The sequence below is a fragment of the Myotis yumanensis genome, unplaced genomic scaffold (genome assembly GCF_028538775.1).
Source record: "Myotis yumanensis isolate MYYU_CA2020_CCGP unplaced genomic scaffold, mMyoYum1.0.hap1 SCAF_3, whole genome shotgun sequence".
Lineage (NCBI taxonomy): Eukaryota > Metazoa > Chordata > Mammalia > Chiroptera > Vespertilionidae > Myotis > Myotis yumanensis.
In genome coordinates this window covers 127,749,409-127,821,497 of record NW_027223754.1, presented here as the reverse complement: position 1 = coordinate 127,821,497, position 72,089 = coordinate 127,749,409, and the positions used below count along the sequence as shown (strand labels likewise).

General features: G+C 38.3%; 1 protein-coding gene across 2 annotated transcripts; it reads right to left on the bottom strand.

The window, feature by feature from the left end:
- Positions 1-13,585: 13,585 nt before the first annotated feature.
- DCN (decorin) lies at positions 13,586-54,902 on the bottom strand. 2 transcript variants are annotated; one of them, XM_070409591.1, is made up of 8 exons: positions 54,720-54,902; positions 50,533-50,788; positions 36,128-36,240; positions 27,927-28,140; positions 26,812-26,925; positions 21,667-21,760; positions 18,462-18,600; positions 13,586-13,991 (listed from the first exon to the last, which is right to left on the bottom strand). In XM_070409591.1, the coding sequence occupies exons 2-8, from the start codon at positions 50,753-50,755 to the stop codon at positions 13,797-13,799; spliced, it is 1,092 nt and encodes a 363-aa protein (XP_070265692.1). In that variant the 5' UTR covers positions 50,756-50,788; positions 54,720-54,902; the 3' UTR covers positions 13,586-13,796. The 2 variants fall into 2 exon arrangements, with proteins under 2 accessions (XP_070265692.1, XP_070265693.1); XM_070409592.1 differs by lacking the exon at positions 54,720-54,902 and adding an exon at positions 51,596-51,727.
- Between the last annotated feature and the right edge of the window lie 17,187 nt (positions 54,903-72,089).

Genomic DNA, 72,089 nt, shown 5'->3' with positions numbered 1-72,089 from the left:
GGGAGTAAAAAAGAAAAGATAGTAGTCACAGCTCAGTATACTGACTGAACCAGAAGGAAAGTGGAGGCCCACATTATGCTGGATTTATGTGATAAGTATGACAGCAAGTTTCATTGCTGAATCAAGATCATTGAAGAAGAATGCATCAAAAGAACATAAATACCATGCTCTGGAAAATTTGGATTTGGTAAAATGATTGCCCTTAAGACAGAAATGATTACAGCCTAAGCTGACACGAATGTATGAAGGAGGCTTACCCAACCGCAAAGGGTCAGAAGTAAATCACATTTTCTAACCTCTTCTGCAAACTACACAGGATCAAACAAAAGCATTAGTAAAAATAAGAACAAAAATAAATAACCATTTTTATAAAGATAAAAAGTGTTAATAATTGAATTGTGACCCTCTAAAAGATATGTTGCAGATGACACCCATAGTACCTGTGAATGTGACTTTATTTGAAAACTGGAGGCCTGGTGCACAAAAATTTGTGCACTCGGGGAGGTCCCTCAGCCCAGCCTGTGCCCTCTCGCAGTCTGGGATCCCTCGGGAGATGACCACCTGCAGGCTTAGGCCCCCTCCCTGGGGGATTGGGCCTAAGCTGGCAGTCAGACATCCCTCTAGCAGCCCAGGAGCCCTCAGGGGATGTCCACTGGCAAGTGGAGCAGGCCTAAGCTGTAGTCAGACATCCTTAGTGCTGCTGAGGAGGTGGGAGAGGCTCCCACCAGCACCGCTGTACTGGCAGCCATCAGCAGGGCTTGTGGCTGAGCAGTGCTCCTTCTGTGGGAGCACACTGACCACCAGGGGGCAGCTCCTGCATTGAGCGTCTGCCCGTTGGTGGTCAGTGTGTGTCATAGTGACCAGTCATTCCCAGTTGTTCTGCTGTTAGGGTCAATTTGCATATTACCCTTTTATTATATAGGAAGGATAGAGGTCTGGTGCATGAGTTGGGGCCGGCTGGTTTGCCCTGAAGAGTGCCCCGGATCAGGGTGGGGGTCCCACTGGGGTGCCTGGTCAGCCTGGGTGAGGGGCTGATGGCAGTTTTCAGACTGGCCACACCCCCTTCAGGGAGGGGGGGGTCCTTGCTGGGGTGCCTGGCCAGCCTGGGTGAGGGGCTGATGGCTGTTTGCAGACTGACCAAGCCCCCCAGCAGGGACCCTCACCCCATGAGGGTGTAGCCAGCCTGGGTGAGGTGCTGATGGCTGTTTGCAGGCTGGCTACGGTCCCCAGGCACCCAAGCTCCCAGTGGAGTCTGGCTGGAAATAGGTATCTGGGATTTATTTATCTTCTATAATTGAAACGTTGTTGCCTTGAGCAGAGCCCACAGCCGGCCAAGGCAGGCGGGAAGCTTGGCTTCCTCCATCGCCTGGGCAACCAAGCCTCCTGCTTGCTCCAGCTCTGTGGCTGCCAGCTGCCATCTTGGTTGGGTTAATTTGCATATAGTTGCTGTAATTGGCTGGTTGGCGTGGATTGGGGCATAGCGGAGGTACAGTCAATTTGCATGTTCCTCTTTTTTTAAATTAGGTAGATCAAATTAAGATGATCTATTTAAGATGATGATCAAGTTAAGATGCAGTCTTACTGAAAAGAGGAGAGACTAATCCAAAAATAAGTATGGTCCTTAAAAGAAGAGGAGAATAGACACAAACACACAAGACAAGAAAAGAGAAGGCCATGTGGAGATGGAGGCAGAGATTAGAGTGACATTGTCACAAGCCTGGAGCTATCAGAAGCCAGAAGAAGCAAGGAAGGATTCTCCTCCAGAGACTTCAGTGGGAGCATTGTTCCATCAACACCTTGATTTTGGACTCTATATCTCTAGAAATGTGAGAGAATAAACTTACATCATTTTAAGCCATCCAGCTTGTGGTAGTTTGTTATAGTAGCTCTAGAAAATGAAAACAATGGTGGTTTCTCACAGGGGCCTACCAGTGGGACACAAGAGACAGACATGGTACATTAGGTAATGGGAGGACTCGATTGCTTTGTTCCTCAAACAGCAGCAACATTCTTGGGAGCTTGTTTGAAATACACAATCTCAGACTCCACCGTAGTTCTAAGGACCTAATACCCCTTGAAATTATTGCAGCCCTAACTATGCATTCTGGGGAATAACAGCAACAGCCCCAACATATTTGAGTCTTTCTCAGGTGCCTGGCTCTGATAAAAGAATCACACCATATGTCAACCCACTTAATTCACACACCAACTTATAAGGGGTGTACTGTTTTTACTCCCATTTTATAGACAGGGCAATCAGTCACAGATAGGCTAAGTTAACTTTCCAAAGTCATGCAAATAGCAAATGTTGAATTAAGGGAATGAGCCACCTAGATCTTTATTTCACATGAAAGAATATATAGATATAGATGATCTATAGATAGATTAGATATAGATATAGAAGATATAGATATAGATGTAGATAGATAGATATAGATACAGATAGATATAGATATAGATATAGATATAGATATAGATATAGATATAGATGATATAGATACTTGAGAGAGGGATGCTAAAAGGTCAGCCCTCTATCTCCTGTTGATCCTGAAACAAAATTAGAAATAACTTTGCTGATGAAAAGGGTATGTTGCAGGATCTGCCTTGGAGATAAAAGTCCAAAACGGTCTTCCTTATTTTTCTACCCCCACCTGTCCCTCACTCAGTTGTTAATTAAGCAGCATGGTAATTGCAAGCTTTTGCCCTACAAGAGGAAAGCTACAATATGGAGTAGGAAGGACTAGAGAAAAAGGGTTCAGCATTCCAGGTCCTGTTTGGAAAAAAATAAATCTAGTGATGACATGGACCTTGAACACCCGAATGCCTTCTAATAGAAACCTCCTCTTCACTATGAGTGTAGGCTTGTTGGGATTGTAAGAGAGAAGACATTTTCTCCCTCCTATTGAACATTCTAGGAAATTGATATTTTGGGACTCAGCAATTCCGTGGGAAGAGGAGAAGGTGGTTTCCCCTAATGCTGTCCTCAGCTCTGTGTATATGTCTCTGGTTGTAAACTACTGCCTGTGCTTCAGAGAAAGTGAAGCATCTGAGTAAGTGCTCCTTTATGCCAGCCCACCAGAGAAGACTTGCCTAGGTACACCTCTGAGTCTTTGAACTTACTCGCTGCCTTGAAACCCCTTTCCCTAAAGTCTCCCTGTTGAACTCTTACATTCATTAAAACCCACCTCAACCATTACCTGTCTCAGTGAGGTCTTCCATATTTCTCTGTGTGTATTCTGCTCCCCTGGCAAAGCTGATAGCTCTTTTCCTGAACTCTGCTGTAACTTGCTTATATTACTACTAGAGGCCTAGTGCACAAAAATTTGTGCACTAGGGGAGAGGGTCCCTCAGCCCGGCCTATGCCCTCTTGTAGTCTGGGACCCTTCGGGGGATGCCCACCTGCTGGCTTAGGCCTGCTCCCTGGGAGATTGGGCCTAAGCTGGCAGTCAGACATTTCTCTGGCAGCCCAGGAGCCCTCAGGGGATGTCCACTTGCCAGTGGGGAGCAGGTCTAAGCTGCATTCGGACATCCTTAGTGAAAGGGCGAGGGCTAGGCCCTCCACCTTGCCCCAGGGTAAGGGCTAGGCCCTCCACCTTGCCCCAGGGTAAGGGCTAGGCCCTCCACCTTGCCCCAGGGTAAGGGCTACGCCCTCCATCTTGCCCCAGGGTAAGTGCTCCATCTTACCTTGGCCACGTGCTTGGCAAGGAGCTTCTTCCCGGAAGTCTAAGCCTCTGCTAGCCACACCCAGGAACAAGACACCGACTCTTGCCTGGCCAATAGACAGAGCACAGTCCTTTCTCCTCCCCTTACTCCAACTCCCCCTATATAACCCGTCTCCACACAGAGTTATCTCTCTCTGCTTCCTGCTGCTGTGTCGGCAAGGTGGGGGAGCCGAGCTAGCTCAAATAAAGACTCTTATGCTTTTGCATCGGACATGGCTGGCTCCCTGATGTGGTTTTTTGGGGATCCTGAAATCTGGGCATAACATCTGGGGGCTCGTCTGGGATTCCCAAGACCATCCAGGGACCCCCAGTTCGAAGAGTCTGACTGGCCGCGGTAAGTGTCTGTGTGTTGTGTATTCTGTTCTGTGTGATCTATGTTATCTCTAAGGGACTTTTCCTGTATCTGGAGGAATGGCTTCTAGATGGTACTCACCGTCAAAACTCGGACTGGCTAAGGGTTCGAATCTGGCCTATCTTTTAAAAAAGGTAGAAGAGAAGCATTCCTAGGCAGTTTTCTACTGCCTCTGTTCAGGGACTTGTTCTGTATCTGTTCTGTGTGAGCTCACTTCTGAAATCTGTAATCGCCCGCAATGATCTAAGTGGACGCACAGGGGGATCAAGGGCGGGAGGAGTCGGGGGATGCCTCGACCCTCCATCTGGAGGGGTGTAGTTTTGCTTCCGCGGAGTCGGAAGGTCTGTAGGAACCCCCTCAATCTGAGACGAGGCGGGTCGCTCCCGCCGGTTTGGCGTAAGGCCATTGTCTAGTTGCTTCCATGGAGTTGGAAGGCTGTTCTTTGGGGCCCACTGTTTGTCTGTGTCTGTGTTTTTCTGTTTTCTGTGGACTTACTGGACGGATGTTATGGGACGGACTCAGACTGCTCCTTTGGATATTGTGATTGATCATTTCAAGGAGACTGGGGGAAGCTGTAGAGCTCCCTCAGGCGTTGGGAAGTTGTTATTGTTTAAACTCTGAGTGAATGTCTGGTGAAAGTGTGTGAGTGTGGAGGGAGGGTGCCTGCCCTCTCCCTTCCTTTGTGTGGCTCCACGACTTCGGTCAGATGGGCATCTGAGTGAGGATCTGTGAAAACAGGTCACCCCCTCCCCAAGTAAATGCGTCTGGGATTTCTGTGTACATGTAGAGAGAAAAGCTGGCTTAAAACTAATGCGCGCACTGTCCGATTTTGGGTAGAGTTTTGAGCTAGAGTCTCTTTGCAGATGTGCAGGATGGAGCCCAAGACTGATCATTTACCCAAAGAAAAAAATGGATGCTAGCTAGATTCTAGACTGATTGAGAAATGCTGAATATTTTGACTTGCCAGCTAAAAGTTTAAGGTTCGGATTGAATTGGGAAAAATTGTGTTATTGTGGTAACTAAATGCCTTTGCTTATTGGTACAGCCACCATTTTGGGCTGCATGACTTGGCAGCCACCATGTTGGCCGCATGGTTTGCCGCTCCCCTGGGGGCCGCCATCTTGAAACAGAAAAGGCCCCTCCCTCTGATTTAGTCAGGGGTGGAGCGTTAAGGCGGAGTTTTATGGGGCAGAAGTACACTTGCCTCGCGGATTTATTTTTAAGCTGATCTCTTAAATCTAGAAAACCCTGCTTTCCTTAAACTAAGGACAATCAAAGGTTATGTCAAAGTCTTTAAAAGGGACTGATAGCAGTAATCCAATTTCTAAAAGTCAGATAGAGACTGTGGTTTCATGCTGATATTCAAGGGCATATTTTTCCTTTGCCTGGGAGGGACAGTGCAGCTGTCCCAGGGTCGGGAGGGCTCCAGCTAACTTGCAACTCAGTGTTCGGGAGACCCAGGATATGCCTAAGTTTAACCTAGGTTACCCAAGGACTCTAGATAATGTGTTTACCCACAGCTGTGGTTTGGATTGCATGCTGTCTCTGCTTCTGTAAATTGATCTGTCCTTATTGCTTAAATATGTATCCTTGTTAAATTTGAATGTATTGTTAATCTGAGGAATGTTAATTATTTACGTGTCACCTAAAAATTAAGGCTAAAAGTTTTAACTAACTGAAAAGTATGGCTTTGGTGTGATGGGAGGAAAGAAATTTTGAATGGATGGTAGGCCAGTAAGCTGGAACTGGTCACTGGTGGTGGATTGTGAGAAGGGCTGGACATTGCCTAACTTCTCCTTCCTTGGTACCCCTGAAACATCAGAGGGTACTTTTGGCCTTGGTTTTCTTGGTTTCTGGTTTTGGATTTGTTTGTTTGTTTGTGATGAAAACCGTTTCTATCTGAATGAGACATAGGTCAAGAATCCTGTCCTGGAATGTGGGAAAGGGAAGACCCCCACATCTGTTCCTGTCAGGCCCCCATCAGGGGACTTGGGCGATGTTCCTGTTATCAGCTCAAGAGCCCAAGACTGTAAAAATACTTGTTCACTGAAAAGGTGTAAGTGTAAATGTTTATTTGATGTTTGTAAGCATCTCTGTTTGTTTGCTGGGAACTTTGATTTGCTATGTGATATTCTGTGCTGGGTTGGGATTTTGGAATTCTGGGGTAAATTTAAAAGGTATTTGTGGCTTTTCTAGTCTGATTGGGACATTTAAGGATGGGGCTCACAGTTCCTCAAGGCAACAATTTAATGGGCCCTTCCCCCTGCCTGTGCTGAATTAGATAATACAGGCCAGTACTGATTAAGAAAAAAAAAAAAAATGGGCCTTGGAATCTGTAAAGATAGCCGGGAATGAAGCTGGACAAATGTACTAAAAGGGTTTGGTACCTGTTGCTGTTAGCAAAGGAGGGGCTGATACCCGCTCCTAGCGCACTCCCTTGAAAGAGGCCTGGTTGCTGCTCTGCCACAAAGGGAACTGGTAGAAGCAAACCATGGAACCTGGTGGGGGCCATGGAGTGAGACCCTCAAGAGGTCTGAGAGTCACTGGAGCACCCGGCCACCATGGGGCCCTGGGGAGAACCAGAGCTCCTGGTGTGGTGCCCAGAAGCAGTAGCCTCGGCTCCCCCACTGCCTGTGGACCTGGCGGTGAAGTTGGAGGCCCTGGTGCTCCTGCTGGTGCTCACACTCATCTACAGTCTGGTGCCCATCTGTGTGCTAGGCCGACTGGGAGCCAGCCCCGAAGCCTCAGCCTTCCGCCAGAAAGTCCTGAGCCTGACAAGGCCCTGGCAGCCCTGCACGTGCTACCTGGATCCATCACACCCACGTCCAGTCAGCGGACCCATCCATGATCCGGAAAGACTTCGTCACCAAATGGAGCGTCGATCGAGATCAACGCAACCTGCTACCTGCCTGATGCTGGTAACATTGCTCGCGACTCAGATGATGCCTGCATCTTCATGAACATGGCTCCAAAGAGACAAGGACAATTTATAGGAAGGCCAAGAATAGACTTTAGTAGGATTTGGCTGCCTGAAGCGGCCATGATGTCAATATCATGTTTCATTGTATTGATATGTTATATTGACCTTTAATTCTCTTGCAGGTTTGAATGTGTGCTGGCTGTCCTGGAAGGGAACTATGTGGGGTGACCCCCAAAAGTAAAGAATGGCTAGCTGCCAAGAGGACAGGTGCCCAAATGGGCAGGAACAGTGCCCATCAGGTTTTGGTCTCTGTTGAGAGACAGCTAACAGTTGGCAGCCTGCGTACTGCTTGCAGGCCTTTGTGACCATGCCCATGTCAGGGGTAGTCTGAAAAACGCCTGTTTAGAATAGAAGGTCTGAGGCATGGTTATGCATAGAAAGAAAGTTTAATGCCAACAATTAAAAGGAATTGACAAGGAAAGTCAGAAAATCTTAGAGTAGATCAGTATGTCTTTCTTCTTATGTAATTCCTCCGAAATTTGGCAATGCTAACATGGCAATACATTTCTTTGCATAGATTCAATAAGACCGGTTCCTAATAGTGGTTTTATTAATGGAAAACTTTGACTGGAGTATCATGTTTTAAAGAACCCTGTCTGAGCTCTAAAGACTTGAAGCCAATAAGAATGCCACGAAGAAAGTCTGGTATCCTGCTTGGAAGCCCTGAAGATGGCTGGCACTGGAGTGTCAGGCCGATGCCCTACCATCACTGGCGGTTGGTAAGAGTAAAAGGGGAACAGTAAGGATGCCTCTGCGTCCCTGCGGAACCCCCACACACTCTGGGCCGCAACAAGTAGGAGGGCTACTGAGATGGGCCTTAAAGCCTGGAGCGTGGGCTCAGGTGGAGTTGCTACAGGTGAGGGATTCACCTAACTCAGCAGATACTGCAGGTGGGCCTGATGGCAGCTGGGTGGCGTGGCTTCCTGGCCCTATGGGGCACATTAAGATTCAACCATGAGATTCCAGCAAAGGTAATCAGTTACCATTCTTGTTGTGTTTATGCAAACATAATCTTAATTTGGCTTTTTGATAGCCATGGAGGAATTTTAAGAAGAAAAATCCTATTTCAATAGAAGTTGTTAAAGCTAAAATGGTTTCTTTCCCTTCCACCAGACCATTTGTTAAGATATGCCCAGTACAGGCCTCTAGCAACAGTGGAATAGAAATGCAGTCCGTCTCATGATTGAGCCGGAAGTTCCAAGACAAAGGGGGGAATGAAAGGGCGAGGGCTAGGCCCTCCACCTTGCCCCAGGGTAAGGGCTAGTCCCTCCACCTTGCCCCAGGGTAAGAGCTAGGCCCTCCACCTTGCCCCAGGGTAAGGGCTAGGCCCTCCACCTTGCCCCAGGGTAAGGGCTAGGCCCTCCACCTTGCCCCAGGGTAAGGGCTACGCCCTCCATCTTGCCCCAGGGTAAGTGCTCCATCTTACCTTGGCCACGTGCTTGGCAAGGAGCTTCTTCCCGGAAGTCTAAGCCTCTGCTAGCCACACCCAGGAACAAGACACCGACTCTTGCCTGGCCAATCGGCAGAGCACAGTCCTTTCTCCTCCCCTTACTCCAACTCCCCCTATATAACCCGTCTCCACACAGAGTTATCTCTCTCTGCTTCCTGCTGCTGTGTCGGCAAGGTGGGGGAGCCGAGCTAGCTCGAATAAAGACTCTTATGCTTTTGCATCGGACATGGCTGGCTCCCTGATGTGGTTTTTTGGGGATCCTGAAATCTGGGCATAACACTTAGTGCTGCTGAGGAGGGGGAAGAGGCTCCCACCACCACCACTGTACTGGTAGCCGTCAGCCTGGCTTGTGGCTGAGCAGAGCTCCCCCATGTGGGAGCACACTGACCACCAGAGGGCAGCTCCTGCATTGAGCGTCTGCCCCCTGGTGGCCAGTGTGTGTCATAGTGATCAGTCATTCCCAGTCGTTCTGCTGTTAGGGTCAATTTGCATATTACCTTTTTATTATATAGGAGTGCCTGGCCAGCCTGGGTGAGGGGCTGATGGCTGTTTTCAGGCTGGCCACAGCCCCTTCAGTGTGGGGGTCCACACTGGGGTGCCTGACCATCCTGGGTGAGGGGTTGATGGCCGTTTGCAGGCTGGCCACAGCCCCTTCAGGGTGGGGGGTCCTGCTGGGGTGCCTGGCCAGTGTGGGTGAGGGCCTGAGGGCCATTTTCAGGTTGGCTAAGCCCCTCAGAGGGGACACTCAACCCATGAGGGTGTAGCCAGCCTGGGTGAGGGGCTGATGGCTGTTTGCAGGCTGGCTACAGCCCCCAGCCACCCAAGCTCCCAGTGGAGCTGTTTGGAAGCAGGTATCTGGGATGTATTTGTCTTCTATAATTGAAACTTTGTTGCCATGAGCAGAGGGAACAGCTGGCTCAGGGCCAGCGGGAAGCTTGGCTTCCTCCATTGCCTGGGCAACCAAGCTTCCTCCTTGCTCCAGCTCTGTGGCTGCCGGCTGCCATCTTGGTTGGGTTAATTTGCATATAGTTGCTCCGATTGGCTGGTGGGCATGGCTAAGGGTGTAGGGAAGGTACGGTCAATTAGCATCTTTGTCTTTTATTAGTGTAGACTAGAGGCCTGGTGCACGGATTCATGCATAGTTGTCGTCCCTTGGCATAGCCTGCTGGGATCAGGCTGATACTGGCAGTCCAATGCTGCCTGCCACTCCTGCCTACCACCCCTGCTCATCCTGGTCCCACTGCACCTGCCACTGCTGCCGCTCAGTAGGCTCACTACCGCTCCTCTGGGGTCTCCGGGCTGTTGTGGCCAGCCATGAGCCCTGTGCCTGGCACCCGTCAGTCAGCTGAGCAGCACTCCTGCTATGGGAGCACACTGTCCACCAGGTGGAATCATCTGCGTTGAGTGTCTGCCCCCTGGTGGTCAGTGTGCGTCATAGCAACCGGTCAACTGGCCATTCAGTTGTTCGGTCGCTTAGGCATTTCTATATATATATATATATATATGATAAAATTTATCTTTCCACATTTCTATTATTTGCTTACATGATTGTGTCCTTTAAGATCCCTTAAAGTCAAGAAGGGCATTTTATTTATTATTATATCCCCAATATGCAACACATGCTTAGTAAATATTTTTGCATGGATAGAAATCCACTGTGCATTGTGAACGTCATATTTAAACTCATTGGGAGTATTTAGAATATGATATTCAATGTGATATCAAGTAGTTATAGAAGGCTATTAACTTTAAAAGCATTGAAATTAAATAAAATTTAAAATGTTATTTAGTTCTATCACATTTTTAATGCTCCATAAACATGTGTAACTAGTGATACAGGACATTTTTATGTTGATATAGAACATTTTCAAAATTAAACAGTGTTACTGTAGAATATTTTCAATTTGTTATGAATGAATTCACCATTTTTGAAATGCAATACTAATTGCAGCTAGTGGAATTACCCGTTATTTTATAGCCCTGCACAATATTTCAAAGAAGACAGAAAATATTGTGAATGTTCATTGATGCTTCATTGTTAGACACAAAACCATTTTTTTCTAAAGTAGCAGAAGGCAACACATTGAAGTGATGGAAGAGTTGTCTTTCTTACTTATACACTGTGTATCTATGGAAAAATTACTTGATCACTCTGGGGCTTCCTTTGCCTTTTTGTAAAATGGACATTAAATAATCATGCATAGCCCATAGGACTATTGTAAGTATTAAATAAGATCATGTATATATAGTTAAGACAGTATTTAATCAAAGGACAGTTATTATCTTGATGGCACCTGAACCTCAAGACCCTACCTAACCTATTAACACAATGCTGAAGAACTGCTAAGAACTATGAATATATTCCCTTCTTAGTGTTTTAAGACTTACACCTTTGGTTTTGACAATGCTATGAATTGTATAAACCATTGCAAAAGTTAAGGCCAAACCTAACTGGATTAGCAATCAGGGTTACAATGCTGACTCTATACTTCCTATATATCTCAATTTCATCATCCATGAAATGGGAATAGTATATTCTTGAGGAATTTTTGTGATAAATAAATGCCTGGCCCAAAAAGAGCCTAGTACAGAAGCTGGCAGTTTGCATGCACTGAAAAAACTCCAGAAACAAATAGCTATTGTTGTTCTTTTCATTTTTCCACTAGGAGCTATGTCTAGTTTATTGAATGAATAAATAAATGAATGAATGAATGAATGAATTATGCCAAACCAATAAGTAGCCTCCCTTGTTACTGCCTGATACAAGGCTATGAATAAATATCACCAATATAATCATTTCATGGAAGTCCAGCTAAATTCAATAGCTTATATAAAGCTTTGTACATTTCTAACAGTAACTGGTAAAAAGAAAAATATGACTTTAAATGCAACAGCTTACTAGTAGAGCTCTAGGTATTAATTCTCATGATTCTCATCATTATCCAAATATTATTTTTGTTTTCTGCCAAATTTTTGTATAATACATAACTGACTGCCCCTTAATATTGACAGTGTAGGTTTTCTGTTTACACTTTGATTTTTAACATGAACCATATTTATTTAAATGAGTAAACTCTGCTTTAGTCAAAGTCATAAAAATAGCTTGGTGTTAAGAATGGAAAAGCAGATTCAGCTAATCATTTGACAAAGTTTCATCAAATATATGCTTTTTTATTCATTAGGACTCTGATCAATGCAAAAATGTCTAAAGTAACTGTGGTTCAGAAAATGTGCCTGGGATAGCATATGATGTGAGTGTAATTCTTATTGTAGGCTGGTAGAATTTGTTCACTAACCCTACAATTACAATTAGAAAACTTGAGCTTGTTATTCTCCAAATTCCTCAACCAGGTCATTTTCCTCTCTTCTCTGGCCTGCTCAAGATAAGACTTCATCTACCTGGCTTTCTTCATAGTTGTCTTTCCTTTAGGTTTGAACAGTGGAAGGATCTGTATAAGGAAAAGTAGATGTCCTGCTTCAGTACCTCACCTCTGACAGAATTGTGTTCCTTCAGGGACATGGCTCCCTGGACAGGAATGTCCTCCATAGCTGTCCTCTCATTTGGCTCCAGAAACACAATTTCTTTCCCTGTTCATTCAGCTGTATGGTGGGAATGGCTGTCTACCAGTGGCCAGCCTCTGGGCGCCTCACCATCCTTTGTTTGATGCAATACACTCTGCACACCCTGTAATAATCCCTTCATAAAATTATTTTCATGTGAATTCTCTGGGGTAAATTCAGTTTTCTACCAAACCCTGCCTTATACAAAGAAAAAGAGAAAAAGCTCTGTTGCCAGGTCTTTGTCAGGTATTTAACTACAGGAAAGTTCTTTCTACTAATTTAAATTTACTTTTCTATGAAATGAAAGTAACAACATTTGCTCACTGACACTACAGCGTTGTGAAGTTGGTATGTAATAATCAGAGAGAATCTCATGACTTTTCCTGGAAATATTGTGCTAATGTTCTTTTGTGTCCCGAATGAGAAATAATGGGGGAGATCTATATTTTGCAACCATAAGAGAATCCAGCCAGAAAATGCAGTGTAGGAAGGCAGAGCTGAAAGAACTGCTGAGACAGTTAGGTAGAACTTGGATCAAACTGGAGCTAAAGGCTCACCTACTAGCAGGGCTATTTTGTATATCCTTTTTTTTTTTTTTAGTTTAAAGCAGTTTGGATTCAGTTTTCAGTATATACAACCATAAAACATTCAACATTGTAGAAGAAACAAACTGTCTTCCCATGTTTACTTATTAGATGTTGATGGCATAAATACACTCTTTGATAAATATTTATTCTTGGTAAATCATCCCATTCCCCAGGCTTTTTGAATGGTCTGCTTTGATAGTTGTTTCTAAACTCTGCAGAAAAAATGCTAAAATTGAAAAAAGGTTTAACTGGATGCAATAAATATTTCTAATATGTCTAGGAATTATAGAAATATTCAAGTGAGTAGCCTAATTATACACATGAGAGTTTTAAAGCTGATTTAGTATCTTAGTAACTATAAGATATCAGTTTTCTAGACCACTCAGGAAAAGTCAGTTTTGTGTTTTATCAGCTTGACATTGAATATAGATAATGTAAGTTACAATACACAAATGTTAAAGGACAGGAGCAGAGTAAATATCTAAGAACTTGAAACAAGGTGCTATTTATATCAAGAAAGCAATGTCTATTTTTTAAGAAAATTAAGTTTAGGGAAGGTTTACAATTACACTTTTATACCATAGTAATATTTTGAATGTGAACTTGTGAATTTATTTTTTTCAAAATAATGACAGCAAAATTTTTACATAGCCTGTGTTGAATTTACATATTCAAATAAGGCTTTTTCAGTAATAATGGGGATTAATACAAAGCTAGAGTTTGACTTTTGACTTTATGTCAAAGGTACTAACCATCCTATAAGTTACAGAAGATTGATACTTTTAAAATTTAATTCCTTCTGAAAATTGTAAAGAAAAGCTTTACTAAATTTTGGACATACATATTTTCTCCAAATTTTACATTTAGTGAACTAAGGATATCTGCAATAGCTCAGTTAACATTAACAGAAAGCTTCAAAAAAGGATTCTGAAATGACAGGCAAAACTTTTTTATTGTAGGCAATTATTTTAACTGCATATTTGGCTTTACGCATGATAAGTCATGTGGGAAAAACATCCACATTGCAGTTAAGATTTCAGTATCTGGCTTTCATTTTCTTCTTCTTTTTTTTTTTTTTCTTTTTTGAGCAATGGCATTACTGGGATTTTGCCAGGTTATAAAAATAAGGGCTTATTGTTGGGAGTTACTTGTAGTTTCCGAGCTGAATGGCAGAGCGCACATAGACACATCGGAAGGTGGCTGGCAGAATCTCCCAGTACTTAACTGGGTTGCTGAAAAGGCTCACTCCTGTATAAGAAGTCTTTTTAGTGTTGAATCCACGTGGGCAGAAGTCATTAGTTCCAACTGCAGTGATGTTGTTGTTATGAAGATAGACAACCTGCAACATGAAATAATGGAAAATAGTTATCTTCCTCTGAATCCATTGAGGCTCTTCATGTAAATACTTTCTTCTTTTTTTATATCTTCATCCTTCAGTTTAAATACTGTAATACTTCTCAACCCAAAATTTTGATTGCTCTCTTTGTTTTAAAACTTGCTTTTCCCTTCCTCAGTCTCCCCATTTTGGTATATGGCATCTCAATCTTTTCAGATGCTCAATCTAAAAACATTGTCATTATTCTCGCTCCTTCATTTCTCTTATACTCTGTCCATCTCCAACAAATCCTGCCAGCTCCAACTGTAAAATACACATATAATCCAGTTCTTCTCCCCAAGTCTACTCCCAAATCCTTTTCCGAAGCTGCCATTACCTTCTTCAGTGTTATTGAAGTTGCACTGAGTATTCTTCCTGCTTCCTCTTTTGCCTTCCTCAAGTCTGTTATTTCTTTATTTTCTTTTAGTTCACAAAACAATTACTTTTAAAACTAAGCCAATTTATATCTTCTTTGTATCAATATCCCACTGGCTTCCCATGTCATGCAGAATAAAATCCAAAGTTCTCACATTGACATTCAAATCCTACATGAGCTGATATCCTTCTGCTCTGATCTCATCTCCCTTCACTGTGCAATCCAACCACCCTGGCCTACTTGCTTCTCCTCTAATGTACAAGGCATGGTTCCTCCTCCAGCCGGCATACACTGCTTCCTCCGCCTGGAATAACCTTCTCCATGCTGCCTGCCAGGCTTACTTCCTCGTATAATGAATTTCCCCTTAGCAGAAAAGTCTTCCCCAAACATCCCATCTGCCATTCTCTGTTGCTATTACACTTTTTTTTTTTTTACTTTTCTTTATAGCAATTATCACTATAGAGCACATTATATATTTATTTTGTTTTTTGTCTGTTTTCCTCCTATAAAATAAAAGCTCCATTAAGAGAAAAACCTTTTCTGTTTTGTTCATGACTTTAATAGGGATTGTGTGGAATTTTTAGATCAACTAGTGGAAAATTTTTATCTTGATAGTATCAAGTCTTCTAATTAACAAGCATGTAATATCTCTATTTTATCTTCTTTAATTTTTCATAAAGTCCTAATAGACTGTTTTAGTAGGAATGAACAAGTTGATTCTAAAATTACATGGAAATGCAAGGAAACAAAAGTAGCCAACACAATTTTGAAAAATTAGAACAAAATTAGAGGACGTTCACTCTCAATTTCAAAACATAATCAAAAGCTACAGTAATCAAAGGTGTATGCCCGGCCGGTGTGGCTTAGCCTTTGAGCATTAGACCCAGGAAGCAAGAGGTTGCCTGTTTGATTCCTGGCCGGGGCACATGCCCAGGTTGCTGGCTGGATCCCAGTAGGGGACATGCAGGAGGCAGCCACTTGATGATGTTCCTCTCTCATTGATGTTTCTCTCTCTCTAAAAAATCAATACCGAAATATTTTTTAAAAAAATAAGTGTACTAGAAAACAAAATGTAGCATATCCGTACAATGGAATGCTCTTTACCAGTGAACATGAAAGTGTAATAAATGCTATGAAGTGGATGTCCTAAAATCATTAGGATACCCTAAAAAAGCCAGACACAACAGCCAAACATTGTCATGATTACATTTATATAAAATGTCCATAAAAGGCAAATCCATAGAGACAGAAAGAAGATTAATGGTCCCCTGTGTCTGGGGATGAGATTCAGAACTGACTAAAAATTAAGAAAATATATTGAGGGTAATATAAATGTTCTGAAACTGGATTGTGGTGATGTTGAATAACTATATAATTAAACTATAAACTTATAGAAAAAGAAGTAGGTTGGTTGAAATCGCATGATGCCTATAGGAAGAGATATAAAATGAGTATATGAACAAACTATTAGATATGGAAAACCAAGAGTGATGGCCTTCTGAATGTGGGACCCTGAGTGGAAGTCTATGATATTTGTTGATATTCAACAAAATCTTTAAACCAGCATATTTTATATATTTTCCACTGTGATCCACAATATGAAACACATTATATATTGAGGTTCAGTACATGTACATCTGTGCATATAAAACAAAATACTTAGCATGACAGTGATTTTTATTAAATTTATTCTATTCTATCCCATCCCATCCCATCATATTTTATAAATATTCTTAATAAAGCCATGAAATTGATTATATGAACTTTAAGTAATGTATTTAGACTAACATTGGAAAAAGAGCAATCAAGAAGGTGAGAATGATTATTCTGAGATCTAAAAATGAAAACAAACAAACAAAACCCACCACCAACTAAAATTCTAATATTAACAATGGTAATTGTTATACCATTGTTATACCTATTCTTATTAGGTCTTTCAAAAGACCTGGTTTTATTTGCGGCTTCAAACCTGCTTACTCTCTTCTCTACCATCATCAAGCACCCACTGAAAAAGAATTAGCATAAAATAATGAAAATTGTGATATACCAATTTAATATGGAGTTTTTGTCACAATTCATTTATAAATATCAGTAATTTATTGATATCATTGACAACAGAGTAAAAGATAAATCTATCTTGAGCCCCCAAGTAATAAAGTTGAGATACTAGATTACCTAAAGAGCAACTTTATCAAATGGTTTTACCATAACATAGTGTCAGTGTCAAGTTTTAATTTCTGAATCACCAAAGAACTAAGTACCTATGTAAACCTCTGAAGCAATTTAATGCTCTATTACCACAGCGGGTCATTGAACTGTGTCCTCTAATCCTTTTGAGGATTAACTTCATTGTTTATATAAAGTTAATTCAGTCACATTGCTACATAAACATTCCATTTTGACCTATATGATATCTGCTGAAGCTACATGTTAAACCTATTATTTTATTCCATATCTGTGCATCACAGATTATATCATCTTCTCCAATCAGTATGTTATCACACTGATCTGTGACTTGAAAGTACCTACCTCAGAAAAAAATATTACTTTCTGGAATCAAGCTTTATAGTAAGTTCAAGGCAATAGCCTTAATTAAAAAAATAATTAATTGGACCTATCTATATATATAAAAGGCTAAGTGTCCATCTGACCAGTAACTATGAAACGCACTGACCACTGGGGACAAACACTCAATGCAGGAGCTGCCGTGATGCACACTGGCCATTTAAAAATAAATGGCACCACGGACATGGTGCCAACAAACCAACACTCGGCTTCCCTCAAGTGGGACACAGGCCCTGCCACCACCCACGAGCAATACCCAACCAAATTGCAGCCAATGCTGCCAAGACCCCATGGTGCAAAATGCAGCCCACAGCCCAGCCTAGCCCAGAAACAGTGGCTGTGGGTGCTGGGAAATGAAGTCACATAGCAATACCTGGCCTCCTCTCCCTAGCAACTAGCTTCCTTGGAGTTTCTTCAGCCCAGGAACATGACTTGCTTTATTGCCAGGTGAAAACATTTTACACTTTAACCAAATGTCTGTGAAGCATTTTCCTGTGCTTCATCTCATTTGATCCTGACAAAAGTCCTGGAGTAGGTAGATAGGAGACTCAGTAAAATCCTTTTTTTTTTTTCCCATTAGCCAGAAAATGGAGATTTAGAAAGTTTAGAAACGACCTGACTGAAAAGTAAGAAATGGTGGACCTTGAAAATGACTTCAAGTTTTCTCACTGTGCAGAATATAGTCAAACAATGCTACATTTTATCCTTTGTTCTCTCTGTATGAGCTACAATAATAATCTGCTTCATGTGATATTTACTGCTGTTTTGCTGACAATTGCTTGAAAGAGAAGTTGGGATGCTTCACTGGGCTGGAGAAAGCTTAGCTAAATCAGAAAACAGGTCTTATTAAGCAAGTTTATTCTATACGTACTAGAGACCCAGTGCATGAAATTCATGCACGGGTAGGGTCCCTAGGCTGGCCAAAGATCAGGGCCAATTGGGGCCTTCTGGCTGCCGCCCAGGGCCTTCCTTTCCCAGCTGCCAGCTGCCAGCTGCCAGCTGCCATCCGGGGCATTCCTTTGTTCCACACCACCCCCTGATGGTCAGCACACGTCAGAGCTAGCGATCAAACTCTTGGTCTCTTGGTCGAACTCCCGATGGGACACTTTGCATATTAGCCTTTTATAAATATAGATAAAAGGCTAAGTTGACCAGCACATGCGCGATAACATCTAAAGCTCTTGCTGGTGCCAATTGCACGCATGTGTTTCGATCTGTCATTGTCAATTGTGAATTTGTTTGACACTTCTATTATAGAGAAAGGGCAAATAGGAGTATTAAAATATTTCTTCTAATTAATTTCCTTTCAATGTGCATGGATCCATGCACCGGGACACTAGTATTTTATAAAACTAGAATGACTATTTATGTGGAAACATTAAAATATCTCTTTGCTAAATGATTTCTAAGCAGAGCTCCCCACCTCCTGGCATCCCAGTGAAGAGGATTTACTCACTAGATATTATTTGCAATAGTTAGTGGCATTGCATTACCTGGATGTACTTATGGTCCCCCAGCCCACCAGGCACTTTGAGAAGCTCGTTGTTGTTTAAGTGAAGTTCTCTCAAGTGAGGAATGTTGGCCAGAGAGCCATTTTCAACAACAGAGATTCTGTTGAAGCTCAGTCCCAACCTGCAACAGCAAAGAGAAAACAAGGGCATACAGCACACATGGATGCCTTCTCACAGGCACATGATTAACCGAGTCACAAAAAAGGACATTTTTCAGTTTTGCATTTACTCTTCCCTCTGCCTAGAGTATTTTTTTCCAAATTTACTGAACTTGGACAAAGCCCAGTTTTTCTTAAGATTTCAGCTTAGAGTTACCCTCTTTAAAATTCCTCTGACAGTAGCAGATTGAATTGGTACCCCAGTAAGTGCTCAAATACCAAGCATCCTGCTGTCACTTTTTTGTAAAACTCAAGGGAGGGACTGTGTACTTGTATGGCTTTTTTTGAGAAAAGTGACTGTTTTGTATATTCAGTACTAACATAGAGCTTGAAATAATCAATGAATAGCTATTAAGGTGATTTCTCCATATAATGAATGTAGTGGATACATTTGGGAGAAAAATAAAAGAAATACTATTATCATTTTGGTTACTTTGGAAATTAAGCAATTGTAAATTTAGCACATACATTTATTTGTTGGAAATAAAAGGTACAGGTTTCTAGTGAGTCAATAAACCTACCTTCCAGAAAGGTTAGCATGATTAGCATCTTATACTACTTAGAAAGAATTCTGCAATGACCATCTGTTTCTGTCAGAATATACCTGGTTCCAACATCCCTGGTTTCTGACCCTGATCTCTGGCCTAAATCTCTAGGGATTAGACAAGAAGATATTGGAAGAGATCCAGAAAGCTCCAAGGGAGAGAAAGAGGAAGAATCTATTGGGTTTCTTCACATGCAGTGAAGGAGACTTGGGCACATTTTATAGGATAGTTTCTACTTGCCTTCAGATAGTTCTGACTTTTGAGCTGTTTTAAGGTTTAGATGCTGGCTTAGGTAACCAAAGTCCCCCAATTTGAACCATGACTTGGTAGTTGAAATAACTGAGATTAAAGTATACTGATTTTAGGCAATTAATAGTAGAGTTGGTTTATTTTAGCTACAGAGTCTTAACCTGGAATCTTGACTCAGAATATACTTGTTCTTCCTTAGTCATAAGCATTCATCTCTTGTTTCTAGCCTTTCCTTTTTTATTTCAAACTCATATCTCCTATTTCTTACAACGTTCTAAATCCCATATCCATTTTGGGATAACACATTTCTTAGAATGTACTATCATTAATAATTTATTCAAGGAAACTTTAGTTTTTAAATAATTTACTTATATATTTGAGAACCTAATATGTTCAAGATATTATCCTAGCTTGTGAGGGCAGAGGACACTTGGGCCAACAATCCATGATTCTTTTCATCGAAGATTATCATACCTTGTAAGGGAGAGATGATGATATAATAATATTTATTGATATATATGATGACATATGTGTGTGTGTGTCTGTGTGTGTGTGTAATAAAAGAGAAGCCTGCCTAAAAATATTTTTTTTCTTTTGCAGAGGGACACACACTATTTTCTCCCCCATTGTTCCCAACAACTCATTGGAATATTTGCCCTGCAACAATGTTCTGAGATCAATGGCTGCTTTCTTCTTCTTTTCATAGTTTTGATTTTTCAGCACCAAAATACTTCTCATGTTCTAACATTAGTGAAAAGCAAACAACACAAGGATTTGATGGTTTAATAGACAAATTTTTCTGCACTTGATTCCAAAATCAGATGTGTTTGATAAATTTAAGAGTAAGGAAAGTTTGCTTGGCCAATGAGGCAATCTTCTCTAATTTAATGAATGGAATTCAATTCATTTAAACAGAAATCCTTACTTCTATTGACATTTTCAAAGTTTACCAGCTCTTTATACTTCTTTCTATTTGATACAAAGCATATGATGTTAATATTTAAGTGCAGAATTTCAAAATACCCATACCATTTTCAGTACAGAATAATAACTATTTTACTAAAGGAGTATGAATGATTTACCATATTTAGAACATTAGACTATTGTTAATTCTTATCCCTACTATTCATCCAAATATTGACCAATAGTAACAGCTGTCCTAAAGACAATTGCATACAATAAGCAATGCAACCTATCTTCCAATATTTTTCTGCAGCTGAAGGGATCAAATCAACAAAGAAAGGTGGGTGATACATAATACTATTTTGAAAAATACTTCCTACATTAGAAGCTGTATTTAAAATAGTTTTAATTAAAGGATTTCTTAGCATGTACTCATCTTCAGCCCTCACCATCCACCGGGTCATTGAAAAATATCGACAGAAATAGGAAAAGTTGCATTATATACCCACCCCATAGTAGATATTTCAAAAAGATGAACTGAATACTTTGTATTTATTTATCTGGCATGAAATTTACATATAAAAAGAGGAGTGAGCCAATTTGGCATAACACCATGCTTCTCTGTAAAAACATTCAGCAATGCATGTGGCTCAAGAACAGAGTGTCCTTGAAGACAACTGAAAGAATTTTCCAGCACTCTCCTCTTTTTATTACTTAACCAGGTTGCAAATATATGAATGATTAAAGTCAGGTTAGAAAGCAAGACAGGCATTAGTGATCATTTTATAAAGGGAGAAAAGGTGAAAAAGGGCCAGACATTTAAAAAATATATTTTATACTACATTAGAGGTCCAGAGACATTTTAAACTCTTCAGAATAAGCATTAGGGAATCTCATCATAATGAATATTATTCTAACTCTATAATGTAGTATAAGATGTGCAATATTTCTATATCTTGGTAGCTTTAATTTTAATGCATTTTCAAATTCTGAATACTGTGTTATAATTTACTTAACCTTCAATGCAACTAAGAACATATGGAATGAACATACTAATTTAATTGAATGCCTTGTAGTATGATATATCTCAATTTTACAATAATAGGGTATTCATAAACTAGGAGGTTGATCTTGGTTACAGTAAGTATACTATTTCATTAGTGTTTATTTAACAGCAATAATTGGGCTAGCTGAAGTCTGAGGTTGTTGTAAACATCAACAAAAAATGTAGTACAGTAAAAAATCAATCATGTTTCTAATTCTGAGCATGTGGGCATTAATATACCTATCCATTATACTAATAGAATGCTATGAAAAAATATAAAATATTACTTAGCCAAATTATTCAGTCCTTTCAGGCTAGCTGCATCAACTTTGGTGATTTTGTTGCTATCGAGATGTAATTCAGTAAGGGAAGGAGGAAGACCTGGAATATGGATACAAAATGTTAAAATAGCAGATAAGCATAATTTCTAAAAGACATACAGTTACAAACGATTTTCTTTTCATTTTTTTATAAATCTTTACTGATTTTAGAGAGGAAGGGAGAGAGAAAGAGAGATAGAAACATCAATGATGAGAGAGAATAATTGATTGGCTGCCTCTTGCACATCCCCTACTGGGGATCAAGCCCACAATGTAGGCATGTGCCTTTGACCAAAATGGAACCTGGGACCTTTCAGTCCCCAGGCTGATGCTCTATCCACTTAGCCAAACCAGCTAGGGCAAACAATTTGCTTTTCATCTTGTTCATTAGTTTTGTGTTTCCTTATTTCCCTTCATCCTTTTTATAATAATACACTAGAGGCCCGGTGCACAAAAATTTGTGCACTTGGGGGGGTCCCTTAGCCCGGCCTGTGCCCTCTCACAGTCTGGGACCCCTCGGGGGATGTCTGCCTGCTGGCTTAGGCCCAATCCCCAAGGGATTGGGCCTAAACAGGCAGTCAGACATCCCTCTGGCAGCCTCTGGAGCCTTCAGGGGATGTCCACTTGCCAGCAGGGAACAGGCCTAAGCTGCAGTCAGACATCCTTAGCAATCCTGAGGAGGCGGGAGAGGCTCCCACCACCACCGCTGTACTGGCAGCCATCAGCTTGGCTTGAGGCTGAGCAGAACTCCCCCCGTGGGAGCGTACTGACCACCAGGGGGCACCTCCTGCATTGAGCGTCTGCCCCCTGGTGGTCAGTGTGTGTCATAGTGACCAGTCATTCCCAGTCGTTCTGCTGTTAGGGTCAATTTGCATATTACCCTTTTATTATATAGGAAGGATAGAGGCCTGGTGCATGAATGGGGGCCAGCTGGTTTGCCTTGAAGGGTGTCCCGGATCAGAGTGGGGGTCCTGCTGGGGTGCCTGGCCAGCCTGGGTGAAGGGCTGAGGGCCATTTTCAGACTGGCCACACCCCCTTCAGGGTGGGGGTCCCGCTGGAGTGCCTGGCCAGCCTGGGTGAGGGGCTGAGGGCTGTTTTCAGGCTGGCCACAGCCCCTTCAGGGTAGGGGTCCCCCTTGGGGTGCCTGGACAGCCTGGGTGAGGGGCTGATGGCTATTTGCAGGCTGGCCACAGCCCCTTCATGGTGGGGATCCACACTGGGGTGCCTAGCCAGTCTAGGTGAGGTGCTGATGGCTGTTTGCAGGCTGGCCAAGCCTTCCAGTGGGGACCCTCACCCCATGAGGGTGTGGCCAGCCTGGGTGAGGGGCTGATGGCTGTTTGCAGGCTGGCCACAGCCCCTTCAGGGTGGGGGGTCCAGCTGGGATGCCTGGCCAGTCTGGGTGAGGGGCTGAGTGCCGTTTTCAGGCTGGCTGAGTCCCCCGGCAGGGACCCTCACCCCATGAGGGTGTGGCCAGCCTGGGTGAGGGGCTGATGGCTGTTTGCAGGCTGGCCACACCCCCAGCCACCCAAGCACCCAGTGGAGGCTGGCTGGAAGCAGGTATCTGGGATTTATTTGTCTTCTATAATTGAAACTTTGTTGCGTTTAGCAGAGCCCATAGCTGGCCAAGGCAGGCGGGAAGCTTGGCTTCCTCTATCGCCAGGGCAACCAAGCCTCCTGCTTGCTCTAGCTCCGTGGCTGCCAGTCACTATCTTAGTTGGGTTAATTTGCATATAGTCGCTCTGATTGCCTCGGGGGCATGGCTTGTGAGTGTAGCGAAGGTATGGTCAATTTGCATGTTTCTCTTTTATCAGATAAGATGCTCTTGGAAGTAGTATGAGACATCTTCACTTTTCTCCTAGATTGATTTTAACAAAAACATGGACTGTGCTTATCATGTAGAAGATGTTTCCCTCCTACAAATTGTTAGGATACAATTGTGGAACTGCAGTGAAGCCCTGAATCTACACCTTTGTTAATGGGCTAACACTGTCATTGATAAACTATAATTACTCTAAAAGGAAGTGATGAGCAGTTGAACTATAAAAAGAAATTATATACTATATAATTTAACTAGTTATTTCATTAATGATCATCATTAAAAACTAACATTGATGCCTGGCCAGTGTGTCTCAGTTGGTTGAACATCATCTTATGCACTGAAGGGTCTTTGGTCCAATTCCCAGTCAGGGCACATGCCCATGTTGTGGGTTCTGTTCCCAGTCAGGGTACATACAGGAGGGAACTAATCGATGTTTCTTTCTCACATTGATGTTTCTCTCTCCCTCTAAAAAATCAGTAGAAAGATATTTTTTTTAAAAAAATAAACACTAATTGATATATTGGCCTTAGTCTTAATCAACTTTTCCATAAAAATATCAAATGCCTCAGGCATGGGTGTACAGAAAGAGCTAAAGATTCCTTGGATTTTAAAAATCCAGACTGTTAGAAGTGGAGTGCAGAGGCCTATAATCAAGTGATGTGCCATATGTAGGGCACCTGGGAAATCATTTTAGATCCAAAGTATGTACTAAACCTCTAGACAGAACTTCTTAAATGACGAGGAATTCTAAAAATGTAGTAATATAAATATAAAAGTTCAAATATTTTATGTTCATTTCTGCCAGCCATCTGAGGAGATATCATGTTTTTATACAACTTTTTAAAGAGTATATTGTCCCACTTACAACTACAAAGAAAACTGCAAATTGGTTACATGTAGAACTAATGTCTGCTTAGTTGAAAGTGTTGGTTATTTTGCCCACTAAGAACAGAAATGGAAAATCACAGGTTATGTCTGGTCCCAAATTTTCATTGCATACCACTGAAGTCTATTAAGATTGTCTACTTAATGTAAAAGTTTAGTTCATATTTGATTGAAAACGAGTTAGTCTCTCTCTATATATGGACGATGCTAAGGAAAGATTTTACTTACTGAATGTCTGTTGTGTACCAAACACTGACATTGGCACTTTTTCTAATTTAGCTCCTTTAATTTTTTTCAATATTTAAATTATTTTTCATTTGTCCCATTTCATAGACGAGGAAACAGAGATGCAAAGTTACAAATGCTGTAGGTTATCTAGCAACTAAGTAGGAATGTAGTAAGTTCCTAGATAGCCCAAGGGAGTTAAAATAGCATGCTCTTAACTGGAGGAAATGAAATCGCAATTGCATTATTCTGATGAATAAGTATCAGGAAATCACAGTCACTCTTCAAATAAAGGGTTTCAAACACCTAAATCTCCATAGCATGAATACATGTGGATTTTTAAACAATTCCTATGAATAAAACAAGTTAAGTATATAAAAAGCAATGAATGCAAATGTTTTCTTCCCTTTTACCATGCAAAGATATTTTTAAAATGTAGCCTCTCTAGAACACCAGCTATCATCACATCTATCATTCTTACCTGGTTTCTAACTGCCTCCCTTTGGGGATGTCAGGTTCCCAAAAGGAAAGTTATAGCCAGGAAGAAGTTTGACTGTGGAAGACAACTTTGCATAGGATAGAGAGAGTCAAATTTATAAAGAACATCATTAGTCTTGGCACTGTAGCATTGAGCCAAAGAACCTAAACTATAGTTACTTTATCTTTCCTTTCTGTTTTCATTTTAAGACAAAACATACTGACAGCTTACTTTGGGCCAAATACTATGTGTGTGCATTACAAGTCTTACATCTATTAATATTCATTCTCGAAGATAGATGTCACTAATTTTATAGATAACAAAACTGGAGCTGTAGAGATGTGAAATAATTAGCCTAAAGTCAGAGAGCAACTAAAAGGCAGAGTCAGGCCTCTCACTCAAGTTGGTCTAACTCAGCGGTTCTCAACCTGTGGGTCACGAACCCTTTGGGGGTCAAACGACCCTTTCACAGGGGTCGCCTAAGACCATCAGAAAACACATATATAATCACATATTGTCTTTGTGATTAATCACTATGCTTTAATTTATGTTCAATTTGTAACAATGAAAATACATCTTGCATACCAGATATTTACATTATGATTCATAACAGTAGCAAAATTACAGTTATGAAGTAGCAACGAAAATAATTTTATCATTGGGGGTCACCACAACATGAGGAACTGTATTAAAGGGTCACGGCATTATGAAGGTTGAGAACCACTGGTCTAACTCAAGAGTGAATTTATAATCTCTCCATTCCATTCCACTGCCTGTGTCTATCAGTGATGGAAAATAACATGTAGAAATTAAGACTCCCCAAAGGTTGGTGATGTTCAGGCTGAAGGTCTCAGCCTAAGAAAAGTAGACTCATATGTTAGATACATATATAAATATTCAGGGAGACAGGGCTTAATATGACAGCAGAGTGAAATAGTCAAACACTGGAGCTCTGACAACCCCAGCTCTGACACTTCCCAGCTCCAACACATTGATCACAATTTACTTCATCTCTTTCCGCCTCATTTTCCTCATTTACACAACAGGTGTAAAAATATTACTTACAGAGGATTGTTTTGAGAGTCATATAACAGAATCCAAGAAAAGCATTTGGCACAAATAACAGAACCCATGGTACGCATTTGGTCAAGTGCTGAATAAAATGTGGTTACTATCATTGTAATGTCATTAAGTGTTTAGAAAATAAAAGCAAGATGAGAAAAGAACTCCTAGGATAGGGAAAGGACATAAGAAAGTCAGGAAAAATAGGTGACTCAGTGATGAAATATGTTATTGAGGGATATTTAGGAAGATGCATCAAGGACAGCAAAATCAAAGATTGTTCTTAAAACAAACCATCTGGCAGCATGAAGGAGTGGAAAGACCTGCACTTTAAATTCCAGCTATTCTACTTCATCTATCTATATTTTGCATAAAGCTGTTCTTTTTTTCTTTGTGAAATCACAATTCTATCATATAAAACCATGGTACATTAAGTTACATCTTAGAAAAGACTTCACCTCTACAATGAGCCTAGATGGCCCAGTAGTCAGCCGGGCTCAGTAGAAACACTTCAAGAGATAGAGAATTTACTAGAAATAAGTTGTCCACTTGCGTGACCATTCAAATTTCTAAAATGCTTTCTTTTATATGTAAAAGCCTTTGGATTTAGATGTTCAAATTGCTTTGGAGAATTTTTTATCACCTTGAGGGATGGCGTTTATGTTGGTGTCAGCAATGCGGATGTAGGAGAGCTGCTTCATTCCCTGGAAGGCTCCCTTATCAATCCCTGAGCTCTTCAGCGGGTTGGTGCCCAGTTCTACAAATGCAGTAAGTGCAGAGCTTTTAGAGAACAGTTTTAGGATATTGCAAGTCAGAGTAGTGTCTGTTACAACAAGGAATTTACCAGAAATTTGGTTCAATAACATTGTGACTGAAAAACAAAAGAGAAATGAAAACAATGCTCCTCAAAGGGATTGTAAAATCTGGTAAAAATGGCCCTTACTAAAACAAACAACAAATAACAATAACAAAAAGCAAATATTTATGCAAGAGTAGCAGTAACAAAAACAACATTATTTAAGTTGCATACACAGCTTTGCCCAGAAATCAACAAAAGCAAGTATTTACAAATTATGGGGCTATTACTTTCCTAAAATACATTAAAGATGTTGTCAAATAATTTAATCTAACATTTTGTAAGCCAATTATAAATCATAATCTTATAATTCTAGTGTTCTAATGCAAAACATTAGAACACATATTTTAAAGCAAATGATTTATATATGTTCAGAATAGCACTAATCCCCAAAATGAAAATGTATCACCAAATATCTCTAATTCAGTATAGCATCTTAAATACAGTAGGGTAACTTCAGCTCTAGAGCATCCTCTACATTTCCAGATCCCTAAGGACATGAAATAAAAACATTGTAAGGCACAGATTCAAAATCCCATTTCTTCTGACTCTGCTCCTGCCATTCCTATAGACTTAAGACATGTAAATTCTAGCTAATTTACCTTCCTCCAGCTAAGGCTTACTTGGAATCTCTTAAGGCAGTGGTTCTCAACCTTCTGGCCCTTTAAATACAGTTCCTCATGCTGTGACCCAACCATAAAATTATTTTTGTTGCTACTTCAAAACTGTAATGTTGCTACTGTTATGAATCGTAATATAAATATCTGATATGCAGGATGGTCTTAGGTGACCCCTGTAAAAGGGTCGTTCCACCGCCAAAGGGGTCGCGACCCACAGGCTGAGAACCGCTGCCTTAAGGTAAAGCGTGAATCCTGGTCTTAGAGTTATAAGAATATCTGTACCTATGACGATCATCTGGTTCAGTCCATTGAACACAGATTTTCCCACTTTGGTGATCTCGTTCTCATGTGCACGAAGCTCCTGAAGAGTTTTGGGCATATTTTCTGGCAATTCCTTCAGCTGATTCTTGGACAGATAGAGTCGTTCCAATGTCACCAAAGGTGTAAATGCTCCAGGGCTGATTTTGCTAATTTTGTTGTTGACAAGAATCAATGTCTATAGATTGGGAACGAAAACAACCTTTTCTTAATTCCAAAACCTTCCACACACATATGTAAAACAAGTCTGTAGTCTATTCATGGAACTAGCAGAGAAACCTGCAAAGTTGCAAGAAATCAGTAAAGATCAAGCAGATGTGATTCCTTTAAGAAGTGCATGAAGCTCTTCCCTGGCCTGTGTGGCTCAGGGTCTTGGGTTCAATTGAGTTGCAGGTTCACTCCCCACGCCAGTCGGGATATGTGTGTGGGAGGCAACCACTCAATGTGTCTCTCTCACATCACATCAATATTTCTCTCTCTTCTTCCTCCCCACCATTCTACTCTCTCTGAAAAGCAATGGAAAGAATATCCTTAGGTGAGGGTTAACAATAACAAAAAAGTGTATGAAGACCTGAACATCATGAATAAAGGAGAGGGAAATATAATGTAACATACATATATAAAACTATATACAATATTTCTAAAGATTGAAGTTACTAGAGTGATATAAGATACCTGAAAAGGCATCCATTCTTCAGTTTTTCATCCATCTTTATTAACTGTTGTCATGGATTCCACTACAAATTGTCATCAATTTATAGTATCACCAGCAGTGCAAAACAGTAAAATTTTCTTGAAGACTCAAAAATTTAGATATAATCTGTTTCAAAAGTTTGCCAAATTAGTACATTATATTGTAGCTTGTTACTTGCATTTTCTTGTCACTTGAAAGCTTTAAAAAATTTCCATTCATTTACTACTATTTACTGTATTTGGGGGGAAGGGAAGGGATTGCCTGATCACAGTGCTTCTCACTTTTATTAAATTTTAATAAATTTTAATAGCCAGTTAAGAGAATAAAGGTGTAGTTGATATGATATGCAGAGCATAAATATACTCTTCTTCTACTTTTTTGCCCTTTTTTACATATAACGGTTTTATATGGCCAAGTATATCAATACTTTTGGCAATTTTTTAAATTTCGGTTTCTGAGTTCTCCTAATATAGGAAATTACTTCTTACTCATATACTTATAGCTATTGCCAAACCTATTTCTGGACTATCTAATTTTCTTCCAACAATCTGTATGTCTAAGAACTACACCACTCTTTTTATTTTCAGTCCCTTATCAACTAATCCTAATTAAGAGGGTAATTTTATCAAGTTGTTTTTTAACTCTTTCTTGTTGAGAATATTACAGATGGCCCCTTCCTTTCTCCCTTGTCCTCCAACCCCTGGTTCCTGACCCTTCATTTTCAATTGTAGTACACTTTAAAAAAAAATATATTTTTATTGATTTCAGAGAGGAAGGGAGAGGGAAAGAGAGATAGAAATATCAATGATGACAGAGAATCATTGATTGGCTGCCTCCTGCATGCCCCCTACTGGGGATTGAGCCCGCAACCCAGGCATGTGCCCTTGGCTGGAATCGAACCTGGGACCCTTCAGTCCACAGGCTGATACTATATCCATTGAGCCAAACCAGCTAGGGCTTTTAGTACACTTTTATGCATATATGAAAATGAAGAGGGACACAAAGGGAAATAGAGTAACAGAAAAGCAGTAACTTTCATTTTCAGAAATGCAAGAATATTTTCTTCTTACTAACAGCTGGTTAATTAAACCATGTACATCTTCATGTAGTTCACATTCTTTGACTAGTTAAAACTTATTACAACTAATATAATTTTATCAAATCCTAAACTATGCATTGATGATTGAAACAAAATCCTAAGAAATTCTAATGAATATTAGAGAAAGTTCAAAAACCTTATTATTAAGATTTACATAATAATAAATTTATATTAACAAGCAAAATGTCCTGGAAATCAGTAAAAGCAAGAGCTAGAGAAAGATTGAGAGGACCTGTGTCATTAAAAGACACCCCAAATAGTAGATGCTTACTTTTTTTTAAAACATATTTTATTGATTTTTTACAGAGAGGAAGGGAGAAGGATAGAGAGTTAGAAACATCCATGATAGAGAAACATCGATCAGCTGCCTCCTGCACACCCCCTACTGGGGATGTGCCCGCAACCAAGGTACATGCCCTTGACCGGAATCGAACCCAGGACACTTCAGTCCACAGGCCGATGCTCTTGCCACTGAGCCAAGCTGGTCAGGGCTAGATGCTTACTTTTAAGTGCAAATGAAATCTTCAATTGCCATCTATGGAAGAAAATTCTGAAAATTTGATATAATTAAATGATTAAACATGGTTTGAAAATATGTTTTAAAAAGTCAACCTGCTATTTCAGGTAATAAAATAGTATGTCTTTGACTAGATAATAACTAGATAATGCTTCTACCTATGAGTATGATGCAGCAATAACTGCTGCTAAATTTTGGTGACAGTGTGACATTTGTTCCCAATGATTTCTTCAGTAAAGTGGAAAAAATAATAATAGCACCTAGAGCAAGCATGTCAAACTCACGGCCTGCAGGCCGCATGCCTAGGTTATTTGGTCCATGTTAGCCTTTGAGTTTCACATGCTTGACCTAGAGGTTTATGAGGATTAAAAATGACAATGTGTATAGACTGCTGCTTTGCAAAGCACCTTTCAAATATTATTGTAAGTTGAAAGTTATAGTCCAGTGAAAAGCATCTCTGGTTTCAGAATAAAACAAATTTGAAAAATAAAACTGAAAATTTTGGTTATAATGAGGTAAAATTTTAAGGGCTATGTAAATTAAAACTTCCTCTAAACAGACCCACACATGAAAAAGTTATTCGTGTATATACAGTATTACTAAAAATGGTTAATGTTAGTTCCATACAAAGGAACATGTACAGTATTTAAGAAAGCATAGTTATAAAGTAACAGGCAAGGCTAAACGCTGAGATGGGGAAAAATCTGATTACACTGGCTAATGACAAAGTCCAGCTGCCAGAGGAAAAGTCAAAGGTGAACCCAGGTGTTCTTCAGATCAGCTGATGAAAAGACAAACAAGCAGAAATGGGTTATCATTAGTTAACTTAAGCCAAGAGAAGTTGAATTAGAAGAGAATATGTTGCTTGGGTAAGAAATGCCTTGAGTACCATTCAATTTAAAATTGAAGCACATACTAAAAAATCAGGACAACCTATTTCTTTGGTAACTAAAGATAAAAGTGATCTAGCCTGGGAGGCAGGGAGAGGTGATGAAAAAGATGATGAGCAATAGAAATTAGGTAGAAGTAGGAGCAAAAGTATTTTCACCACCTTCATCCAAGAAAGTGATAAAAAGATACAAATTTTTGGTTATAAGATACATAACTACTGTGGAGGTAATGCCCAACATGATGACTATAGTTAACACTATGGTATATTTGAAAGTTGCTAAGAGAGAAAATCCTAAAATTTTTTCATCATGAAAACAATTAATGTTTATATGAGATGGTGGATGTTAACTAACCTTATTGTGGTAATCATTTTGTAATATGTATAAGTCAGTTCTTTATGGTATACACCTTAAATATACACAGTACTGTAGGTCAATTCTATTTCAATAAAACTGAAAGAAAAAATATGGAAACCTGAATTTATTTGTACAATTTTCTTCAAAGCCACTTACACTGTACCAGGTGTTGTTTTTAGGAATTATATGGTGTCTATTAAATTTAAAAGGAAATTATCAGTGCACAGAATCAAGTCAGACTGCTCCTGAGTTTAGATCACAAGCTTTGGCTCTTATTTGCTGTGTGATTATGAGCAAATAACTCAACTTCTCTGTGCCTGTGTGGCCTCATCCAGGCACATCTTGAGGGATTATCAAGAGTGTCTCCTTTAGCCAGTGTTGCTTAGTGGTTGAATGTCAGTCCATGCACCAGGGGGTCACAGGTTTGATTCCCAGTCAGGACACATGCTTGAGTTTCAGGCTCAATCCCCAGCAGGTGGTGTGCAGGAGGCAACAGATTGACATTTCTTATTGATGTTTCCCTCTCTCTCTCCCTTTCCCTTCCTTTCTCTCTAAAACCAGTAAAAAAACACAAAGAAAAAGTTTAAAAATAAAAAAGAGTGTTTACCTCAAAAAATATAGTTATAAGAATTAAACAAGTTAATGCATATAAGGTATTAAGAACAGTATCTATTAAGTAGTAATTGTTAAACAAGTGTTTTTATTATTCAATCTTTGACAATTTTTAATTTGAAAATTGTCCTTACTAGATTTTTTAAACTTCAATTAAAATATATTGAATGTTGACATTATAATACTCAATTTTTATTATTTTATATAAGTATATAGTTTTTCTACTTCCTATAAGTAAAAAACTACTCTTACAACATGTACAGCTCATAATGAACCAGAGATATGTAAACTGATCAAATTCAGGGGAAAAAAGGACATTTTTCAGTTAAATCCTTTTTATTTTAATCCTTGCTAAATTTTCATTTCTTTCTTCCCTTCTCATTCAAGTGTGGCTTTCCTACCTGAAATTATAGTGTTTATTTGCATAATAACAAGGATCGAAATGATCATGAATGAAAGAGTAAGAGAAAAATAGCTGTTTAACATCCTCTGAGTGGTTAAAGTTCTAATAAACTCTCTTTCTTCTTCCAATGTGTACTTTGAAGTGGAGATTGCCAAGATGATAATTATCTAAAAACATACTTAGAAGGAAATATGGAAGAGAAAGACTCATTATTATAAATGCCAGATTTAATGAGAACATCCAGATATCTGATATCTCTTATTTCAGGTTATGAGAAGTTTAAACAAATTATTCAGATTATAGTTAAACACACAGGAAGTAAGAATTAGAGAAAGAGACTTTTCCTTCCTTAAAAAAAAAATGTAGCTTGTCTAGCCAGTGTGGCTCGGTGGTTGAGTGTCAACCCATGCACTAGGAGGTCACTGGTTTGATTCCCAGTCAGGGTGAATGCCTAGGTTGTGGGTTTGATCCCAGTAGGGGGCATGCAGGAGGCAGCCAATTGATGTTTCCTCTCATTGATGTGTCTATCTCTCCCCCTTCCTTTTCCTCTAAAAATCAACAAAAACATTTTTTTAAAGAAAAGTAGCTTGAGGGTAAACATAAAAATAAAAAGATTTTAAAAATATTTTAGTTTATTGAAACTAATAATATTCCTTTTTTAGCTTAGTCCAGTGACGAATGACATAGTTATTGACAAACCTTGTTGAGAGCATAATTGGCTCACTCTCAGTGAAACCATAACATGAAAGCAGAGAGGGCGAGTGGGGGCTCAGGCCCAATAACCTAGCAGTGGAGATGGATCCCATTAGGCCATGGTTTGACACCTCTAGCTCCTCCACTATTTTGGAGCTTGGATATTTCATTCTAGTCAGTTTCTATTTTTATTTGCCTGCTTCTTGTTTTCTTCTACATTTATTTCTTCTTGCACACACACACACACACACACACACACACCAAAATAAATAAATAAATAAATAAATAAATAAATAAATAACCTCTTACTTCTTTTAAAAATTCTGTTAATATTATAAGACCTCTTTGTTCCATATTTTCTCAATACACTAACTGGTAGCCTGGTATTTTTCTCATATTTGGTGCTCCTATCATTCACTACTGATATCATATTGTGTTTATATTGTTGGACACTTCAATAGATTGACTACATAACTTTATGTACTATTATTTTAGTTAACTGTTCCAATGAGAATCTTTAAATCTTGTTTTTAGTATATTTTTATTGATTTCAGAGAGAAAGGGAGAGAGAGATAGAAACATCAATAATGAGAGAGAATCATTGATGGCTGCCTCCAGCACACCCCACACTGGCGATCAAGCCCTCAACCTGGGCATATGCCCTGACTAAGAGTTGAGCCATGATCTCCTGGTTCATAGGTTGACATTCAAGTACTGAGCTACACCAGTTAGGTGAGAATCTTTAAACCTTAAGAAAAATAAAATCTATGCTTCCTTGTAAAGTACTGTATATTTTCTCTTAGTGGATAAATGCTTATTGCCTTTCTCATCTTGGCTGTCACAAAGTCGCTAACTACATTTTGTCTTCATTATATGAATTCTATAGTATATTATGATCAGTTTATTTTACTTTAAATTACGTGGAATATAATGAACAAAATAAACTGATTATCAAAATAAAACCAGAGGCATGGATACATGGAACAGAATGACAGTGGTCAGAGGGGAAAGGAGTTGTGGGGACTGGATGAATGAATGTATAGAGATTAGCCAAAGAACATATAACCATAGCCCATGTACACAGACAACAGTGTGGTGATGGTCAAAGGCAGGGGTGAAAGGGGTTGAGTAGAGGTGGGTAAAGAGTGGGAGGGAAATGGGGGGCATCTACAATAGTGTCAACAATTAAAAAGAAAGAAAGATATTAATGTTAAATTAGAGTGTTCTACCTTTATATTCCCAAGGTTAAGAATGTGTTTCTATGGTATTTATTTCCACAGATGCATAACTGATCACTAGGCAATCCTCTACATTATTTGAAAATTCTAACTCTTTACATTGTAATTTTAATGTTGAACAAAAATCTGCATTTCTAAAATTCCATTCAATTGTCAATTGGACAATTTTGGCATCTTGTAGTTGAAGCAAGAGATTTCATTTTATCTTCTCCAGTATGGTCCTTCAAATGTGTCACTCATGACCTTTGGGCATGCAGTTTAGATATCCACATCTCCACCAATTGTCCTGTAAACATAACTACCAGATTCTTTATCCTCATGATGATATTTCTTCAGATGCTCTAAGGTTAATGCTCTTCTTAAAATGTCCAGGACCAGACTCAATATTTTAAGAGTGGCTTAGCACAGTAGAGTACAGAGACAATGAGACTTTTAGTCTCTCTTTGGGCATTGAAATCTAGCTTATTAACACTAACCCTGCAATGATATTTTGATGGGAAACCACAGGTGGAGAGCTGGACTACTTAATGCATTTTATAGGGATTCTGATGCCCTATGTGAACAGATAGTACTTATACTCCTACAGAAGCCTACCTTAGCAAGGCTTAAACCTACTTGATTAGGTTGGTCACTTCTCATTTTTTAATGAACCCTCTCCCAAATACAGTTATATTCATTCTTTGTCCTTCTTTACCCTTCTCTATGTCTTGCTAGGCTGACCTCTGGCGACTTCATCACCCACATGTCTTTGTGCTCTGACTTCCAGTTAGGTTCAATCATAGAAGACACTGGCAAGCAATCAGGAGATAGGACTATAGCTCCCCACCTTTCTCATGGCTTTGGGACTCCCTAGTTCCTTGAGGCCTTGTGGGCTTGAGTACCTCACAATGCCTTGTTGGTTCCCATACCCCTTTGTAAATAGTCATTAGTAAAATCTACTGAAATGCTTTAGAAAATACCATTCTTTTCTGCTGGAATCCTGACTTGTAGACTGGATGTGTTGCTGTGTACTAGAGTAGAGGTAAGTGAAAATCATAATAAAAACAAAGTTACAAATAAGAATGCAGTATGCATAATCTGAAATACAACGCAACCTCTCTCTCTCTCTCTCTCTCTCTCTCTCTATATATATATATAGAATTCCATATATATATATATATATATATATATATATATATAAATTCCATATATATATGGAATTTAGATGGAATTATACTTAATAAATTATACATGATTACCCCTTTTTTCTTTGATGCCAGTCTGCAACCTTACAAAGATATTTGCACCTCTTATATGAACAAAAGACACAATGAAACAAAGAAATAAAATAATACTGAGATCAGTCCATTTTGCTTCACTATTGAAGTACAATATAATTGGAAAGATAAAAACTTTTATTCATGAAACATGAGAGAGATTAAGATTTAATGTTGTCTTAAGAAGAAAATACTAAGTATATATGCCATATATATAAAAAATTGGCTGATTTTTAGGGGTTAATGATTATGATATGCTCCTCTATCACTTCTAAGGAGAGAATTGAATAAACACTTAGGTGCTTATTTATTACCACATAGTACTCTGGGCCTTACCTAAGTTTTGTTTTGAAAAATATTTTTAGTCAGATATTGTTACAACTCAAAAATTAAAAAAAATTCTTACATGAAGGTACTTCAGGTTCTTAAAGTCCCCATCTTTGATTTCAGTTATTTTGTTGTTTTGCAGGTCCAGCAGCGTAGTGTCGGGGGGAAGATCTGTTGGCACTTTGTCCAGATCTAGTATGAGAATAAAAGCCATTTCAGTCAGAAAAATGGGACACATTACTTCAGAGTCACAAAGGATGTGTTTACAAGGAAATTACTGTTGCAGTGATAGTTTTACAAGTATCATGTTTTTCTTTTCTAGGTATTATATCTATTATAGTTTAAAATATCTGCTTTACCTTTTCCAACCAAGTCTGATGTTCTCAGTAACCAGAACACTTTATTTTTATTAATTACTCTTCTTCATAAAAGAAAAAAATAATATTTTGTAAAAGTATGGCTCAAATAATTAGTATACAGTATATTATACCTCATTGTTCTTGTTTTAGAAAGTTATTGTTTTGATAAGTGTTAAGTGCAAGCTATTTGTAAATCTGTACCCTTCATATACATATCCTGTCAGTAGAGAAAAGCTTTAGCCAAATCATCAGGTAAAGATCCTTTTGATAAACCGAACATGGTCACAGATCTACATTTAAAGTTATATAAATATGCAACCATGTTGTTGCATCAACAACTTGAAAATTTATTCAAACTTTGGAAGTTCTTTCCATTTCAATTGGAATCCCAAAACCATATCAATTTAGTTGGTGTTTTATGACTGATGGAATTAGAATAAAATGAATTAAAATTGTTAGTGTGGCTTGTCCAAAATTTATTATATGAAGCGCTCCTTTTACACTTTAAATTTTGGTCTAAGTAACTGAGTTATTATTTATAATTTATAAATGTAAACACATTAACCAAACAAATGTTCTATGGTATTAAAACATATTTATGCAACTAGATGTATAAGGATGAACTGCTTTTCTTCAAAGTGAATTGCATTTAAAATAAATCATCATTTTGAATGTTAATGGAGAAAAATACTAAATTATATATCTGTTTGCCTTTATTCCATTGACTTTGTTTCATATTGATGAAGGAAGTCACTCAAAATTTGAGTTTCTACTAACTCAAACTCATGTGATTTTTTTTCTGTATTTTAAAGTTGTATATCAGAAGTCAGGAATATTTTTCAAACATTCCATCATATTTGAAATATGAAGTATTGCAAATCATTCTTTCATTATTCAACAATGCTTTATTGAATATCTCCTAGACACCATCAACTTATTAGGCACTGAAGACAGAATAGGAACAAGACAAAAATTGTCCACATCATCATGGGAAACATAATTCAATGTACAGTTTTCAATATTTAAAAAGTTACAATGCATATAATAACTGCTATGTTGGGAAGAAGATATCCTTCCAATGTTGAATCTCATATAAGTGCATATCAAGGTAGCTACATTTTATCTTCATGTCTTCCATGAAAATTACAGAAATTGTATCTGAAATCACCTGCTCTGAAAAAAAAGTCTAGTTCCCATTTTAGTGAGCAATAATTATTTTAAACTAGAGGCCCGGTGCATGAATTCATATACCAGTGGGGTCCCTCTGCATATCCTGTGGGATCAATTTGAAACCGGCTCTCCAACATCCCCTAGGGGTCCTGGATTGGGAAAGGGTGCACACCAGGCCGAGGGACCCCACCTGATCATTGCATGATCAGGGCCAGGGAGGGACGTGGGAGGTTGGCCAGCTGAGGAGAGACCGTGGGAGGGCTTCAGGGTGTGTCTGGCTCATCTCACTCAGTCCCAATTGGCTGGACCCCAGCAGCAAGCTAACCTACCAGTCAGAGTGTCTGCGCGCTGGTGGTAAGTGCACATAATAGCAACTGGTCAACCCATTGACTGTCTGCCCCCTGGTGGTCAGTGCATGTCATAGCAAGGGGTTGAGAGGCCTTAGCATATCATTAGCATATCACGCTTTAATTGGTTGAATGGCCGACCAGTCGACGGGACACTTAGCATATTACACTTTTATTATATAAGATGTGAATATTAAAATGCAGGTGAGATGTGATCAGGTTCATTCACCTTCTGGGACAGCATGGATGGGCCTAGAGAGTATTATCCTAAGTGAAATAAGCCAGTCAGAGAAAGATAAGAACCACATGATTTCACTCATATGTGGAATCTAATGAACAGAATAAACTAGCAAACAAAGTGGAGACAGACTCATGGATACAGATAACAGACTGACAGCTGTCAGAGGGGAGGGTGTTTGTGACTGGGTAAGGAGGGTGAAGGGATTAAACAAAGTAAAAAAAAGAAAGAAAGACTCATGGTCACAGACAACAGTGTGGTGATTACCAAAGGACAAGGTGGGTGGCAGGAGGCAATAGAAGAGAAGGCAGGGATAAATGTTGATAGAAGGAGACTTGACTTGAGGTGGTAACACACAATGCAATATACAGAAGATGCATTATAGAATTGTGGACATGAAACCTGTATAATTTTATTAACCAATGTCACCCCAATAAATTTGTATAAAAATGTAATTTAAAAAATAAAAAATGCACTGTTTCTAAACATGCATAAATTATACGTCAATAACTCACAGAAACAGTTCACAGAGAAATAACAAAAATAAAGTGTTTTCAGTGACAAACGGCAAACCAACCATCAGAACAGCTGCCTTGTAGAAGGCTTATTCAACTACACTATGTTGTGATCAGTGCCATTTTCAGAAATGTCAGTTTGCTTATTTCATGCAATTAGGAGTGGTAGACTTCTGCCAAATCTTTGATAATTAGTGTTCTCCAACCAAGAAGAGGCACATCTCCTTTAATTTGAAAAGAAGTTACTGATTACATTTCATCATTACTTCATAGGGGTCTTTGTCAAAGTCTTAATTACCAGTTTGCTTACTTTTGTATTTGTTGGACTTAAATTCTAGTGGTTCTATTAACATTTGTTCAATGTTAAAGTGCTAATAAATTTCAGATGTGAAGAGAAAGAAATGATATATTTGGATGGCTGACAATGATTATACTGTTATCCTAGATTTTATAAGAACAGGAGATGCTTGGGGTAAATTAAGTAACTTTTTTTCCTGATGATTTTGCAGACACACATCTTTTTTGGAAAAAAAATATTTTATTCATTTCAGAGAGGAAGGGAAAAGGAGAGAGAGAGATAGAAACATCAATGAGAGAGAATCATCTATCCAATGCCTCCTGTACACCCCCTACTGGGGATTGAGCCCACAACCCAGGTATGTACTCTTGACCAGAATTGAACTGGGGACCCTTCAGTCCACAGGCTGAGGCTGTATACACTGACCCAAACAGCTAGGGCTAAAAACATCTTAAGGCTTGTGATTTTTGTAATTTAGTTCTTAGAAAGTCATTTTAATTATCAAAATCATAATATTACAATCTTCTTTAAAATACTATCAAATTCATATCTCTTTGGGGGATTTCACATATCACTATTTTATTCTTAAAATTTATGTAGCTTTACAGTTTATAACAAATAAAAATAAAATATCTTATTTACTTCATAATAATTCAGTGAAATAGGTAAGGCAGTGTGATCATTTCATTATTCCTGATGATTTTTAGAAAGGTTTGATGACATGAACAAGCTCCTGTAGCTAGGAGTGATAAAATGCAAACCAGAAGACTATTCTGCCAGCTTCCAACAGCATGTTTTTTCTGTACTACCTATGTGTACCCAACAAGAATTGTTCTGACAGAAACCCAGTAACATGCTGTACATTTAATGACGAGACAGAGTATTGGGGTGTTAACTAGCTTGCTCAACAATTATAGGCAGAGGATAACTGAGAATTTATCCCAGTTTGAGTTCTCAGAAGGGGAAGTATCAGCTAATCTATGGTTCCAAAATGCTGATTAGGTCGACTCTATGATGAAGTTCTTATCAGTCTACATCAAAATCAGAAAAAAGAAAATGAGGCACTCTGGTTAGTTTTAATATAAATTATCTCTCTCACACACACATAACACAGATATTTACATGCACACACTGCCTTCATTTTAAATATACCCTCTATTTATTTTTTAAAAATTTTAATAGCAGATGGAAGCTGGTTGTTATTATGTTAAATTCGGTTTTGACTTTAATAAAAAATAAACTTGTTCAACATTCAAAAAACTTTACTTGTCCCATTAATCAGGGAACTGCTGAGCTAGTCCAACAATCTCTTCTCATAGTTAAAAAAGCAAACACCTAATGAAGAAAAATGACTTATCCTAGGTGCCTCATAACTAAACTAGACCAAGACCAAGATGGTATGAGTCCTCACTCTAGAACTACCCAATGTGCCTTTTATGCATATAAATATTCTGCATGATCCTGGTCAGGGGTGGAGGTATTGGTCAGGGCACATACCTATGTCAGAGCGCATGTTGGAGGCAAACAATTGATGCTTCTCTCTCTCCTTTCCTCTCTCTAAAGTAAAGAAATACTATATATATATCCTAAGCAACCCAGCTAATGTGATCCCCATGTTCCATTCTAAACTCCTTATGTATATGTTCCTGCTTTATTGTACTATATTTCAGATTTCTCTCTTTTCTGTAAGTTCTGGATAAGCAAGGACAAATGACTATTTTTCATCAGAGCTTTGACCTTACCGCTTTATACACAGGAGGTAGTTTTTTGAATGATTAAATTTAAAATCATAAGTCTTCCCTGATGTCCCATACTGAACAAGTTCAGGTCATGGCCTCAAGGTAATTTCTGCTATATTTTATTACAATCATCTCTTCACATCTTGCTTTCATGAGGGTTCCTATTTTTCCTCAGAAGTATTAGGATACAACTGGCTATGATAATCAGAATTTTCTTTCTGATTCTTGATTGTCCAAGAACATCTTAGAAATAAACGCTACTATCAAACATATCATCCCCATTATCTGCACCTAAAAATTGCTCCTCTTACTTTCTTTTTTTTAAAAAAATATATCTTTATTGATTTCAGAGAGGAAGGGAGAGGGCTAGAGAGTTAGAAACATCAATGTTGAGAGGGAAACATCGATCAGCTGCCTCCTGCACACCCCCTCCTGGGGATGTGCCCACAACTAAGGTACATGCCCTTGACAGGAATCGAACCTGGGCCCCTTCAGTCCGAAGTCTGACGCTCTATCCACTGAGCCAAACCGGTTAGGGCTGCTCTTACTTTCTTTTTTTTTTTTTAAATATATTTTATTGATTTTTTACAGAGAGGAAGGGAGAGGGATAGAGAGTTAGAAACATCGATGAGAGAGAAACATCGATCAGCTGCCTCCTGCACACCCCATACTGGGGACGTGCCCGCAACCAAGGTACATGCCCTTGACCGGAATCAAACCTGGGACCTTTCAGTCCACAGTCTGATGCTCTATCCACTGAGCCAAACCGGTTACGGCTGCTCTTACTTTCTTATGTGTCTTTGATATATTTGTATATATTTGTGAGGAACCTTTTGTCACATATGTATCTGAATAAGCTTGCCTTTTCTGTCCCACATGGTTGCTTTGAACAACATATATTCCTCATATTTCTTGTGAAAGGGATTGATTATAACTTTTGGAGAAAGAAACAGATTCTCAATTTTGGATTATTATTGTCAAGAATAAACAAACAAATAAGCAAATAAACAATTAATCCTGAATCTGGTTAAGTCTCAAGATGTAACTCCCAATTTCCAAGACATAAAGAGGTCAAAAGAACATCCTAACATCTGCTAAAGTAATGGATTCAACAAAATCCAAATTTTGTCAACAAAAAAATTACATCAAAAAATGAAGAAATCTAAATGAAACTATAGTTTAAAAGAGATGTGGAGCTAGTTAAATAATTGCAATATATGTACTACAGTTGGACTCCAATTCACACAAGTAAACTGTAAAATAAAACATATGGTTTTATGAGTGATCTGTACTTTGAATAAATATTTGATGATATTAAGAAATTATTTTTAGTTTTAGATATGAGCTGGCTGTTTTTATTGTGTTATATATAATTTTTAATATTTCAGAGAAATATGCTGATATATTTGTTGCTTAAAATGAAATGTTGGCCTGGCCAGCATGGCTCAGTGATTGAGCATTGACCTATGAACCAGGAAGTCAATCAAGGTTTGATTCCCGGTCAAGGCATATGACTGGGTTGTGGGCTCGATCCCCAGTATAGGGTGTGCAGAAGGCAGCTGATCACTGATTCTCTCTCATCATTGATGATTCTATTTCTCTCTCCCTCTCCCTTCCTCTCTGAAAGCAATAAAGATATATATATTTTTTAAAAAGAAATGATGTCTGAAATCTACTTCAAAATAATATAGGAGGGGAAAGTTGTGAGGATATATAGGAAAATGTTGGCATCAGTTGATAATTCCTGATGCTTGGTGATGGGTAGACAATTGACTCTTATTTTGTAAATTTTGTATATTTAAATGTTCTAAAATCTTTTTATAAGATTTATTTGAATTTGAATTTTGGTCCTCTTCTTGATTCTTAGGATCACTGGGAAAGTTGCTTAGGCTCTTTAGGCCTCAGTTTTCCTGTATCTTTCATAAAATTTTGCTGATAACTCAATAACATATCCTGCAAAATAATATCCTACCACAGTGTTTAGCAGAATCCCAATTATTGGTCTATAATTATCATCAATAAGAAGATACCTTGCTGATAACTAGTCTATATGTCTGTAACAAGTGGTGGTGGTTGTTTTGTTTTTCTGTGTGTGTTTTTTTTCTGCACAATACTATTAAAATGCATGTTCTCCTGGAAGTTGAAATCTCTTTTGAAGGTATGTAACACACAGATTTTTTACCTAGAGCTCTTGTCCTGGGTGGGGTTTTGGTTTGGTTGGTTTGGTCAGTCAGTTCCTCCTCTTGCTGCACTCATCATTGTTCCCATGAAGGTTAGAGCCTTTTGACAGCTTATCTACCACCTCCATCTTTGGATGTTGACCCCTCAATTTAGTAAGCACATGTTCCCAACAAATAATTAGATCCCTAAAAGCTGTCTGTAGTCAATAAGACAGCTGTTTGCTATCTTAATGATAGCAAAGCTACACTCTTTTGCAAATCTGAAAATATGTGTTTGTTTATGTTAGGCCACTCTTTTTGTTAAGAAATGCATATCAATGTAAGTGACTGTGTAGACATTTGCATTTTTCAAAGATGACACATCATATCTCCCATCCAATATGCTCTTATTCAATACACACTTGTCCCAACCCCGTTAAGAAATGGACTCAAATTTCCCTCCCTTTTAATCTGGCCTGGCCTCATAATGCCTCTATGAACTAACGCAATGTGGTGGATGGAAGTGACACAGCATGACTTTTGCAGCTGGATCAGAAACGGTTACACAGCTGCTATCCAATTCTTCTGGGATGCTTGCTTAGGGGGCAGCCAGAGGCTATGTGAGAAAGAATCCTGCCTGTGCTGAGATCACATGCTGGAGACGCCACCTGAGACCCTCCAGATGTCAGGAAGCAGAGCTCTCAGGCCACAGCAGTACCAAATGCCATCATGGGAGTGAGCTCTTACTTGGGTGTTTAGCCCAAGGCTAGCAACCCCGACTTTGGCCACAGCTGACACCTGACTACAAATGCATGAGAGACCCCAAGTGAGAACAGTCTTTCTGAGCTCTGCTCAGATCTCCTGTACCTAAAATCATAAACTAAATTATATTTTTAAGTTGCCAAGTTTTGAGGTAATATTTTTCCAGCAATACTAATAGGAACAGACTGGTTCCCTATATTTAATTATTTTTCAATGAGCATACTTTAATATAATTCTAAATTTTTCATTAAAATGTAGTTATTTCTAAGGCTATTCTCAATTAAGGTATTTTTTAATATTTTATTGACTTTTATTGAGGAAGGGAAAGGAGGAGAAAAAGAGAGACAGAAACATCAATGCTGAGAGAGAATCATTGATCAACTGCCACACTGGGAATCTAGCCACAAGCCAGGCATATGCCCTGATCGGGAATCGAACCATTGACCTCCCGGTTCATAGGTCGACACTCAACCACTGAGCCATGCCGGCTGGACTCAACTATGTATTTGCTCTCCCAAATTCTGTCAAAGGAGCTTCATCTTCTTGAAAATATGATTGTTTATTAAAGTAAATAAAATTCAACCCATGATGTTAACAGAAAATTATTTCTGAAATAAAGACCTATTATTGAAAAGAATTGTACATTTTTCCCTAGCTGCTGCAGTGATGGATAGCATTGTTAGCCAGTGTCAGCAATCTGCCAAACATCATGTTGGACAAAGGCCAGGTTGTCCTAAAACATGCTTTTATTTTTCCCCTGCCCTGTGGCAGGGATCCAAAATCCATGATTTATTCTTGTTGATTTGCAACAATATTTTTTTGTAATTCTGTCTTCAATTTAATAAGTAGGATAATGGTGATACATTTCAGTTTTGGGCATATAACCAAAACAATATGTACACGTCCAGCCCCATCAAAATACCTTTCTGCTCAAGCCATGTAAGTTTCTCTCTTTCCCTCTTAAAAATGGCAATTAGACTGAAATGGTAGTTGGATCAGGTTTGAGAAATAGAAGATTCCCTTTTCAATTAGGTTGTTTTTCCAAATAAACTCAAGGAATGTTTAAGCTCCCTTCTAAGATCATCCCCAAAGAGAATAAGAAAGAGTGAACCATAATTCTATGACCACAATTCTATGACAACTGATTCCCAGTCAAACATGTTCATCCTGTTTCCAGTTTTAAAGAATCAAGAGTATTATAGGATTATGCCCTCATCCACGTACTAAGCCATGCATTTGTTTATGTATTCATTCCTCAAGTGTTTATTAATGCATGAGAGCCTATCAAGTATAAGGCAGCTAGCTGAGTAGAGGGTCTATAAAGATAAATTACTGTCATGCTTCCCTTCCGGTAGAGAAAATAGATATTTAAACAGGTAATAAAAAGGTAGTGAATAATAATTATTATATATCATTTATTGTTAAAGAATAATCAAGGTAAATGCATATTACAATTAAAACACAGAAGTAGACAAGTGCAGAAGTTGCCTCTAAAGCAATCTGCAAAGTTAGGGGTTAATCTTGAGTATTAGAGTGTAGCTGCTACAAGGCTTTCTCCTTTTATTAAGACTAAAGTGCCAATTTGTTTAATTCTTCTTTATCCTTATTTTCAAGAAAATATATAATCTTCTTGCTACTCTTTTGAAGGAGAAAAGTTAAAATTAAAGGGTCTCTGCATTTCCCCTTCTGCCCAGTTTCTGGCTAACCTGCTCCCGTCCTGTCCCCTGGAGCTAGTGATGGTCTTACAGAGGAAGATGCATCACAGCTGTTGTCTCACAAAAAGCCTGGATCCCTCACAGCTGCCTCTCTCTCCGTCCTGAGACTGAGAAGGAAACCAAGAATGTGTCAGCTCTCCTTCAGGTCAGGGAGGTGGAAGTTTCCTTTGGCCTTCTCTGACTCCTCTCTTCCCCCTGCCCATGTAACCCCTTTGCGTCTGGAGCCTTGGTTAGCTGAGTTGCTCCTGAATATCACTATTGCTTCATCTGAGGATCTGTCATACTCCACCTCTATCCAATACTAATTTAGGGAACCTACTGGGCATGCTATGTGCACAGTACTGTTCATATACCATGCTTTGGAGTTGCCCTTCTGATATATCTAAACTCCAAATGATGCATCTAAACCCCACATCCCAGCTGCTACAGAGGCAGACGTACAGCCAGAAAGCAACAGAGCTTCCAGCATCCTCTCTACCCCTCTACAAAATAGCCCTCATTTATTCTTCTGTGTTGATTTCATGGAAATATAACAAGTTCATGTATAAGGTTTGTTCCTGATAAGCTAACTTTCCCAAACAAGAGACAAGCTGGATTATAGTAGGTCCCACATTGTGACCCCTAACAGTTGAGAAAATGATTTTAAAAAGGTAAGAAAACCAACTTTTTGCGGGTTATAGTTTTCCCAAGTTTTTTATTTTTTTAATTAAAATCTCTTCTGTGGTATGAGGTACATTGTAGGAATGGTATTTATTTGTAATGATTTTACATGACAAAATAAAACCTTCCATCTTTTGGTATTATTTCTACAGGGCTAGGTATGTAGATGTGAATCATTTATAAAATGATTATAAAATAGCTTAGTGCTTTATTGTGCTTAATCCTTCACTCAACCAAACTCATTTTGTTCAAAGGAATAGTGTTGGAGAACACTGAATTAATAATTGCACAATTATTAAACTTTCTAACTCTTGTCTATTTACATTGGAGGTGATGTGGCCCTCTTTAGGGGGAAGGGGAAAGAAGACAATGTTGTATCCAACTTGATAAGACATATACTTTTAGAGATTCTTAATTTCAAAGAAAAATAAAATAACATATCAGTAATAGCCTCGTATTATTAGCCAACTTTATCTGAATGGTAAATTGAATGTAACAGTTATTATGGTAGACATTTAAAAATATTTTTTATTTTTATCTAATGAAGATATATTCTCAGTTATCAAATGAGAAAACAGATTTTGAAAGTTTTCAAGTTACAAGTAATAAATGGTAAAGCAGGAGTTGAGCAGAATCACTAAACTGCACAACCCAAGTTCTTTCCATTATTAATTAATTTTAAATGGTATTTCAATTCTTTTGAATCTTGTTTATAAGAAATGTAACAATAGCCATTATTTTAATTTAGATAAATAGTCAAAAAACAATGCTTATGCTTATTTCATCTGTCCAAGCTGATCTGCCTTTTAGCAATAAAATGAAAGTCATTACCAAACAAATGGTGTCAGTTGGAAGGTTGATCCAAAGATGGAGGGCTAATCTAAAGAGAACACAAGTAAGGGGACCTGTCTTCCTTCAAGGTACAAAGTACATAAAACACAGCATCCAGCCACAGGACCAATATTAGGACATTTTTAAAAGATCTGACAAGAATGAGTTGCATTGTGAGCTTATTATTTTAAAGTAACCCAGATTTCTGAATTTGCTGTTCCTACATTTATCTTTATATTATTAATTTTTATAAATGCTATAATTAGGAGTGAGTTGTTTTTTGTTTTAAGAGGATAGAATAAGAAAGAAGATATAGTCCTCATAAAAGTCCAGTTCAAATTACAAGCAAAATTGCAATACTTAGAGTCAAACTAACTTGGCCAATATCTATGGAGAACTCATCACTTTCTCCAGCAGGTTAAGGCATATGTTTAGTTTCTCAATATGCCCTGTTCTAGGAAAACATAATATAATATTATTCTGATAAGGTAGAACTAGGAACACAGCCAGTATATCTTCCTGAAGGTCTCAATTTTCCCATGGAGTAATTATTCAATTCTAATTTCACAATTTTTACTTCTTAAATTAAAAAAAAAAAAAAAGTTTATATATTTGACGTTGCTTAACTTTGTCAGAAATAACTCATAGTGGCAAAAATAGTCAAGCATTTTAATTAAAAAGTGCTTGTTTATATTAAACATTATTTAGATAGTAAGTTGTCAAAAGATTTTGCCTTTTAACACTGTAGCTTCTCTCTGCTAATTGAAAGCTCTGCCAAGAATAATTCCAAAGAAAACATTAGCCTCTAATACAGATAAGCATTTACATTTATCTCAATGTGCCCAGCAGTTTTCTCTATTCTAGTAATACAAGCGTTGTGTTCAGATCATCAGAGAACTTAAAACTAACAATAAAATAAATGCCATTGCCTTTACTATAAGTGAGTTTGCTCATTTCCTTGCTTTTTTTCTACTTTTCTTTCTTTTACTCCATAAAATCATCACATAGAAAAAAATGTTTTGAGTCTCTACTGTGAATCAGGTATCTCACACTTATAATAAGCTTTCTAAGACTGACTGTGATTTTTCTAATAAAGATGTCAAGACTCTGAACAGTTTTCCAAAGTCATGAAGTGAGAAGGAGTGAGATAGTAGTTGAAAATGTGAATAGAGTGTCTTTTTTAAAGGGAAGTGTATTGCTCTTAATAATTTATAATGATAAATTATTATTGTTAAAGAATAATCAAGTAAGACAGGTCCCCTTACTTGTGTTCTCTTTAGATTAGCCCTTCATCTTTGGATCAAATGTCTAACTGACACCATTTGTTTGGTAATAACTTTCATTTTATTGCTAAAAGGCAGATCAGCTCTGACGGATGAAATTTTTAAAAAAATTCATTTTCTTCACTTTGTAAGTTACATAAATGTCATACCACTGTGCTATATATCTGAAACTAATATAATAATAAATATCATTGTGATTGAAAAATAAAAATAATATATAAAAAGGAAATGTATTTTCTATCTTATAAATATCTGACCAACATTGTTGACAATATATTTAAATATGCATCTGTGAATTAATAAAGACTAAAAGACTTAGATGAGCCCATTGCTCACTAAAACTCAGTTCTCCTAATTAAATATGGTTCCCCAAAACAAATCATTATTAGAATTTTAGCTACTTATTTTTTTATGAGTCAGTAAGACTATGTATGATAGAAGAATGCTGTACACTCTGGCCCTTAGAAAAAAGATCCTGTAAAAAACATTCTCATTTAAAAACAACACAAGTTAACCAAACAAAACAACAACAATAAAATTACCACCAGACACCCACGTCAATGAACCTTGGTGTTTCTGTTCTAACACTACCCTGTTCTGCTTAGTGTTGCACAATAGGCTTGGACCTTTTTCACGATAGACAATAGGAGCACTGTTCCAATACGTTATCAGAATCAAACTTTATGGACCATTTATTGTAAAAGCAAAGCAAAACTATATTTATGGAAAAATAAAATTTAAGTGAAGCAACTGACAAGTCTTCCTTTCTTAAAAACATCAATCCTTCCCTGTTGATAATATGTGCTTGAGTAATCATGAAGTCTTTTAACCTTGCTCAGAGGCAAGGTGAGATTTAACTTGCATCACAATTCTTGGTAACTCAGCCATCATAGTAACTTCAGAAAAAGTTTCCCACTAGTATATCCATCCTATGGTGATTCCTTTGTGCCGATAGTTTCAACCCCATTGCTTTTTCTGCCTACACGCATATTTCATGTAATCTCTAGAGGTTTATAGAAGCTTCTTTTGAGTTTGATAGTAACCTAATCTCCCCAGCAGCAATTACACAAGTCAAAAAAGCAATAATCACCACCAGTAGAATCTCAGACTCACAAGAACAGGAACCATATCTGTCTTTCTCATTCCTTTCTCCCCAGGGCTTAGAAAAGATCTGGCCCATTGTGGGCTCTCAATATATTTGATGAATGAATGAATGAATGGATGAATGAATCCAATGGAATTATCCTACAGTCTTTTTGCAGACTTTCTATACACTTATTTTGGTTTCAAATGGCTATGTCAGTATTGAAAAAGCTATTTCGAAGTATTTGTTTTTAACTGTTCTTAAACATGTCATATTTTCCTGGGTCCTGGGTGTAGTTTATTCCAACTGTAGAAGTTGGTGGCAATTTCCCCTGCAAAATTCTGCTTGAAAGCATGTTTTTAATAAATATAAAGCTTCTGAAAAAAAAGAGTCCTACTAGACTATGGGTTTCTTCCACAAGGAAATGCACCATGGTAGAATCCTTTAATGAGGATTTTTTTTTCATTTTTTTCTTTCTAAAAGGAAAATGTACCAAATGAAAAGAGGAATGTGAATCAGCTGCCATGTAAACTAAGTTGATTCCCTTTTGGCCCATGTGCTGGGACTTCAAAATTTCTGGAGATTTATCTTCTGAGTGTATTGGTCTTGAAATTCCCAGGCCAAATTGTTCTTGAAAGATGATAAATCAAATTGTATATACAGTGTTGGGCTAAAGATATGTGCTCTGTGATTATACTGGCTATTTACACCATACCTTGGTTATAAATATTTACTTTGAAACATTCTAAAAAATATAAATAGCTAGATTACAAAATACCAAAAATAAAGGCAAAACTAAGACTCAGAGAATAAGGGAGTATTCTGACATTTGAAAGATAATCTTTTGTTCTTAAAGTTTACTTGTTTTGCTTCTGATAACTCTGCATACTTTACAATTTAGCAATGTTTGAACTCTGTTTGTCTGGATTAAGCCAAGAATAAAGAGATTGTCCAGGTTTTCTTAATATTTAAGACTTCATGAAAAAAAAATCATCTAATTAAAATAAACCATCACTCTAGAATCACAGAATGTAAGACATTGTTTTGCTTAAAATTTTATCTTATAGAAGAGGGACCATGAGGCTCAAAAAGATTTCCTTTTAAAAATGATTTGTCCAAGGTTGCAAAGTGATGGAGCTGTGACTTAAAAAAAAAAATGATCTTAACCTTGAAGCTAGTTCTTTCTATCCTACTTTGCTTCCTCTACTTCTCTTTAGGTGGCACTGTCTCTCACATTTGGAAATGCAGTGATTAAAACTGAAAGTGCTAAACTCCCAGGAATATAACAAACAAGGTAGGTAAAGAGAGCCTGCATCCCACTCACCCAAATCAGAGCACTGGACAACTCGAAGGTGGCATTGGCAGCGGAAGGGACACACTGGCCCCAGAGGCTCTAAGTCAGGATCACCAGCAGTGGGATTTTCTGGGTCTATCCCAGAAGCCTCATCTGCTTGCATGAGGTCATAAAAGTCAAATATGCTTCTCTGTTGGAATGGTCCAGCCCAGGAAACTTGAGCAATCAGAAGAAAGATGATAGTTGCCTTCATGACTTATCTCATATGTTTTCACAACCAAAGAACCTGGGAAACAAACAAAAGGTTTAAAAGAGTAGCCTTGCCTAGTTTATAACACCCCACAGTGAAGTGAGCATAAAGGAAAGTAAAAAAAAAAAAAAAAGTGTATTCATGTGTTTTAATAGATTGTTAAGAAGCAGAGTATTAAAAATATATTTAAAAGGTGATAAGGTACATTTAGACTGACTTTCATGGCTATTTACCTATGAAGGAAAAATTGAATATTATTTACATTACTTGTTTTGCATTTTGGGTCTCAAGACAACTTGTTATATATTCACATCATTTACAAAATTGGTATGGATAAATCATGTTGAAATTTTCAGTGCTCACTCAACGCAAGCCATACCACAGTCAAATAAAGTTTTGACTATACACCTGAGAGATCTCTAATTCCTGCTTCAGAGATATCTCTGAAAGCCTATCTTATCTCTCCATCCTACCAGAGATATGGTCTTATATCTGGAGATATAAGGGCCTACCATGGTCCAGGCCCTTCTTATCTCCTGAAACTATGGTAAGAGTTTCCAACTGGTATCTGCCTTGGATATTCCCTCTGCACCAGATCACCTTCCACTCTGCTGCCCAAGTCATCTTCTAAAAATCCAACTTAATTGTATCATCTTCTGCTGGAAACCCTTTGTTGACATCCACGGCTTAGCAATAAGGTCTACTTTCCCTGTGGTGCATATAAGACTGTTCATAATCTGGTACCAACTGATCATCTAGCTACATGTCTCTCCATTTTCTCTTCATTCCCAGGCCCCATCTCAACTCTGACCCTCAAAGCTAATTGCCATTTAAAATACTTACCTTGTAAGAGTGTTGCAAAGATTAAGAGAGATAATGGGCTTCCCCTGTGTTTCTCCCTGGCTCATCCAGGCAGGATGCTGCTTTCTTTCTCTTCTGTGCTCCCAAAGCATGTTCTCTTAACCTCTTTTAAAGAACTTATCACATTATATTGTAATTTGTTCTGCGTGCTTGTTCTGCCCCCCCCCCCCCACGCCCCAATAGAAGATGTACTCCTTCAGGGCATGTCTTATTTTTGTTTTGTACCCGGCCTTGCGCAATATTTTGCACGTAAATGACTCAATTGACCATCAATTTATTAACCCCGGTTATTCAATTTGTGCTAAGCAACCAGTTAGTCTGACTTTTTAAAACATAAATTACCTTTTTTTCAATATCAAATTTCTAGCACAAGAAAGATATAGAACTGAAAGCTTCAACTTGGTATAAGCAAGATTCACTTTTAAAAGTAATTCTATTGGATAGTTTCTCAAACTGATCATTTTAAATGAAACAATAACACATATGGAAAATCCTAACTGAATTTTATATGACATATTATTTGGTTTTACCTATAGGATTATTTTATAAACAAATAAAAAGTACAGTTTTGACAAATTCATACAGTATGCATCCATTCATTCATTAAGCACTTATGGATACATATATAGCTATGTTGTTGAATTGATTATGTAGTTAGTTAGCTTAAGAGAACTAAACAAAATTGACTAAATCTTAATAAATCTGAATAACAAAAATTAGTTGATCATGTAGAGAGCAGTCTATTTTTGAGTTGATATATTTAAAAAACTTTGTTGAAACTGTTCTAAGTATTCCCAAAACATATTGCAGATATTATCTTTAGTCCCACCATCTATACTTTGAATTGTACACATATAAGAATCCAAACTAAAGCTGCACATTTATAACTAGAACTAAATAATTGTTTGTAATAATCCAATGGTAGCATAAGAAAAAAAGTCTTCATATACCCTAACCCTAATATATCTTTGGAAAATTTTTGGGTAGATCCACTAGAGAGGGAATAAATATTTTCAATTTCTTATACTTTTGTTTCTTAGTTTATATTTATTACTAAAGTATGTCAAAGGCAGCACATATACAATATGAACTTATGGATTTTTATTTAAAAATATAACTAAGATTAATTATTCACACTGCCCCTTTAAGTTCAGTATCCGGTTTCCTCTAGGAGCCCATTCCCACTCAGTTACCACATTGCCTTTAAACAGAGACTATTCTATTGTCTTGGCAGTGTTCCCTTGGATTGGAACTAAGGGAAGGGCTTTCAGTCTGTTTCACATTAAAATGCAAAATTTATGGTTTACCACAAGTTTGCTAGCTTTGCATATTTAATGTCTCACAATTTTAGAAGAAAAATTAAGCAAAGTAATTGCAGATTTAATAAACAGCAACTAGAATTAATGCAGATGTCACTTTTTGATCTTTTCTCCAGGATAGAGATTACCTGGTTATTTCACTCACTCACAAATGGAAATGTTGAGCATTCGCTCAAGGAAATATTATCATTTATATATATTTACTCTTGTTAAAATGGTAGAAATTCTCTACACAAAATTATTTTTGGTTAAAGCTACATGCAAACAGACAGTTTACAGCTGCCAGTGTGTGTGTGTGTGTGTGTGTGTGTGTGTGTGTGTGTGTATGCATGCATTTTAACCCTGATTGTCCTGGGGAATAATACTAATATGTCCAATAACTTTATACAAATTCCTTCATGAACTAACTTCTTTTAAATAGTGCCATGACTCTTGAATATTCAGTATCTTAAAACAATTAATGTGGGCAGTTGGTGCTAATAATTTCTTTAATCATTTCCTTCTTTCCTTAAGAAATCAGAAAAATAAACAAAAAAACCACAGTTACGCATGTGGAAACCAGGCAGGCTATTATTGTGATAATAGACTTTTTAAATTTCATTAAACTGTTTTAAGTACTCTAAAATGCATGATTCTTTCCTAAATGCTAATTGCTAAGAATATCTCATTACTTCACTAAAGCTCATTGCCATAATTTATAAGTATTTTATCAAAAATAACAATCTCTGGTTGCTTCGACTACTTCAGCCCATTAAATTAACTGTATCATTTCAGATCAACATTTGTATGATGTAATTTATGAGTGACTTTCAAAGTCAAAATTTAACCCTCAGGAGATAAGTGAAGCTCTAAATGTGGAGCAAAATTAAAATCCCCCAGCACTAGGTGAATTAAAAACCTCAATAAAATAGAAATAATTTAAAAATAAACAGTAAAACCACATTTATCCACAAATAAGGGCTACTCTAGGAGGCATCTGGTTCTTTTTCTGGTCAAAACAGCCGTAGGAAGAAAAAAACCCACAGGTATTTACATTACCAGAGCCCACTTAACAAGTGGTCATCATGTTACCCTGTTTTGCAATTAGGATAAAAAATAACCTACAACCTCATTTCATAGTGAATGTATCTTATAAAATTTCATTTATATTGAAAATACAGACAGGGTTTCTTCTTTACATTTAAGAAATTATGTAATTAAATGTGGTAATACTTTAGTTAGGTCTTTTATAATCAGCATAAATGTTTCCAATGTTTATTTTCACCTTTGGTGATAATTTATATTTTCTTATAGGTTGTAGAAATGTACACTAAACTTCTACAACTAATGACTAGAGACTTCTCTTAGGTTTTAAAAGTTCTTAAAATATACAAGATTTCAGGAAAAAAATAAATCCTTAAATATATAATGCAACTACAAATAATATGCTAGTCTACAATACTTTTCTATAAATACATTTGAAAGAGCTAAACATTTCATTAGTACAAATACAAATATATAAATACAGATGGCCATGGTGTTAGATCATAGATTTTCTAAAATAAATATCCCTTTCTTTTTGCAAGAACAGAGAGAAAGAACTAAAACAATGCATTTGATCATCCAACCAAATATTTAACTTCTGTTTTCAAGCAATACTTTTTTAAATGCTGCATAAAGATTATTAAAAGTTTAGCACAATTACTTTTTCTTTTCTCTTTCTCACCAAATAATCTCTATTTCCCTTAACTTGATCTAAGTCTTTATTAGTCTGTAGCAGAGTTCAGGACAATTATTGAAAACCATACCTTTTAATCCGGGGATTTGCCACAGGAGCCCTCAAAGCTGAGATGTAATTACACTAAATATTCAGCCCAAGCAAAAGAGTTTGCAGGTGTGGGAAGGAGGAGGGGTAGGTGCTGCTCTGTGCCTGTCACTAGGTTGAAAATCTCCTGCTTCTACTCCATAGCCCAGATAAAAAATAAGGTTTCCCTCAATGAACACTACCCGGCTGACACCCACATTAGATCATATGGTAATGATATGTCTCTTGTATTGTTGCCAGAAACTTTATTGGCCTTTTTTTCCCCCCATTTGCTTTATTTCTTTTACATCTGCTTAAGATTCTAAACTGCTTATGTGGTAGAGTGGAGGAACTTGACTTGAAATTTCTTTTATTATGTCGATGCATTTCCCTAAAATATTGCAACTAAAGGGTTTGTTTCCCCACCCCCACCCCAACTCCGCTATCCACCCTCTCCAGTCTTGTTTATAAGGAACATTTATTATACTTCTGAAACCACAGTTTTTCTTGCTTTCTTGATGTATAAGACCGGCAAATGGAATGAAATGAATCTTGCAGTTACTTTAAATGCGGTCTGTGAAAATAAATGAGTAGCCTTATGTGAAAAGACTCATTCGGATTCCTACTTGCCTAGGGCTGTTTGTGCAAATTCAAGTGGAGGTTTTCTATATATTTTGAACGTGTTTCTGAAGGGTCCTGGATGAAAGCCGTGGTTTTATATGAAAAGCATGCCATTTGTTACTTTCATTACTCATAGTTTAAAAGCTTTCTTGTTGTCTCCGAGTTTTTTTGTTTGTTTGTTTTTTAATAAAACACACAGAAACTAGAAGTCGGTCACAAGTTAATTTAGCCTGGATATGCAAAGTTTAATTTTCATAGACTACACTTTTATATAATCTAGAACTTTGAAGAGGCAATAGAGTCTACGATTCTTTGCAAATTTCAGTAAATAGAAAAAAAGTGCAAATACAAGGGAAGTCCTTTATTTAGCTAATGGGAGACTTTTTTGAGTTTTTGTAATTCCCTTGCTGAATGCTGTTAGCTCTCCCTGGGTCTCTCTGTTTTGACTTGTATCTTTATGCTCTCCTCCAGGCTATTACCAGGTGGAAACTTGAAATCAGCATCTGTGAAACATGAGAGGATCCCCCTCCATTCTCCACCCTCCCTTCTTCCCTCCACTGGCCATCCAAGTATACTATTCCACAGCAAATACTCTTTGGCTTGATGAAACTTCAAGGAATTCAGGTCTAGAGTGGGTAATTAAAGGAGGAGAGAGGGTGTTACCAAATTATGTTTTACCTTATTTCCCAAGCCCTGCCTCCCTAATTTTAACACCTGACCCCACTCCTCTTTCCCTTGACATTGAAACATTATAATTCCAGTAATTCTGACGTTTTAGAAAAAGGCAAGTATTGTTTTCCCTGGACATTGGTCCAGGTGATCTCCTTACCTGGATTAATTTTTCCTCTGATATTCTCTGGTATGGCATTTATCTCTTTCTTAACACACACAGTCACTTCTTTATATTATAGCTGTTTATCTACATGCCTGACCCCCCTGAAGGAAGCACATCGTCTTCATATTTGGAGAGTCCCTGCACCCAACACAGTCATGGCATACAGTGAATGTGCAGGAAATACTTGAATGACTCCATGAAAACATTGAGAATATTGGTTATGGACCACACCATGATTATTATTTTGCCCAGCCTGGCTTGTTCCTCATCAAAAAGCATTCCTACCAAAGTATATCTGACAAATAACAGCAATAATTATTGAGAGACAGAGGGAGGGAAGGAGAGAAAGAGAGAGGGAGAGGGAGAGAGAGAGAAAGAGAATGAGGGAGGGAGAAAAGAAAGGAAGGGAGGGAGGGAAGAAAGAGAGGTATAAAGGAATTAAAGAAAAGGTAGAATTAGGGCAAAGGGAGAAGAAGACATGATGTGGATCATCTCGGTTAAGGTTCACATCTTGATCCTTCCTTCTGATAGCAATCTGTGTGAACTCACACAATTCACTTAACCACCCCAAGTCTCAGTTTCCATTATCTGTAAAGTAGGCAAAAATTATTACCTTGTTCTTAATGTTGGAGTGAAGATGCAAGGAGGCAACATACATACAGCATGTTAACCCAAAGCATGACCCCAGTAAATGGAGCTCTCTTTTAATGAGCAAGAGAAATTATATTTACTACTTCATTTACTACATGATTTACAGATGAGACAACTGAACTCCAGGGATCTGCCCAAGTTCACCTCGCTGGTAGGAAGCACAGCAGAAACTAACACTCAGGTCTCTAGTTTTCCATTACTATACACATTTTAAGAAAGATCAAACTCAGAAGACACAGAAGTTTAACTATTTCACTATCAAAATTCTTGGGTAGCATGTCTTTGCAGACTATTTTAAAAACTGTGACCAAGTTATAATTCTTTTTAAACTTTGTATTTGAATAAGAATGGATATTTCCATTTTTTAAAAACTTCAATGAGAACTTCACCTCTAAAACCCCAAGGATTTTATCAAACATGGTTTTAAAATCTGTACCTACAGATATTAAGTTACATATATTGCCACACTTGCTTTTAGATACAAGAAACTAAGTCACTACAAAGTCATATACCATTAAGTCACCAAGAAGCCATGGGACTGTCATCAGAATTCAGGTCTCTTGTAACCTAATGGGAAATGGGAACATTCTGAGGCTAGAAGCAGGTCTTGTAAGAAGACTGCTGAAACTTATGTTGGTTTGGAATGTGTGGGGGTAGGGTTCACAGAAACCTTGGCTGCTGTGTAGATATTTGAAATATTCAAATTCAGAACACATACCACATCTGCTGTTTAAACCACTTAAAGTGTGATTTCTACTGACAACTCCCTAGTTAACAGGGTAAGGATATTCTGCATGCTGTCAAAGTTCATTCCAAGGCTAGTCACTCTCTCTCACTGACATCAAATGCAAGCGATTTAAATTGTGCCTGCAGATTAAGGATGTGAAGAATGCCAGAGCCCAGAAAGGTCTTCTTATGACACCCTTTTATTTTCTAAGAGGTCTGGAAGCAACTGAGTATCACAAACCTGACGTGACTGCTTTATTCTTACTGACTCTTCAAAGTCAGGTCTGGGGCTGCAGTGGGTTGTCCGGCTCTTTCTTCTGCCACCCTAGACAGATTTTCTCCTTTAGCCAAGAAAAAGTACTAGGGTGGAATTCATGGCAGCCTTGAATATGGGATGGCTTGAGACAAGATGTGCAGTAGAAAACTATTACCTTAGGCATCTTCTTTCTTTCCCGCGTGACTCCACTCCCTGGCCCCTCACCACTGTGTCCAGTGTCCTTGTGCCTTTCATAAGTCATTTAACCTCTCTGTTCTTAAGGTTTTTTAATCCATAAAATGTGGGTAACCATAACACTACCCACTTCATAGGTCTGTGGTGAGGTTTAAAAAAGGTTAATATATAAAACATTTAGAGTTGCGACTGACACATCTCAGTACACAGTGCTGTCCCTTCTGCTGCTGCCGCTCTAGTGGTGGTCATTGTAAAAACCTTTCCTTGGACACACCAATCCACTAAACAGACTGCATCCTTTTCCTAGCCCAAGGTGTTTTCTACTGAGAAATCCTCTAAACCATGATATAATTGGAAAAACAGGGACTTCATAGTTAGATGAGTTTGGATTTAAATTCATACTTTGTACTTGTTAAAGAACTGCTTGGCTTTCTTCATACATAGTGTTTTACTGGGTTCCAAGTAAATCCTGGGGAAATCCATTCATGGACTTCATAAAAATCCAGAGATCCTAAACTGAAAAATCTCTACTCTGAGCAATGAAGGGTAAATAATTATAGAGACAAGGGTAGGGGAAGTTATAAATTAAGATAGGGAAAAGATATGGAGACATGTACCTTGCTTTAACCCAAGAAGTATTCAAATTTCTTAATTATTTTACTCTTCTTGAATATTCAGGAGCATCTATTTTGTCAATTGCAGTCAAATTTATTATTCTTTCTACAATATTGGTTAATCAGTGTGCACTGGGAAAACAAGCCCCCATTTATTGAATATCTAGTAGTGTGTGCAAGACACACTCTCTTTTAAATACAAGGAAATTCTCAGTAAACTATCAACAATCAATCAATCACAAATATTGACTGAGAAACCACTATGGGAAAAAAAGTTAATACTAAGCCCTCTGAAAGCTACCAAGAAACAAACATTATAAAGTGAAAGACATGCCCACGAAACATTTAGACTGGAGTAAGGAGATAGGGCATAAGCAATATATGTGGACATTTTAAAGTTATCATACTAAAAAAAATTATAATGCATTATATAATTATAATTCCTGGCCAAAGTTAAGTTGTTGTACTTAATAATAATTATCGTAGCAAGTCAGAGAAGGGATGGGGAGAGATCACGATACACTAGGGTGGTTAGGTGAATATTTATGGAGAACAAGGTACAATTTGACCTGGATCCTGAGGGACAAAAAGAATGTGAAAGGAGAGAGACAGCTCTTTAGGCTGGTGAAAAAGCTCTATCAAAACCTTGGCCATGGGAAAGCAAGATAATAAACAAATGCAACCTAAGTTGATGTTTCCTTTCAAAGAAGCCATGAGCTCTTTTATCATCCTTGAATATCCAAAACTGCCATGGTGCCTGACATGTTGTGCTACACAATGAATGAAGTTCCAAGTCTACATAACTGAAGGGTGACAAGGAAAGAAATGAGGGTAGAGCCTGTGGAAGGTCTTGAAAGTCTCCCATGGAGCACTTTCTTATTCACTCATTTATTCAGCAAGTATTCATTTGGTGATTAATACAGTGGGGCCTTGACTTACAAGTGTCCCAACTAACGAGTTTTTTGTGATACCAGCTGTCTCTCAGCCTATTTTTTGCATTGAGTTGACAGAGTAATTTGAGTTAAGGAGCTCCTTAACGAGCTCCTTAACGAGCTCGGTCTCGGAAGGAATTAAACTCGTAAGTCAAGGCCCCACTGTATGTGCCAATTACTATGCTAGTAGCTGGATGTTATCAAGGTAGGTGAAGGAGGTAATAACATGATAAAAGTTTTATTTTAGCAAATCAAATCTAACAAGTATATGCAGGGTGGGGAAAGTAGAATCAAGAAAACTAGCAGGTTTATTCTTTCATCTTGGTGTATTAATACCTTAGTAACAAGAAGATGAGCATAGTAAAAACTGGGTCACTGCTCGGGAAGCTCATGTGACATATTAAAGATAAATTATTGGAGGATCTATTCTGTGGTTTGTTCTTTAAGTGCATATCTCAGCTAAGACTCATAATTACCATATCAGTTAGACACTATCATAATTTTAAAGGCACAGAACTAATGCTTGAAGAAGTCATGTACTTCACATGCTGTTTTCGTGGCCACACCCACCAGCTCTTTTGCTGTGTAATCAATGGCAGGAAAGAGTTCACTTCTTTGCATCTTTATTTCCAAGGGGAACATTCTTTAAGTGGGAAAAAGGCACCAGACAAAAGTGATCAAGTTAACTAAAGCTCTTGATATAGGTAAACATCCTAAGAAATTAACCATTCTGTGTGAGTCCATCTTTTAGGGTAGAAAAGTGATTTGTGATCTTGATAGTGACTCTAGTGTGATTCATTATGGAGAAATCATGCAATCTGTGTTATGGAATAAAAAAAGGAGGAAGGATCAACATAAGACTCTTTCCCTATGAAGTCTCACATGGGAAAAGACCTTGTGTTTAATAAAGGCTTCTCACACCATGAGGGCAGAAATGTTGACATTTTACAGATGGGACCAGCTTTGGATCTACATGTCAGAAGTGAATGGAAACTACAAAAGAGGGAGACAAAAGCCAGACGTTACCTGAAAGACCTGGCTGTGCTCCTGTCGGTTTACTTATTATTTGTCTAGGGTTGCTAGAAATAAGGTCTGCTACCATAAACCCACCTACGCAGACTGCATTGGAAGTGCTATACTTTCTTTTCAAACAAAGAAAACAAAGAGTGTGGCCAAGCACAGCAGATAGAATGGAATCACGTGTGATACCTGACTTTTAGAAAGCAGAGGCCCCCTGTAGTATTTGTAATTTCCTGCAACAAAGATTACTTATCTTCCCCAGCTTTTCAAAAAGGTAGCACAGTGTAATAGTTGAATACACAGACCCTGGGGCCAGGCCGCTCAAGTTTGATTCTTGGCTCTGCCATTAATTATGCCTGTGATCTTAAGCAGTTTTCCTACTGATAGCGCTTAATTACCCAAGGGGGTGCCATGAGCCTATTTGCAAAGGGTATAGAACAGAATCTATCTCATAGGATAAGCTATGTAAGTTCATGTCAAGTAACAGAAATTTCAGAATGAACTGAGACTTTCAAGAGATTGTTTCTTCTTCGTCTTGCCTTTGATTCATACTCTAGCCTGAAAGTTATGTCCTGTTTAGTTTGGAGCTTTCAAATGCAGGTCATGCCTGCACAGTATGTATTTACTGCATGGCACCTACTTGGTCTGTAAATACATAGTCTCCTTTCCATTTGTCCTGTATCCTAGGAAAAGTAACTGCTTCTCCACAGAATACAGCCATCCAGAATTTAAATGTGCAAATAGATGAAAGGCTTTATTCTAATATCCCATGTAATATACGGCAAAATGGTGATGTAGATTAGGAACTTTTTCTGAGATAGTTTTAACACCTTGAAAACTGTTTGACTTGATTCAAGTTGTGCCTTAAATAGCAGTAATTCATCCCTTGTAATTTGCCTTGTTGAGGTTATTTAATAAATCATGAGAAGAAATTTTTGTTAAAGATATAGACTAACATGACAACAGAGTAGAACATGTTTTATCATTTAAATCATATGAATGTTTTTATTTTTGTAAACAATCCTGCATTTTTAATAAATCCATTTCAAATTCTTGAGGAAATATTACTGGTTAGAAATTATTTTTGTGTGCACATTTTAATAGAATGATGTCTGAACATATCATTTATAAAAACATTAACTCACACATATGTGAGCTTACTTTATAATTATGAGACCATGGAGATAACAAAACAAATTTGAGGCATGATCACATTTAGTGTTGAAGGTTTCATTTTTTCCGAGTATTTTTCATCAAAAGGTTGACTTCTCATGAAACATCTTCATTCCTAGGGGCCAGTTTCAATAACTTCCCTAGCATCACTCATTGTCCAACACAAACGAAATCCAACTAGAAACAAAGTATTTGATTCATCCCATAGACCAAGAACCATAGAAATGTGTGCTATCAAAGCAGCTTTTAAATATAGGTGATTTGTTAACCTGCTAAATCAGTGGTTCTCAATCTTCCTGATGCCTCGACCCTTTAATACAGTTCCTCATGTTGTGGTGACCCCCAACCATAAAATTATTTTCGTTGCTACTCCATAACTGTAATTTTGCTACTGTTATGAATTGTAATGTAAATATCTGATATGCAGAATGTATTTTCATTGTTACAAATTGAACATAATTAAAGCATAGTGATTAATCACAAAAACAATATGTAATTATATATGTGTTTTCCGATGGTCTTAGGCGACCCCTGTGAAAGGGTCATTGGACCCCCAAAGAGGTTTGCTGGAGTCCAACCCCAGCAGGTCCAGGGGTCCCCAAAGGTGTGGACGGAGTCAGCGAAGAAGGAATGACACGGAGACAGCCTTCAGTTGATCAGCAGCCTAGTCAGGACCTCTAGCCAGGATCTGGTCAGGACCTCCAGTGAAGTTCTGTTTAGGAACTCCAACGAAGTTCTGGTTAGGATCTGATGAGGATCTGATGTTTATTGTCTTGTTACATCTGTATTTATACCAGTCGATTTTAATCCTGTCAATTTCTATTACAAAGGTTAGGGCGTTTCTTATCTCCATTCCAGGGAGTAAAGATTATGTAGCTTAACTACCCGCCTGGCACTTAATTAAGGGGTTGTATCCCCTCCCTAACCTCAGGGAAAAATCCCCACCTGGGGAAACAACCTTTCTCGGAGAGGTGACCTTGGTTAAAACACATGGCACTAAGGAGAGCAAACATATTAAGAACAATATGCTATATATGCCAGGTCCCTTGAAACATATGCTGTGCAGATGTTTCTTTCCTGCAGCGACTGTGTCAAGCAGCAAGGATGGACTGGCTTCCGGCAGGGGTTGCGACCCACAGGTTGAGAACCACTGTGCTAAATGACAAGAACATTATATGCCTGTCTGGGGAAAGTAAAACCACTCAGTGACAGCTGCTGAGAGGTTACAGGACATACTGTGAAGATTTTTCTTTTTTTTATCTTATGTAGTTGCAAATCCTGACAGTTGCCAACACATAATTAAAATGTGGTGGCACCAACATTACATAACCAGTATATAATGATGTCATTACAAATTTCGTGGTTTCAAGGGCATTTTTGTTTGTGTGTATTGAGGTCAAAATATACATATCATAAAGTTTACCATTTTACATTTTAAGTGTTCAATTTAGTGGCATTAAGAACATTTCCAATGTTGTATAACCATCACCAGTACCCATTTCCAGAACTTTTTCATCAGCCCAAACAAAAACTCTGTACCCATCTATATATATAAAAGCCTAAGCAACCATTACGACCAGTTGACCGAACAATCAGTGGACCGGTCACTATGACGCACACTGATCACCAGGGGGCAGACACTCAAAGCAGGAGCTGCCCCATGGTGGTCAGTGCACTCGCACAGCCAACCTCCCATGGCTGGCCAACTTCCCTTGCTCTCGCCTCCCCACACTAGGCGAGATAGCCCCAATCAGCCCTGATTGCCGGCCAGGTTGAGGGAACACCTATGCACAAATTTGTGCAATGGGCCTCTATAATTAAACAATAATAATTAAAATATAGAGATTTATGTAGAAAGTACTTTACCAAGGAAGCTTTAATATTATTAAATATTTTACAAAATTTGAGGATATAATGAAGGCCAGCTAATGCATTTAGAATGACAGTATTGACTCCTTATTAGTAGGGATATATTTTGAGTTCTCTGCTCAGTACTGATAATTGAGCATTAGTAAAGTATCTGTGTCTTGTCACAGCAGTTCTATAAAACAAGGAACATAAGGGAATGTTTTGTAACTATAAAATTCAGTTAAACAAATGACAGAGTCAAATAAACTTTTAATCTCGGTCTTCTTAAAGATATTTCCTATACAAACTAGCTATTTTTATGAAAGTACTAAAGACAACATCTTTCTGAAAGATTAGCATTTCTGCAAAGTACTTTCAAATTTTCTTTTAAAATATTAGGTATGCTGAAGTTAACAACAAACCACTTAAATGTTTAATTTCAAACAATAGAAATAATTTAAGCATTGTGTAAAGATTTTTTTAGGAAAAAAATCAGTACCAGGCAAAAACTGTGGGAGAAGTGAAGTTTTCTTCATTCATAATTTAAAAATCATAATTCAGTTCACTCAAACTTAATTTATACTAAGGAATGCCGAGTACGGATATCAGAAATAACGCTTCATCAAGGCAGGAATATTTGTGCCTTTTATTCACTGCTATATCTCTGTGCTTAAAACAGGCATGACACATAGTGGGCGAAGGTAAATGGTTGGATATCAGCCTTATGTGCCTCTCCACATCCTTTTCATATCCCACGGCATTTCCATAGTGCATCTTTCCCATCTCAACCCTCATCTTTGCCATAGCTCAGTGAGCCTCAAAATTCAGCTAGTTGATTACAAACATCTTAACTTTTTATCACCGTCTATGTTTGAATGATTATTAATTATTTACTTAACTCTAATTTCTCTAAATAATACACAAGTCTGCAAAACCACATCATTATATGGCAGTTATATTTTCATTATATGCTTTAATAAATGCATGATTATTATAATCAAAGTATTCGTTAGTGTATTATGTAAAATCATATGGCCTACTATAATGGTAGAGGTTTTACTTTGTAAAAAATATTTATTAACTCCTAACCCAATCTTCTAAAAACAATTCTAATATTTTATAGTTAACTTAATGTTAGAAATGATTAACCCAAAAGAGACGTCAGGGTTACAGATATTTGGGGGCTATCCACATATGACCCCTTTAGTGTATTGAGATCAAGTCAGAAATAATCCCTACTTTTCCATGTTTGTGAGGTAATTCAAACCTTTTTTCCAAATGTTGCAGAGATTCCCAATAACAGCAACCTAAGGGCTATATTGATTACATTTCCTATGTGTTAAATATACTCTGTATAGATCCTGGGATGATTACCCATAATGCTCTTACTGGGTGAAGTTACCTGGAGCAACAGTGTCTAGAGCAGTGGTTCCTAACCCTTTTTTGTCATGCTCCACCTAAGCATCTAAAATTCTGATGCCACCCTGTGACATATAATTCTTTTTATATTTTTTTTGTATTGATTTTTTTTACAGAGAAGAAGGGAGAGGGCTAGAGAGTTAGAAACATTGATGAGAGAGAAACATTGATGAGCTGCCTCCTGCACACTCCCTACTGGGGATGTGCCTGCAACCAAGGTACATGCCCTTGACTGGAATTGAACCTGTGACCCTTCAGTCCACAGGCTGACGCTCTATCCACTGAGCCAAACTGGTCAGGGCATATATAATTCTTATTATTCAAAAAGTGAACTCCTACTCATGTGGAGGAAGCCTAAAAGGCCCTTAAGTTGGTCTAAAGTTTCCAAAGAACATGGTATTTATGAAAGAGAAAAATAAAAGATCAAAAGGACAGTTGAACTACTGAGAAAGAAATCACTAAGAAATTGTTAAAAATAATAATACAAAGTTATATAAAAAAATAGCAAATAAAGTTTCAAAACATAATAGAAAACTGAAATGCCTAAATATGTCACAATATATATTTATATACTGTTTATGAGGCCCCTAGAACCATTAGAAATGCAAAAATTCACTGTTAATAACTCATTCTTGAATTGCCCCCTTAAAAAGCAAATTGCCCCCCTGTGGGGCATGTGTCCCACGTTGGGAACCACTGGTCTAGACCAAGTCCAATGTAACTTCTTCTTCTTCTTTTTTTTTTTTTTGCTAAAAGTATTACAAAGGGTATTACATTTGTGTCCTTTTTTTTTCCCCCGCCCTTGACAATCCCCTGCCCTCCCTTACCCCCCAGTGTCTTATGTCCATTAGTTATGCTTATATGCATGCATACAAGTCCTTCGGTTGATCTCTTACCCCCCTCCCTCCTGCCCCCCAACCCTCCCTGGTCTTCCCACTGCAGTTTGACAATCAGTTTGAGGCAGCTCTGCCCCTGTATCTATTATTGTTCAAAAGTTTGTAATGGTCTTTATTATCCATGAATGAGTGAGATCATGTGGTATTTTTCCTTCATTGACTGGCTTGTTTCACTTAGCATAATGCTCTCCAGTTCCATCCATGCTGTTGCAAATGGTAAGAGTTCCTTCTTTTTTACAGCAGCATAATATTCCATTGTGTAGATGTACCACAGTTTTCTAATCCATTCATCTATTGCTGGGCACTTAGGCTGTTTCCAGATCTTAGCTATGGTGAATTGTGCTGCTATGAACATATGGGTGCACATATCCTTTCTGATTGGTGTTTCTGGTTTCTTGGGATATATTCCTAGAAGTGGGATCACAGGCCATGTAACTTCTAATATCTTATAAGTCCTGCATTAGATCTTCCCTAAGAGATATCCTTATTTAAAGCCTTATCCTATTTCCAGATTAGCCTTTCAATATTTTCCTTGACACAGGAAAATAAATGTCAAGGTATATATATAATCAGAGATGTCTTAGGTCAGGTTCACCAGAAAGCAGACCCAGAGAACAACTTTCTTGCAGGAGGTTGTTGGAGAAAGCTCTCAGAAACAACCTGTGTAAGGGAGAGAGGTGTGCAGGATTAGTAGAAATGGAACTATGTTGTAATCACAACTATGGCCTCAACTATGTTGTAATCACAACTATGGCCTCAGCTGATCTAGTGAGAAACTCTGGAGTTGAGAGGACTTTAAACTTGAGTCAAATCCAGCAAGGCAGCTGGATTTCTGTAGGCCAACGTTGCCCAAATACAGTGTGTGAGATGTCCCTGAGAGACAGCACTTAAACTTGGGCTAGGTCACTCCCTTCCTCAATGGGACCAAGCTATGAACTCTCAGTTGTCAAAAATTCTGGCAGAGAAATAAATGTCTCAATGCTGAAGAGGATGTCAGAGCAATGACCCACAACATCCACCACAAGACCTTCCTATCTTATCATTTAGGAAAAAAACAACAATAAATTTTCATATGAATAAATTTCACAGTATTTTCCTTTTTTTTTTTGAACTGTTTTTGTAATTGTTTATTTCACTAAATCACAAGTTGGTTGAAGGCAGGGGTCATGCCTTTTCAATTTTGTAATTCTTGACATCTGGTAATAATAAGTATATAGTTGCTCAAGAATTGTTTGTTATATCACCAAAACTAAAAAAATGAATATTTGACACAAGTACATAGACAATCAAATTATAATGGATTAATAGTATATAAAAATCATGAACTTGGCTAACAGACCTATACATGACTGTTTATATGTTATTGATAGGATAAATATGCCAAATGGGCTATGTTATAGCATTTTGTTATAAAGCATGATGTATTATAATCCAATCCAGGTGTTTTCAAACATGTTACCATTTGAGGGTTAAAGAAAGAAATGGCTGATTCTTCCCACCTAGAACAATACTGAAACTGAAATAATACTGATATTTTATTTGCATATCATCCTATCTTTAAGGAAAGGGTCCATAAACATTCAATAATTATCAACAGTTATTTCTTATTATATTTACGACAAAAACACTGTATCTTAATCTGTTTGGGTTTCATAACAAAATGTTAAGACTGGATGGCTTATAAACAACAGACATTTACTTCTCACAGTTCTTGAGGAAGTCCAAGATAGGAAACTCGTAGATTTGGTATCTTGTGATAACCCACTTCCTGGTTCATGCACAATTGTCCTATTGCTATAAAGTCACATTAGAGAGAGGCAAAATAACTCTCAGATCTCTTAAATAAGAGCACTAATCCCAACCATGAGGTCTCCACCATCATGATTTAATCACATTTCAAAAGTCTTACTTCCAAATACCATCACATTAGGGATTAGATTTAAATGTGAGTTTTTTGGGGGGTACACACATTAAATTTATAATACACTGTACTTCTAATATTTGCAAACAGTTCTAAAGTAACATTTATAAAAGTATAAAAATTAGATGTATCAAGTCATTTTGAAAACGTTGTTGTAAGGGTGAAAAAAAATATTTCTAATTTTGTCTAGTTTCCTAAATTGAAGTTAAGGCTATTAATTTTGATCTTAATTCTTTTGTTATATATGCACTTGATGCCATAAAGTCCATCTTACCATTGCTTTTTACTGTGCTCCATGAATTTTGATAAGTTGACCCTTCAGTTTTATTTACTTCAAATATTTAAAAAATGGCCCCAGCCTGTTTAGCACAGTGGATAGAGCATTGGCCTGCACACTGAAGGGTCCTGGGTTCGATTCTGGTCAAGGGCACATGCCCAAGTTGCAGGCTCAATCCCTAGTAGGGGCATGCAGGGGGTAGCCAATCAACAATTCTCTCTCATCATTGATGTTCCTATCTCTCTCTCTCTCTCTCTCTCTCTCTCTTTCTTTCCCTTCCTCTCTGAAATCAATCAAAATATATTTTAAAAAATATTTTTAAAATGTCTCTTCTTTGACCCAAATATTTTTCTTTTTTAAACCAAAAGTTATTTAAAGTTTATTGTCTAATTTTAAATATTTGGGGATTTGCCAGCTATCTTTCTGTTTGATTTATATTTTAATTCCATTAGATCTGAGAGTATGCTTTGCATGTTTTCTATTCTAGTAAATACTAGTAGCCCAGTGCACGAAATCTGTGCACATTAAAAGGGAATTAATTGCCCTAACCGGTTTGGCTCAGTGGATAGAGCATCGGCCTGCGGACTCAAGGGTCCCGGGTTTGATTCTGGTCAAGAGCATGTACCTTGGTTTGGGGCACATTCCCAGTGGAGAGTGTGCAGGAGGCAGCTGATCAATGTTTCTCTCTCATTGATGTTTCTGACTCTCTATCCCTCTCCCTTCCTCTCTGTAAAAAATCAACAAAATATATTTTTTTAAAAAGGGAATTAATTAGCAGAGATATTTCAATATTGCTATTTGCCCTTTCTCTATAATAGAAGTGTGAGAGATGAAAGGAAATTAGTAAAATATATATGAAAATAATATATAAATTTATTAATAAATAAACAGTAGCAAAAGGACATAACAACAACAGAGGCATGATATAAAAACGACAAAAACATGATATGAAAACAACAATGATGCAAACAATGACTGATAAAGTGATTAAACTTATTCTAATATCTCCCTGTACACCACATTAAGAGTGAAAACACTTTCAGAGTACTTGACTAATTTCCCTTGTGATGAAGTTCTTAGAACTTTAACTGTAACATCACATGCTCTTCAAACTCGAGAGAAAGCAACATTTAACTGACCATGTGCAAAAACGGGTTCAGGTAGGAACATGCCTACTCTGTCTAGAGTTTGTCCCTGTGATTTATTAATAGTCATTACAAATGCTGGCATCACGGGAAACCATCGTTGAATCAATTGAAATGGGAGGCCAGTGTCAGATGGGGACAAATTAATTCTTGGAATCAGAACAGCCTCTAACTCTGCAGATCCTGTTAATACTTCAGCTTTGATAATGTTAGGTCATAATCTTTTGATAATAAATCTGGTACCATTACAAAGACCCCATTTACTATTGAGATTTCTCAATAGCATGATGATTGCACCCACTTTCAATTTTAATTTATGACACGGCATTCCCGAAGGAGTAATACTACTCAGAAATTCGATGGGGAAATTTTTCTTTGTTATGGGGTGGGGCCACAACATTAGTAACAAAGAAACAGAATTAAAAATTTATTGTGGGGAGCCACTACAGTGTTTTGGACAGGGTCAAGCCTTGGACTGATGAGAGGGCACAGTCCTCTCATTGCCACGTGCAAGTCCCAGCTTGGAGGGCAGAGCCCTCCCAGCACAATTATAGCCAACAGCTGTAGTTGTAAGCTTGAACCTATGGTCCGAACACGTGGCCCCACATGCCTGAGTGATATAGGCTTGATCGAGTTCAGGTGCATGTAGTTGAGTAGGATTGAAACCCAGGAGAATGTTGTAAACATTTTGGTCACGCCCTTACTTTGCCTCATAGTGTTATGGGTTGGCTCAACGAGATAGACCACTGACTCAGAATTTAAATTTGAAAGCCGTTTATTAAGCTGGCCAGCTGACCACAGCCTGTACCTTCCCCCTCTGGGAAGCCTCGCGGCATGTGGCAAAGAGCAAGTGTGCATTATGATTTTTATAACAAAACAGTGTTACCTTAGAAGCTCACAGAAAGTTCATAAGCACAAAGGGGGGGTAAACAGAGTCACACCTGGCTGGCCTAAGACAATCTAGCAATTTTTCTTCCATGGTTCCTAACTCTGCAACTCCCCTCCATTCATCAGTCCCTCCTCCCAGCACATACACAATCCTCATATCCTGGTAACACAATCCTTCTCCATACGTCAGTCCCCCCTCCCAGAACATTCTGTAACCCTTCCATGGCGCAGTCCCTCACCCTAGCACATTCCCTACTGGTCTTATGCCCGAATCAAATCTTTGATTCAGCGCCCTCCTCTACGATATGAAATTGAGGAGGCATTTGGCAATGTAGGGGTCAAGCTGCTGGGGAAGAGTCTGGCATTTGATGGTGAAGAATTGGCCAGGGTCTCGGCCACTGACATAGAGTCTTAGTTCCCATGTCTTTCTCCTTCCCATTGGTCAGTTCACCAGGCGAGAGGCATGAGGAGGACGGGGTTACAATTTCTAGTGCCCCTTTCCTGCGACTTTGATGGTGGTTGGAGTGCTCAGCACCACCTGGTAGGGTCCATCGCATCTAGGTTCCAGGCTGCCAGGGTCGTGACGTTTCACCTAGACGAGGTCACCCAGAGAGAAGGCAGGCTGTGTTGGACTGGATCTCAGCACGTCCTCCTCCCGAATGGCTCTCACCACCCGTCATGCTGACGTGGCGCTGCTCTGCAAAGCCTGTAAGGACTTAAGCAAACTTTGGGTAGACGGCTGGGCAATTTCTTCCTCCCTTAGGCGGGGAAGAAGAGGTGGCAGCCTACCAAACATAATTTCAAAAGGGGTGAGTCCTTTTATATACGGGGTGCACCTAGCTCTGAGGAGGGCAAAAGGAAGGAGACTTACCCAGTTTTCGCCAGTCTCTAATTTTAACTTAGTTAATGTTTCCTTTAAGATCCAATTTATCCTCTCTACCTGTCCAGAACTCTGTGGTCTATAAACACAATGCAATTTTCAAGTAACTCTTAGGGCCTTAACTATGGATTGTAACTTTGGCGATAAACGCCAGGCCATCGTCGGACCCCATGTATAGTGGCAGGCTAAACCGGGGGACAATTTCAGTGAGGAGTTTTCTAACTACTACCTGTGCTGTCTCTGCCTTGGTTGGGTATGCCTCAGGCCAGCCAGAGAAGGTATCAATGAAAACCAGCAGGTACTTATACCCTCCTTGTCCTCCTGGTATCTCGGTGAAGTCCACTTCCCAGTGTTCTCCGGGGTTCTGACCTTGGAATCGCTGTCCCGGTGCGGCCACAACAGGGGGCCCTTGATTCATTCGGGCACATACTTGGCACCTTCTAGCCAACTCTTGAGATATTTTCTGGAGCCCTGGGATGTAAAATTCTCTTCCCAGTAGTTCTGATAGCTTCATTCCCCCAGGTGGGTGCTCTGGTGGGTCTGGGAAGCGATGGTCCGCCCCAGGGCTTCTGGCATTATAGGTCTCCCATCTGGCAGAATTAGCCATTCAGCCTCTCCTTCCCGGGCCTTTAGTTTCTCAGCTAGCCTCTGCTCCTCTGGCAGATGAGTAGGCTTCTCTGGGAGCCTTTGTGCTGGCAGGGCTACGAGAACTTCTAGGGGCCCTACTGGTCTTTTAGTCAATTCCTTGGCCCCTATATGGCTGCCAGGTGGTTAAGTATCTCAGGAGCTTTTTCCTTTCCTCCTGAGGTCAGGAGACTTTTTTAAGGTAGCTCCCGTGTCCTCCTGTAAAGGCAGTGTGAGGAGATATATCCCTGTAGTCCCTGGGTAGGTCTGGCAGGGCCAGTGCCGGGGCGATTACCAGGGCTTCTTAGATCTCCCCTGGCTCCTCCTCATGTGCCCCCCGCTACCGGGTACCTTCCTCTATGAAGCTGCTCCCATCGTCCGTGTAGAGAGTCTCATCCGGATCCTGCAGGGCTGGTCCACGAGGTCCTCACGGAGGGAAGTGAGGGTAGTCAG

Coding starts and splice junctions, on each gene's coding strand:
- DCN (XM_070409591.1), bottom strand. CDS start 50,755: ATGAAGGCAACTATCATCTTTCTTCTGATTGCTCAAGTTTCCTGGGCT. Junction 36,241..50,532: donor TGTCCAGTGCTCTGATTTGG/GTGAGTGGGATG, acceptor TTCTCATACTAG/ATCTGGACAAAGTGCCAACA. Junction 13,992..18,461: donor GGGACCATAAGTACATCCAG/GTAATGCAATGC, acceptor TTCATGTTGCAG/GTTGTCTATCTTCATAACAA.